The sequence below is a fragment of the Cavia porcellus genome, unplaced genomic scaffold (assembly GCF_034190915.1).
Source record: "Cavia porcellus strain 051 isolate PalLab524CR breed Dunkin Hartley unplaced genomic scaffold, mCavPor4.1 scaffold_2, whole genome shotgun sequence".
Classification (NCBI taxonomy): Eukaryota; Metazoa; Chordata; class Mammalia; order Rodentia; family Caviidae; genus Cavia; species Cavia porcellus.
The window spans coordinates 49,165,564-49,237,652 of record NW_026947485.1 but is presented as its reverse complement, the minus strand read 5'-3'; positions in this window follow the sequence as shown (position 1 = coordinate 49,237,652).

Sequence of the window (72,089 nt, the reverse complement as noted above, 5' to 3'; positions counted from 1 at the left end):
CCAAGTCTGTTTTACCCTAACCAATAGTGTCCTACATACTTGAATTTAAAGATATTTAATAATAATATGGTGAAAGACATTTCACTAACCCAAACTGCCCTTTTCACCTCAGATGTGCAATATATATTTGAAAGTACAGTTTTAATTAAAAGTTAGAAATATAAGATATTTTTCTATTCCGCATTAGTCTTTATGATGCACTATTTCATTATTTTTGTCATTGGTACTATTAATGTTGACCTAACAGGAAAAAAGTCAAATTTATTATAGGTTTGATGTCTGGGAAACTTGCTAACTGAAATAATTGCTAAAAAGAGTGGACACTGCTAAATTAATTGCTTTCTACAGAGCTCTTTGAGTGATCTGAATATGCAAATTTGAACTTTGAGTTGCATTTCCAAACAGTACTCTGAGGAGAATTTGTAGTTCTAGAGAGGAAATGGGAAAGGGGCAAAAAGATAAAAGACAAGATGGGGAAAAGCTAAATTCTAAGAGGAGCAACAGATTCAGGAAAAATAAATTCCTGGAGTGATGTGGTCAGGAGATTAATGCAAAAAATTAATATATATATATATATATATATATATATATATATATGTATATAATTTCTCTTAGTCCATTGAAAAGAAAGGTTTAAATATTGTTTGGACAGTTACATTCCTGTATCTTTTATTCTGAATAACTAATTTAAGGATAATAATATTCAAAGTATTAACTCAAACTATTATTATTCTCCTATTATCTTGTTTGGAAATTTTGTGTTTTTTAACCTTTAAAACAAAAAAAAAGTTTGTATTTCTATATTGGAAATCTTATTCTGGCTCCTTCAAATCTTCTAGTAGAATTTTTCTCTTACACACACATGGAGAGAGACACATAGACATGTGTCCTTTGTTTGAGACTTGAAGTATTTTCTTATAGTTCTGGGGTTACTTATTTTAAAGAATTACAGAAAGAGATGAGATTGAATTCCATGTTTTGACTAACACAGCGAGAGAGAGAGAGAGAGAGAGAGAGAGAGAGAGAGAGAGAGAGATCATCAGTTAAATTTACATAATTTAACAGGAGCCTAAGTGATCATGCAAATAAAACTAAGCTACTTTCAACTCCAATTCCTAGTAACTGACAGAAATTTTTGCAAGTGTTTTTAATTGTTCTCAAGCAGCAGAGTTAGTTCAAACTTATTGTCACCTTAAAGAGGCAGATGATCTAGTTAAAATCTATTTCACAAGACCATTGGAATCCAAGGATGAGGATAAAACAGTTTCAGTAATTGTAGATTCAGAAGTTAAATTCTATAAGTGTTTCCTCAGTGACTTGTCTCCGTTGTTTTGTATTCATTAACTTTTTATTAGTAAAGACTTGTTTTCTCCATTGGCAGGAAAATTAGCTTTCAATAGTTGACTGGAAAGAATGGATAGACATCGTTTCCCAAATATCAGACTCTAGATGAATGGTATGCTTGTGCTTATGCTCGACTCAGATCTTACGATCTTTTCACCAGTGGAATTGAATGGCCGCATTTCACACAAACGTAATACTTTCCTTTTGAGCATCCTCACTTTTTTATTATTAACTTTGCTGGTACAATTTAGATTTACATAAGGATCACATTCATCATATGGAATTTGTACCTTTATGTGATATATTTTGATGTTTTTTTTTTTTAGCATTCCTCTGTCCTCCTTCTAAGCTTTCTTCCCTTCCATATTTAAAAAGCTTTGTTCCCATTTTATCTTCTATCTCATTTTATTTATTTATTCATTTTTTACTTTAAAGAGGGTAAAACTAAACGGAATAAAACAGAACAAAACATCAAAAAAAAAAAAAACCAATGTAGGTTACATAGATTTCAAAGCAAGACAACAGGCCATCTACAGTGGCTACCATAATGTCTCTTGTTTTTTCTAAATAGTTGTCTATATTTTCACACACAATGAATTCATACAAAACACAAACTGATCAAAACAGAATAATGAAGGCATTACAGACCTTTGAAACCAAACAATAGGAAAACCAGTAATGGCTGGCATAATGTCTCTTGTTCTCTTCAAAATAGTTGTCCATACCTTCATGTATGTTGAAATTAAACAATACAAAACAGACTAACACCACTCTGAACAAAGAGTAAAAGCATTACTGGATTTCATAGCATGATGATATGGAATCAGCAGTGGATATTATAATGTCTCTTTTTCTTCAAAGTAGCTGTTCATTTCATTATGCATAGTATAATCAGTTCTCATAAACTGTTTAGGAGAAGTTCTAGACATATATAAACCTCTACATGAATACCTATCCTTTCTGCATTAGAGTGAAAAACAAAAAACAAAACAGATTACTAGAAAAACAAGAAACAAAAAAGGCAAATAAATAACAATAGCAAAGAGCTCAAAACAATGACAATATAGGCCTTCAAAACAAGGTTATTTCTTGTTTTAATAGCAGCACAGTTTGTAATGGCTACATCTTGGAAAAAACCCAAATGCCCTTCAACTGAGGAATGTATAAAAAAAATAATGTAGTTTCTTTATACAGTGGGGTGCTACCACCCCATAAACAAGAATAAACTTGAGATATTTATTGCAAAATGGATGGATCTTGAGATCATACTCTTAAGTGAAATAAATTGGACAAATGTGATTAAGTATTGCATTGTCTTTCTGGTGTGAGAGACTAAAAGTGTAAACAAGTTCTAAAATGTATAATTAGGTACTATGAAATAGGAAGAAATTGCTAAAACAGAAAGTGGAACTTGGGAGGGGAATGGGGAATGGAGGGAAAGGAAAAGAAAAATTTAGAGCATACTCACTTTTGTATATATTATTTCTACCTTGGTATACTCATTCGTTTATTCTTTTGATAGATAGATTAGGAACTTTGTTGCCACAGAATGTAATAGGCATTTTATACCACTAGTTACAAAATATTATAAACCACCTAATCCACTCATCAATCATATCAATTTTGAAAAATGACATTCACTAAGAGAATTTAGGGGCATGGAAACAAATAATTAATACAACAATTGAGACAAGGGAAGGGTTGTACTTATTACAATCAGGAATATTTGATTGATGACAGCATATATTTTCTTGAAGCCTTTGTTGCACTCCCAAAAGACCATCTAGAAAATGTGCTCTTGATGTTTACCCGTATATTTAGAGTTCAATAACAATTTTAGACATCTTTTAATTAATCACATCTGTCAAAAGATGTTGAAGATAGACTGCTAAATAAAATCTTTTCAAGTTCAGTCTGGTTTTAGCAACTAATTCCAGATTTCATTTATTCAGAGAAGGATGTTAGAAAATGTGATATTCATTAATTTTCAAGTACTCTTTTCTTAAATTCCACAGAATATAGAATACTTACATTATGTTTGAACATATATGTTTATGTATATTTCTGAGAATGTGAATGGACAAAAATGTCCTTTATTCTAGGTAATACTTCTGACTTTGATCAGAAACATTGTATTCATGTGCCATGCAAATATAAGATGCCTGATGCTCTTTTGAAAATGTGTTGAGAGACAGGCACAATAACAGCCTCCTTGTCTTTGCTCTGTTCTTGTGATTCTTTCATTGTTCCTGAATTTTTGTTGTGATATGCTAAAGTAATATATTAACCATAAAATCTTAGTATCTTAATCTAACTTTGTTTTTCTCATGAAAGATAATTAGTGTAAATTAGTAGCTATGTTTATTTGGAACTTTGGACATTGACAGAACTTCCCCAGCTTATATGTGAACTACTAAGAACACATGGAATTTCTTAATCATGCAATAGGCAGGGAGGCACTGGAGCACCTTGTGCTAGTGGTTAAGTGCTCTGTTCTGGAAAGATGTGTAATTTTATTGGCCAGAACTAATGACAGGAATTTTCCTAATTGCAAAAAAATTTGGAGGTATAAAGAAGAGCATAAAGTAATCAGTAAGCTTACTCGCTTTGTCATGCTATATTCCCGGATCATAGAAAGAAAAATTTGATTTTGAAAGATTGGCTTTTTTGAAAAATTTATACCTGTGGATCAAATTCCTTAACTGTGATCCACTCCTATGAATCAAATTAAATTTTTATTTTTAATGGTTTTATTTTTTATTTTTTATTTTTTTGTCTTTTTCCTTTTTATCGGTACCACGGATCGAACCCATGACTGCCTGCTTCCAAGGCAGGTACTTATGCCGCTGAGCTAAATCCCCAGCCCCAATGGTTTTATTTTTGAGAAAATTTTCATTCTACCTTTTTCAATGAATGGATATTTATTCCAAGATATACCACAGACCATTATTTTCAACAATTTGAACTTTACCACCTATTTTGCAGCACACAGTTTAAGCTAATTCTGTTTTCACTTTAAGACATGGCCTATGTAAAATAAAATACAGGCATTATTTGGTTTTCCATATCCTCTTGCTATCCAAGATGATATCAACTTCCAGTTAGTGTCCTCTTTTAGCGTGTATACCCAACACATCAATCCGAGTTGGAACAAATGTAAAGCACATGCAGAATCACAACAGGGATTCTTGACCATATGGTAGTATGATGTTTGGCCAAATTTATGTGACAAATGATTTGAAAACAATGATTTCAGTTCCCTTTTATGCTCATATTAGAATAATTAGCTCTTACCTAATGTCATCTTTTGACTTTTTAGTATGCTTAAATCCAGTGACATATTAAAGTGAATATATTTGAGAGATGAATTATTAATTGATTTGAAAAATTTTAATGAAATTAAGTAAAATTAAGTAAGTTTGAAACACTAAGTCTTTTTCCTATTTTTTTTAATTCCAAGGGCACAAAGCACATAAAAGATGATTATAAGTTGAAAAAACTCACCCACTTCTCTCTTGTTTTTGCATTGAGGATGTTGCCTTTATTCTAACAGTATTTAGCTCTGTGTTGGAAGTGGAGCACTCAGTGTGCCAAAGAAGACATGCTGAGACTTCTAAGGTCATTCTACCCAGAGAAAGCAAACATAAATACACACACATACATAGAGAGAGAAACCATTATCTCTGTAAAGTTAGTTTCTGATTGAGAATGCTGCATAGAGTAAAAAACTAGTCCTTATTATCTGCACATTTTCATTCATTTTTCACCTTCTCTTTTATCCTTACTTTTATTGAGAAATTTATTGAGCAAAAAAATCCCATACCTATGTCCTGCTAATGACTGAAAGCCACCACTCTCTCTCTTCAGGCTTACCCCCTCATGACTCATTAAACCTGTGGTGTATAAAAACCAAATGAGATAATCAATGAAATATCACAGTAGTCAGAAATAAGAAATAGCACTAACATTGTGGACAGCATCAAACCTTCTTTTGAAAAGTGATTAACATACACTTATAAAAGATTATTATTTGCATTGAATGACAATTAAACAGTAATCTGAAATGAATGTGGTGATTTTAGTGGATAAAGATGTCTAGCTCTTTAATAACATATCACAAACTGGTCCTGAATTAAATTCAGTAGTGATTCACTTGCATGCAGAGAGACATATTCCCCAGTAAGGAGTCTTACAGAAAGTCTCATTTATGATAGATCACAGTTACTTTCACTTCACCCAGATATGAATGTCTACTTATATGACCATCTAGGAAAAGACACGTGAATTAGCATTTCTCATGATACTTACTTTTCACAAGTTTTTTTTTTAAACATCTAAATCACTTTGCGGTTTCCTAGAAATGAACCATCTGTCATAAACTAGAACCAGCATTTACTGTAACTTATTAAGAAAGTAAAAGTTGCTAGCAAAAAGCATTTAAAGTGTAAAATTGGGTATTGGTGAGTTTCTTTCCCAGAGAAGTCTTTAAAATATAGATTAGATGTTCATCTGTGAAAATGATTCTGACTTTTGCAAATAGGCAATTATCTAAAACAGTACAATCACAAACAAGGTGAAGAATACATGGAGAAGAGAGGAAGGCAGAGGAGCACAGCATGATCAGAGAAAGAAAAGAGAGGAGAGAGAGAGAGAGACAGAGAGAGAGAGACAGAGAGAGAGAGAGAGAGAGAGAGAGAGAGAGACAGAGAGACAGAGACAGAGACAGAGACAGAGAGGCTTCTCCCAGAGAGTTGCTCAGCACAGAAAGGATACAGAGAGGGCAGCAGAGTCTAGAATTCAAACTAATGAGATGATGGAGAGCTTTGTATTCTGTAACTGAGTTTCTTTGTAAAACTCGTCCAGTCTTATGTAAAATTACCAAATGCATTCTTATGACCAGCTCTAGAAACCTGGAAGGTTAATATCTCCATTTAAAGAAGTAAATCTAAATCTTACTTTAGGCAAAAACAACAACAACAACAACAACAACAACAACAACAAAAACAAAACAAAACAAAACAAAACAAAACCTGAGACAGACAGAACTTTAAGTTTGGAGATTTGTAGAACTTGTGGGGAGAGGGCCAGGTTCAATCAGGTAATAAACATATGGTCTTAAATTACATTTTCTTAAATTTCCAAATGGTCAGCAAGCTCTAAGTGCTATCTGGGTTACACAGGCATGTATGAAATACTGCACTGTGTTTTAAATTTGAAATAAATCCAAGGTAAAGCATCTACTTATGTAACGTCTTTTTATGAATTAGATTATTCCTATAGTTTGAATGGTAATGAGTAAAAAAACCGGAAACTTGGATAAGCTACTAAAATGCTTAAAATTTATATCTTTTGTTCAAATTGCTGCATTCTTATAATTCTTGAGCTGTAGGCATTCTTTTAAAAATATATCCTATTCTTTTTTGTTATGTTTTGTCAGTTCAGTTCAATTCAGTTCAGTTCATTCAGAAGTTAACAATACTGAATGACCAACCACACATCATATCTACAAGGTATGCGTTACTGATTTCTCTGTTGCTTTAGATGAATACACATTATTAAAATATTCTGAAATATATAAGTATCTTTAATACTTCATTTGGAAAATAATGCCAGTTCATACAAAATAAAATATCATTTGTGGTGTATGTGTGTGTGTCTTTATGCATGTTGAGAGAAAATTTTGTCAGTAAATTTTTTTAAATTTGAGAAAACAACATCTGGTCAATTATATTGTTATTCATAAAATGAGTGTATTTTAAGTATTATCTTGCTCTTTTTGTTATTCTATATAACACCTACTCTATGAAATATTACAACAAGGTTTACCTGCTGATATCATACCAGTGTTTACCAATCATTGATGTTTAAACTGTTTCTGCTTTTGAAAAATATACACGACTAATTTCTAGGCCCAATTCTGTTATTTTGTTTTTGTTCTTGTGTTTGTTTTTGTAACAGGGGCTTGTTAGATATTCCAGGCTAACTTAAAACTCCTAATTCTCCTGACTCAGCCTCTCCAGTGCTGAAATTCCAGGTATAATCCTATTACACAATGCATTCCTTTCCATGATATGTCCAATATTTTCAATTCAAAAAAATCTCTAAAATGTAGAAAGTACTGTATCTTTGTCTCTACTTCCATATAATAAAATTATTTGAGTTTTATTTCTTATTGTGTGCATAATATATTTTTTGAAAGTTTCATCCTTCAAATATATACCAAAGCAGATGCTGATGAATAGTCTGGGATGGACAAGCAATTGATGGTTTGATCTTTTTGTTTTGAAAATGTAATACCACTGGATATCTGGGATTTGGGGAAAATGTATATAGCAGTTGTTTGTTTTTTTCCTTTAAATTGCTACAGCTTTGTTTTGGGCAGATCTGTGAATATGGTGGTACTGAATATGACTCACTGCCTTGCTTAGGCTAAGTTCTGTGGTAAAGGTGATGGATTAGTTACTTTCTTTATTAAAGTGTATTATATAAGTCACACCTAAAACCAGAAACAGTCCACACAAGAGAAAGTTTGGAATAGAAACAGTCATCTTACTGTTTTTAAAAAGCAAGCAGCAATGTTTTTAGGGTTTATGTGGCAGAAAGGAGAGAAGGACATCTGGCTGACAGCCAGCAAGTACGCAAGATCCTCAGTTCTACAATTCAGGGCCATAGATTCTGCCAACAGCAAATGAATTTGGCGGTGGGCCCCAAAGCACATATGAAATTATGGCCATAGCCTACTAAAATCTTTATTGCAACTTGGTGAGATTTTGTCCAAGAAATGCTACTAAAATGTACCCACAGAATATTTATCCACAGAAACATTGAATTAATTTCAGTAATACATTTGTGTTTTGTTAAACTTCTAAATTTGTGATAATTTTCTATATGGCAAATGGAGTAGAAGCTATAAAAACATATGTACATTCAAAGCCTACATATGAATGTTTATATTGTGTTTATTCAAAATATAGAGAACATGGAACCAACCCAAATATCTATCAATTGGTGAACAGAAAAACAACATATGGTACATGTATATGATGGAATACTACTAAGCATTATAAAAGAACACTCTTGCAGTATAGCCAGGCATATAAATAAATCTCAAAACTTTTAGTGAAGTAAAACAAGAAAGACATAAATGAGCCCATATTGTATGAATGCATTAATACAACTTTTTCATAAAGGTAATACTTTAGGTACAGAAAAAAAATAAGTGTTTGGTAAGGCTAAGGATAAGGTTAAAATGACTTACTACAAAATGGAAACAGCAAACTTTTCTGAATGGTGGAAATGTTTTGTGTCTTGTCTAGAGGGATTAAATGTTTATTCATAATTTCTTTTTATCTATCATCTGTCTTTAAAACTTACTAAATTTAAAATGAGTGACTTTTATTGTACTTAATTGTGCATATTAACAAATATAAAACTGTAACCTTTCAGTGAAGAGACTGATGACAAAGTCTGTCTCTGTTTACCTGCTATTTTAATATAATAAGTTTTACAGAGATTCAGGGTCTTACCTGTTGAGTGGGCTTAACAATGCATCTTGTTTGCAGCCTCACAATATATTGGAATAAAATTGTATTTATCATGTGGGAATGTCACCTACATGTACATAGGTTACATTTTATGGCTATCTAATATCTTATATTATTCTTTTGATAGTCAATTTTTACTAGTTGCTTTAAGGTAATTAATTAAGAATGTATCTCTTTGTATTTCCTTGGTTCTCATCTGAAGTGATAATTTTTACTGGGGAGAGATAGTCCTGCTGCTGGTCCCAAAATCACTGTTTTTGAGAAGCAAATCCAGGAACCAGAGATAATATATGGTATTATATAAAATATAGTGAATGCTTAAATATAAAAAAAATTATAGCAAAACCTCCCTCAAAATACTCTTTCTTTCACAATAAATTTATTCCATCATTCTTTCACATGCAGTAGTGGAAGTAAGTCCTCATCAGTGAACTCTCATGGCTGCCTTAGTGCCTTGAATTGATTCAAAACACCTACACTGTATTACCTACTTTGGCTTTGGAAAAAGACAAAAGTCACATGGTCTCAGACCTGTTAGATAAGTTATCAAATGACACATTCTAAAATTTCAAAAAGTTAGATGGCACTTAGCAGATGTATCCACATATTTGTTATTTTATCACATCTCAAAAAGATATGAAAGAGGAATCCAGAACAGCTTCAGAAAGTAGCAAGGACTGGATAAGTGTGTTCAAAGTAATGGGGAGTATTTTGAGATAAATTAATAGTTATTATCTTTTACTGTAATAATTTTAAAAAATCAGACACATACATTGGATTGTTTTTATCAGTCCCTTATATATTTTTCAGTTGTTTCCAGTATTATATATTCCCAGTGAAGGAATATGTTACACCATTTTCCATATCCTAACTTCATTAAGTCACTTTTTGTTATTTGTATGACCTGTACATCTATGCATATGTATCTATCTCTATATCATCTATATCTGTCTATACCTCTCTATATCAGATAGGCAGATGTACTGATATTTCTTTGTTTCTGAGTGTGCAGGGTTAATTCCAGGATCCTCTGTAAAGACCAAAGTCTACTGATATTCAAGTTCTTTATGTGAAATGGAATGGTATTTGCATATAGACCACACAGCTCCACCAGCATACTTTAAATCTCCAGATTACTTATAATACTTAGTGGGATGTGAATGCTATATAAATAGTTGTTACATTTAATTATTTAGAGAATATGACAAGGAGAAAAAGTCTATGTGTATTCAGTACTGAAAGAATTTATATTTCCCCAGGATATTTTTAATCTGCATTCCCTGTGTCTGTATTGGTCAATTTTTACTCTATTTCACTGTCACAAGAACTTTGGTTCACATGGCCAACGTTAAAATCATTCTCATCTTCATCATCCATGAATGAGTGATTTGAAGATTCAGTTTTGACCTCTAAAACTTTGAAATCTGTTTTTCCATGTGCTATTGTACTGAACTGGGGTACTTCTACCAGAAAACATGGAAAGAAACCCTTTTTGTTAAGAAAAAAGAAGTCCTAAATGCACTGAAATTTAGCAATGAGTATTGCATGGATAAAACGCCTCTGTTGGTGTTACACGCCTTGCTGTTGTCTGCCAAAGTAGTGTGTGCATAGATGGGTTTTTTTCTTTCGCCAGTGTAGCTACTATGTCATGTCCACATTCCGTTATGGTAAAGTACCTGTTAACGTAGCAGAAGAGTGATAGGGGTGTATTTTATTTCTGCCATGATGCTCAAGTAAACATATGTAAAATCTGTTAGATGGAGCATAAATATGGGTAAAACTCCTGATTTGACATTTTACCTACTTATACACAACTTGCTGTTTGTCACACCAAGTGGGTGAACATAAAGATTAATTCCTGTAGCCCCCAGGCACAGCTACTGAGACTCACAGCTGTCTACTATTATGTTAAAGTACAAATATACACTAGAAAAGTATAGGATGGGTCCTTATAACTTGATGTTATGTTCCTCATTAATAGACTTTGTATAGGTCTGAAGTATATTTGGTTATGAAATATTCACAGAACATATTTTAATAATCTTTAAGGTTTCCAGTGACAGAAAAAATAGCCACATTTTTCTATGACTTTGACATGGACATTTAACATAAGGATTTTTAAAAGGTTTCCTTCAATAGAGGATGGTCAACAAAGCAACAAAGACCTCAGAAAGAATAGGAAATTTAGAATATTTTGTTTCAAATAGCAGCATAAATTTTTGATTAGTACTGAACTGATTAATAGCTCTGATAGAAAATAATGTAATCCCATTTTTCTAGTAAGAAATTTGACAATATTCTACATTAATGTTATGGTTGATACAGTATGTCAACTTGAGAAGCTTAGAAGTTTAAGGGCCAGGAACCTTAAGATTTTGAGTGCTACATCCTCCAGGAGGTGGAGGCTGGGGGAGTGGCCTGTGTACAATAGAATGGAGGAAAAGAGGCTTGTTTTCCCTTTTGCTCTTGCTGCTGTCTTGAAGTGTTGCCCCAGTGCCACACACCCTGCCTTGCATCCAGCTGGCAATGGACTGAAACCATCAAAACTGGAAGCTAAATAAATCTTTCCTTCTTTCATTTGGGGTGCTGGATATTTTGTCCCAGCAACAAGAGAAAAGTAAGTAAACAATAATTAAGTATTCGTTTACACTTTTAAAAATACTGGACATGGGGATATTTTGGATGTTTTCCAATCCCAATCAGGGTTTGATTTGACTTAAATTAAAATGATATTTGTGTTTTGAACAAAAGTAAAATATATGCATTTCTTTATCTTTCAAAATAGATTAATATGGATGTTAATAATAATAGAATTTTTGGTACCTTTATGATTAGGTTTTGATAATATAGACTTATTTTATTTGCTTTCCAAATAAATCAAATTATATTTTCTTCTTTGGGTACAGTGTTTTCATTAAATTGCTTTCTAGATGAATAAATCTCATAATTAACTGATTGAATGACTAGCTCAGATTGAAACTATTAAAATGCATCTTATTTCAAATATTATGTAGTTAAAATAAACATATGCACATTTCCATGAATGGTACTAAGCATATATTGGTATTTGTATTTGTTATTATAAAATTAGCAGTCTAGTGGTATATTTATATTTGGATTTTAAGGATATGAGGAGAAAATCATCTGTTCATTCTTAGGACTTCCTCTCAAAACTGGTGAGTAAGTATGCTCCCCTTTTAATAGCCGAGAAGGATGAACTATTAGTTCATGATATTTAACAATGAGAGTATTCCTTCTACTTATTAGAAGGGAATACTCTGACCAGTTTCGAGTGTTGCATTTCTTTTTCTTTTGTAAATTTACTTTTATTAGAGGATGTTTGTGGTATGTATGATTATTTTCATTGTGGGGAATAAGCACATGTACATAGCCCATCTTAATTCTTTTTTTTGCATCATTTTTTCCAACCCTCCTTCCCTGTTCCCTCCAAACTTTATCCTCTTACCTTTTTTGAAAGATTTAACTTCCTGTTTCCTATTATATATCTTTTATTTTCATCTTACATTATTTTTTTTTGGCTTTTCATATAAGAAAAACTTTATGTGTTATTAAACTTGCATGTCTTAATTTATTTCACTTAGCAAATCTATTTTATCACAAATGATTCAATTCCCCTTCTTTCTGGAAGAGTAGCTCTCCAATGGGAGTAAATACCATTTATTTATCCATTCATCTGATAATGGACATAAAATTTGCTTCCAAGATTTAACTATCATAAAGTGTGATGTTACAAACATAGGTATGCATGTATTATTGTAGTGTCATGTCTTTAACAATTTTTGGATGATATCTCAAAAAGGAATAACTATATTTAATGGAATTTCTAGCTTTAGCTCCATACTTATTTTTATAGTGGTTTTACTGTTTTACATCCTATCAACAATGTAGAAGGGTTACTATTTTACTGCAACCTCACCAGTATTTGTTATTATTTGATCTCTTGATGAAGGTTATTCTTGTTGGATTAAGTTAGAATCTCAAAGTGCTTTAAATTGCATTTAACTAAGGGTCAGAGAGGTTGAACATTTTTTTCCGTGTATGTATTTGCTATTTGTATTACTACTTCTAAAAGAGAGTCTGTTCATTTTATTTGTCAGTATTTTGATTACATCTTTTATGTTGAAGGGTTTAATATTTTGAGTACTTTATATATTCTAAATAAGATTTCTCTCTCTGAAGAATAGCTGGGAAGAGGTTTTTTTTCTAATTCTATAAATTGTCCCTTCATTCAGTTTTTTGTTTCCTTTGCTGTATAGAAGTTTTTTTTAACTTGATATGATTCTATTTGTTGATTCATGATCTTATTTCTTGTTCAGTTGGGTTCTGTTCAGAAAGTCCTTGTGTGTGTCTATATCTTCAAGAGACTTTTTTTTCTACCAGCAGATTTTTTGCAAACTCTGCACTGAGTAACAAACATGACCACAGCCCATCTTCCCCAGAATAGGGGACAGAATTTAGTTACCACTGGGTTTTTGTTGTGGAGTCTTTCAGTTTCTTTGTTAATTCATGAGGAATTCATTTTTCTTGATCTTCTTACGAATTATATTGTTTTTCTAAATTTTTTCTTAGTGACTTCACTATTTAGATACAGGAATGCTATTGATGTTTGTTTGTTGATTTTGTATCCTATTATATTAATGAATTTGTTTATTAATTCTAGAGGTCTTTTGATGTAATTTTTGGGTCTTCTATGTAGAGGATCATATAATCTGTGATAATGACAACTGATTTCTTCCTCTTCTATGCATATTCCTTTTAATTCTTTTGCTTAGCTTATTGTTCTGACTAATGTTTTAAGGACTATCCTCAACAGGAGTGGTGACAGTCGACATACTTGTCTTATTCTTTCTTTTAGAGGAAACTTGTACAGCTTTTCCCCATTCAGCATGATGCTGGCAGCTGGCTTGTCAGAAGCAGCTTTTGTAATAATTATTGTAATTCTCCTACTAACCTGGTATTGAACTCTGTTTTATTGTGATTTTTATTTTTTTCTAAGGTGAAAAAAGTTTTTGGAATAGAGACAAGGTCCTATTACATCTATTTTTTTTTCAGAGTTTTTATCATGAGTTTTTATCACAGAGTTTTTATCACAGGATTTTGTGAAAGGCTTTTTCTGTGTGCATTGAAATGATCATGCAACATTTTTTTTTCACAGTGTAGCCCAAGTTGACCTTAGACTCACAGTAATCCTCCTGCCTTATATTCCCAAGTGCTTGGATTACATGCATGTGTCAATATGTCCAGCAATCATGTGAATTTTGTCATTGCTTTGGTTTATGTGATGTATTACACTTATTGATTTGAATATGTTGAACTCTTCATTCCTGGAATGATGCCTACTTGGTCAGTATATATGATGATTTGTTGCATTCTGTTTTTCAGTATCTTGTGGAGGATTTTTGCATCTATATCCAATCAAGAGATCGGCCTGTATTTGTATATTTTTAAAATCCTTTTCTGATTTTGGAATTAGGACAATGGTAGCTAACAGGACTTTGGGAATCCTCCTTTCCTTTGGATTTTTTTACAATTTGAGGAGTATTCATGTTGAATCTTCCCTGACGTTTTTACAGACTTGTAAATCCACAGGCATCTCGGCTTTTTTGAGGATAGTTTTATTAGTATTATTACTCCTTCAGTTTCACTGCCTCATTGAATTACTCAGGGTTTTTCCATCTTCTTGGTTCATTTTTGGTACTTCCATATTTATGCATTCATTTCTTCATGATTCTTCAACTTATTGAAGTATAATTTCTAAATGTAGGGATTAATAATCTGGGTTTTGTTGGTGTTCATTGTGATTTCATCTTTCTCATTTCTAATTTCATTGATTAGAGTCTTTTCCTTCTGTTTTGGTAAAATTGGCTAAAGATTTGTCAACTTTAGTTTTTTTTTTTTTTTTTTTCAAGAAACAGCTCTTTGATTCATTGAGTTTTTGTAATATTTTAGTATCAATTTCATTAATTTCTATTCTGGTTATTGTTTCCTTCCATGTCCCTACTTTAGATTTGTAGTTTTCTTCTTCTGGGACCTTAAGGTGGATCACTAGTTTATTTATTTCGGCTAGCTAGCTCTATATTTTTGATGTGTACAGTCACGGACATAAATTTGCTTTGCAGGATGACTTTCACTGTGTCCCATAAGTTCTGATATATTTTATAGACATTATAATTTGATTTTAAGAACAGTTTAACTTCTTGTTCTTCCCCTTCTCTTTCTTCCCATTCTTCCTCTCCTTCCCTCCTTCTTCTTCTTTGTAATTCATTGATTATTCAGGACTGTATTGTTTTATTTCCACTTATTTGCATAATTTCTGTGGTTATTTTCCATAATTTCTGTGGTTCTCTGGATTTTTAGTTCCATTGCACATAAGCTGATACTATGCATAGTATAATTTTAATTCTTTTGCATTTACTTACTCATGCTTTACAGATTAGTATGCAGTCTATTTTAGAGAAATCTCCATGTGCTACTAAGAAGAATGTGTATTCTAATGTTGTTGGGTAGAACACTCTCTAGTTCCAGGTGTTCAAAAGATTGGTTTAACTCTCATATTTCTTGATTGATTTTTTAATGTAATTGTTCTATTTGTGACTGTGGGGTATTAAAGTTTCCCACTATAAATGTGTTTATGTTTATTTACTCTTTTATGTCCCAGTAGTGTTTGTTTTATGAATTTGGTTACACTAGTGTTTGGTCCATATTTGTTTATAATTGTTGTCTCTTTCTGCTGAAATTATCCCCTTGCCAACATGTAGTGAACTTTTGTGCCTCTTCTGATCAATTTTGGCTTGAAGTCCAATTCTTCTAAAAATAATATTAGGCACTCCTACTTGTTTTCTGGTTTCCATTGTATGGAATATTATTTTTCATTCTTGATTTTTTTAATCTGTGAATTTAGTTTTACATTAAATGTATTTGATAAATTCAGCTGTGTAACTTTTGATTTTCCTCCCTTACCTTCCCCAGGGATCAGCTCTGTGACAATTGAAAGTCTTTATCCAAAGTAGCTATGATGATGTGAGAGATTGAGGCAACAAATTTACCTAAGACAGTGGAAGATCTTAGAATAGTTTTGTGGTTAAAATACGTTGCCAGAGTTTCTGAGATCTTTTGAGTAGAAATAATTAAAATGGGAAGCAATTTAAAAATATAAATTTCTAATCAGAGATACCATTTTCTTGTGCTCCAAGAACTGACTTGTTTTAACTGTTTGAACTAGGTGCTTGAATTGAAAATACAAAATTCTCTTTTCTGACAGTTTAAAAATGAGAATGCATGTTTAAAACTGGTGTGCTTTTAAGAAAAACTATTGAACATGCTGGGACTGGCAGGCAGCACCAACCAAGAAATCAACTAGCCAGTCTTTCTGGTAAGGTGCACACAAGCGTGCAGATTTCAGGGAGAGAAAAGTCAGATAGCTGGGGGCTGGCTGAGAATCATCCATGCCCCCAGAAGCAGCTGGCTGGTTTGGAGGATAGGCTGAGTTGGTAGAAACTAAGGCATGCAAAGCAACTAACAAGAATTTATTGTGTTGTTTGGTTCATTATGCAGGCCTGGGGCCAGCAGTCTGAACATCTTCTGAGAGGATAACAGTATGCAATATAGCAAATATGGGGGATTTCCTTCTACCTTGTCTTTAAAGTCAAAAGTTTTCACTGTTTTACTTTGTTAGGATAAATTGTTGTATTTATTCAATATTCTGTTCTGATTGGTTTTATCCTGTTTTGTTTTGGTTTGATTTTGCTATACCCGATAGAATGAACAACTATTGTGAAGACAATAAGATATACTATGATAGCTGTTGTCATTTTCCTAATATCCCACTCTGAAGCTCTGTACCAATTTTGCTTCATTGTTTTGATTGGGTTTATTCTGTCTTGTTTTGTTGGATTACATTATCTTTAAAGGAAAAAAAAAAAAGAAAAACTGTTGAAACTTTGTTATTTTGAAATCCCAACATGATTTTTATTATAGCTAAAATCTCTACCTTGTTAACAAAGCATAATTAATCTCCAATCTTTCTTACATAATAGATTTGATGCACAGCATGCTATAACTACTGAAATCTCTTCATTTATCTTTATTCATCTTCTTGTTTTTTCCTAATCTCTAATTAGGAAAAACAAGGAAATGAATATAACTTATATACCCCAAATCTTTCTTTTTTATTCCAAGTCTTACCATCTCTTCTAATTAAAAATGTACACAATGAACAATTTTAATTTAATTCAGTCAACGTGTATAAAATCCCTAATTGCTCTGATTACTCAACTCACGTGTTTTTTTCTACAAAATACATGACAAAATGTTATTCGTTTTATGATATATAACAGTTGAGGTCTCCAGCTGAAGAATAAAGGAATGCTCAATTAAATTGGCCTGAAATCTCTATTATGGTTAAATGAGAGCCATTTAATAGATATTTAGTTAGGTTATAATTACCTTAGCATGCTGAGCCTCATAACACAGAATGTTAAGCATATTCTAAAAGTCTGTATTATTTTAAAAAGCATATGTGTTTTTTCTAAGAAAAAGAGTGCTTCTGATGAGCATATTACCAAGTTTATATGCCAGGTAAATTATATTAGTAGATCACATATGTTATTGGTATGCCTTCAGAACTTCTTACCATAATTTTTGTATTTATTTGATCCATAGTAATTTTAACCTATATTGTTTTTCACAGGATATGATAATAGCTAAATCTTTGTTAGTAAATGCTATGAACCAAAAGATTTTATTTCAAATGATGTCATGTATTAGATGAGTATTCAAATAAAATCATTAAGCATATAGTGTGAAGTAAAAGCAACATAGTGATGACATGTAAGTCACATTTTGTATGCCAGAAAGGTGTGAAACATTAAATATTATTCTGAAGTTGATTTATTCTGTTCTTTAATAAATGATTTATGAATAAAATATTTTATTTGTTTTTATTATTACTAACTAAATATAATTTATTTTGAAATAGATGATTGCTATGTAAAAAAGAAGAAATAATTATAACTAACAGATAGGATACAGATGCATACTGTGAGAAACTTATAAGTTGAACTAAGCTGAAATAAAGTTTAATAAACATACTATATGCATTGTAGGCTCATAGGAGTAGTATGCTAAGTACTGAATTTTAGGGAGCCAGCACTAATTTTGTAGCTTGTGTAGTTAGTATAGTTAGTAAAGTTAAATACAGACTCATAGGAAATGGATCTATGTATACAGAAGAGATCTGTCAGGGCAATATCTATCTATCTATCTATCTATCTATCTATCTATCTATCTATTTATTTATTTTTTGGGTCTTTTTCATTTTTATCGGTACCAGAGATTGAACTCACGACCGCCTGCTTGCAAGGCAGGTGCTTATGCCACTGAGCTAAATCCCCAGCCCCTAGGCCAATATCTAAAGAATCATTTTAGCAAAATACGATACATTTATACCTAAATTCTAAAACAAATATTATAGTTGCTAAATACAAATGTTAAAATTTAAGAAAAGAAGATAGCATTTTATAGAAATTCTCTTGCTAATATTGTTATAAAATTGGATTTTATACTGAAATTAATTTTCTAAATGAATACATTTTTCCTTTGTAATCTAAACATTTGGGTACATTTTACTATTACAAGAGAAGTGGTCCAAGGGCAAAACTCAAGGGATGAGGAGGAAAGGAAAGGGAAATAAATGGAATAAAAGTATGCCATGTACAGGAACATAACCACTTCATTTAATGCAAATATTATATGCCATAACATGAGCTAAGACTATTACCATCAACAAGAATGAAAAATGGGGTAGGGGAACTGGAGGAGGAAGGAGGGAGGGAAGGGAAAGGTGAGAGGATTGAAAAAGAAACAAGTGGTATACAAAGTATGTGGTATGTACAAATGAGCACTCCTCAAGATAGCTGTAAACTGTGTGAACTACAAGCATGTAGTAGTAAAATTAAAAAATAAAGTGTATTGAACACCCTCTTATTACTATAAATAAAGTAAATGATGTATCTTGGTGAATTAATACCTCCATTGTGAGCATAAATTGATAATGCAAGAGAGTGCATTCTGACCGCTGGGACCCTGTGGCTATTGATTTTGGACACTACTTTGGTGTTTTTTTCCTGAATGAAATCATTCTTTTTTCATCATATCTTGCTCTCATACCTTTTCATCCTTCAGAGAGTTTGTTGCTTTTAATCTGAGGTATCTTTCTTTATGTTTTAATCAAGTATACGAAGCTTTTTCTATTTAATTGTGAGGCTGTACTCCAGGTAGTCAAATGGAAGGAAAAAATAGAAGATGTTGTAGTCATTTTCTGAGAGGATCAAAAATGACATCTACAAATAAGTTTTCACCCCTTTAGTGATTGAGAGGGAAAATGTAATTCTTCAATATGTATCTTAATTTTTATAACATATAGGTTATTGTCTTCTATGATTCTAAAATAAAATTATCAATTAAAATGCTGTTAGAATTTTTATAAAAATTTTATAAGTTCATGTAGTTTTTTCTGTTTCATAAATTGAAGCACTTACAGAAAATATTTTATTTGTAACATTTTCCCTCTTATTATTTTGCTAATATTTAACGCTAACAGATCCTTGAACTCTGGGTAGTCATGCAAAAAACAGGTACTTTATGTATCAAATTTTTAAACATGACATATGGAGTGGTTTGTGTTCTTGTGGTCCTGTTCCATGCCTCAGACAATCATAGGCACAACCAAATCTAGTGTTTGTGATTGTTCATTGTCTAGCGCTCAGAACTGTGGTGTGAGTGTTTCACAGGCCTAGGGGTGGAACCAGAATGTGATGTAATGGAAGGAAGAAGGTGTGTCTTTCTCTTTTGCCTTTACTTTTGCTGTTTGCAGTGGCTGTGAATGGCTGCCCCATCTTGTCATGCTGCCTTAGAGCTGACTGAGTATAGATTAAAACCTCCAAAAACTGAAAAGCAGTTCCTTCCCTAACTTTGGGTTCAGGTATTTTGTCTCAACAATGAGTAAAAAAATAACTAACACAAAATTTGGTACTGAGAATGGGGTTATTGCTGTAACTATACCTGATCATGTGGTTCAAGAGCCTCTAGAAATGGCTTGTGGAAAGAGTTTGCAAAGGTTCAGAGATGTTGCCTAAATGCATAGAGCTGAAACAGCTTAGGCTGTTCTGTAGAGGAGAGTCTGGTCAGAGATTAGGAGATCATAAGACAGATAAAAAGTCTGCCAGTAAAGACCAGGCTCCAGAGGTTTCTGCTAGGAAAAAAGATCATACTGGTTGTTAGACTCCAGTGTCATGGCTTGGCAGAAAGTTTGTCTGCATTTTGCTCATATCCAGAGACTTTGCCTGAGACTAAAATTAAGGGTGCTAGATTGATTAACCTGGCAAAGAAAATTTCAACGCAGTCAACTATTGAGTCAGTGACATGGCTATTATTAAAAAAATTTAGCCAGATTTAAGTTGCAAATCAAGAGGAAAGAGCCTAACAAGATAATTTAAAATGCTGTGTAGTTGGCACAAAGCAAAACAAAACTTATAGTAAGACTGTAAAGATAAATCCAAAACCTCGATGGCTGAGAAAAACAGAAAAATAAAAAAGATGGCCTGGGGCCATCTCAGACAGCAGCTGGTCTTCACCTTTCACAATTTAAAACCAACAGAAGCAAAAGAATTTGCTAGGAGGAAAAAGCCAGAGGGCCACATTCCAGAATGAGCACAGAGGAGGCTATTAGAGTTCCCAAAATGGCAGTGGTCACACCAGATTCCCAAATGGTGGTGGCATAGGGGAAAAAAGCCTGGCTACTGCTCCAGCTGACAACAAACCTTGGCGGCATCCACGTGGCACTGGTTTTAGGTACAGAAAAGCAAAAGCACAAATTCTGAGAGCAAGACGGCTTCCACTCTGATGATAAAATTCCTGGGAGGCCAACCTGCATGCCCCTGAGAGGGCAATATATAATATATATTTGTTCTTGACTGCATTTCTTTTAGAATCAATGACATTTTCTGCTCCTGAACTAGCCATGAGGAATCTTTTAGAGCTTTCAGTGATACAGCCTGCTGAGGCATGGTGCTGTAGGTTGCCACCATTGTCCCATTATAGCATAATTTGTCATTATCTGTTTTTATCACTGCACTGTAAACTACTAGAACACAAGATTCTTATTTCCCTCATTCATCTTTGGGTGATTATTGTTAATGTACTGTTTTATGTATCTCAAGGTATTATGTTGCTATAATTTACAAATTTATTTTTAAATACTTTAATAAGTAATTGAGATTTACATATGTGAGTCTGATTTATTTCACTTATGAATATGGTCTCAAGTTGCATCCATTTACCTTTAAAAGCCTCAAGTTTATCCTTATTTATGACTGAGTAGTACTTCATTGTGTATGTGTAAATATCAATATCACATTGTCTCTCTGGTATGAGAATCTGAGAAAGTAAATAATATTCTAAAATATACAGTAGATATTTTGAAATCGGAAGAAATTGTTCAAAAGGAAAAAGGAACTAGGATGAGTGAAAGGGGAAGAAGACAGCAGCAAATAGGGAAAAATGCAAGTCAGATATTCTATTAGTGTCTCTTAGTTCATTAAATGGAAGATTTATGAAAATAATGATTGAATAAATTTTCATGCCCATATTTTGATCTTCTTTAAAGATGACAACACACAATGTATTAACTATTATTTTCCTGGTTTTTTGTTATTAAATTTTGTTATACTTTCCCCATTAAATAACATAAAAAAAGATAAAAACTTAAATAGAAAAAAATTACCTGTTGATCATCTTTTTCAGTCAATTGAGATTGAATTGTTTTCTTTGACATTTTAAAAGTGCTTTTTTATTAATTTATAGGTACTTGCTGAAATTTTGTAAATTATTCTTTCATTGATTGGTTGCATCATAAATATTTTCCCTCAGATCACCACTTTAGCTCTTTTTTTAAAAATTCTTGGTTTATATCGTTCTCCTTTCAGACTGTGATCTTGTGTTTCTTCTTTAAAAAAGTTTTATTCATATATTTTTAAGAATTTAAATATGAAATAGTCTTTAAAATAACAAAAACTAATTGAATATAGACTTTTGGAAACTTAAAAGACTGGTAAAAGTCAGGGTATGGGCTTCCTAGTATTTTGATCATTGCAAAGGTTTATATTTTGTCTTCAGCTAAGCACTATAATGTACTCTGAGTAAAGATGGCAGGTTAATTATTGTTGTAAACAAATATGCCACAAGGCTATCTCCCTGTGCGTGCTTCATATCAAGTTAAAAAAAATTCAGTGCCTTCGTGAAACTGTAACACAGGATCAGCCATTACTCAGAATTTTAAATTTTAGGTCATTGCTCATAGAAGAGTAGCATCTGACTCAACAATGTAATTTTAATGATTTCTTAATGCCAGTTTCCTGGATTCATTCATAAAAATTTTTATAAGAAAGAAATAATACATTTCTTGATTATGTCAACTTTGATGTTTATAATGAAGCAATGAATGTTCCAGATAGATGGGATCTGATCACAGTATGTTTGACAGATTAAAGAAGTAGATTCTATTCTAGTGGAAGTGTCTATCACTTATAAAACACACAGATATTGGGCTCTTCCCTAAGGTTGGTAGATAACCATGAATACATGCCCTAAACCATTTTAATGTGTTCTGAACAACCAGCTGCTTGTAGTGCTAGCCCCTGTCCTACATAGAGATCAAGGATATTAACTGGAGAATATATCACTTTTTAAAAAGAGTACTCTTACTAAGAGATTATAATGTATACTTATCTTCTACAAAAATAAGATATATTGAGGTTACCAGAGGTCTGCACAGACCCTTCTAATTTTTTGTCTGCTGCTTATAACAATGTAATTTCAGTAAAGTTTTCTTTAATAAAAAAAGTTAATGATTGTATGAGACTTTGAGTTTTAAATAAAGTTTGTATATTTAGCATTATGTTAATAAATTTACTCCTTGTTTGAATGTTTAAATATTTTCTTCCTATTTCCTAATATCTGTTATTCATTTAGGTTCTTGCCAGGTGCCGCGGCCAGCGCGGGGAAGGAGTCAGGCGAGAGACTGAAGACACAGGGAGACCAGTTGCTCAGGAGGCAAAAGGCGATTTATTGAAAGACTACAGAGTTTTTATAATGTTTCAAAACAAAGAGCAGTACAAGTCACTTTAGGACACTTTCTTGTGCACACAGCAAAGGTAAACATGCTCCTGGGCCCGTGAGAAACTTTTATGTTGTGCAGCCCAGGAGGTAAACATGTTCTTGGGCCCATGAGAAACTTTTATTGTTTATGTTATGAAGCTTTTCCCAGGTTAATATCAGTACGATGCTTTGTCTAGAAGGCTGAGGTCACTGTAGGATGAGGAACTGATTGAGGTCCAGCTTTAGTGTGTGGTTTCCCACACCCGTTCACTGCCGGACCCCTGGCTCCTGCTCCCAACATATCCCCCTTATTTCTTAGACAAAGCGTCGCATGGGAATTTTATTAGCAGTTGATTCTAACTTAAAACGTTTCAAGTCCAAACGCACATTTCTCATTTGTCCAACAACAGTTCTCACAAAATATGGAAAAATTGTTATCATGACAATAAATGTTAGAGCTCCAATCACATAGATCTTTGTAACATATAGTATAATTATGATGGCACAAACGCCATGAGGGTCCATATACACTTTTGTTTGGATATTTTTGTCTACATTCTGGAATATGTTCAGGGGGATTACCTTTTCCCACTCTAGTTTCACTACTGTTGCGAAATACATACATCATATCTACTCCCCAGTGCATTCCATTAGTAAAGTTTCCATCCCAATCAGAATATCTTTCTATTAATGTACAATTCTTATTTGTTTTAGAAAAACATAGGGGTAATGAAGCAGAAATTCCAGTATAATTATATACAATAGAGATAGGTTGTATATGAGTGGAAGAAGGAAAACTTAAGACACGAGTATTATTTACATAAACAGTAACATCATGGTCGTCGCCCCATGACATAGGGTGCAACAAAGGAGGATTAGGTACAAATGCCCAATAATTATCTGCCCACACAGGCATACAAAATGTATGCAAAACCCAAATAATGCTTAACAGTTGAGCCAAAAACAGAAGAGTTTCATCTCTTGTCGCAGGAGGCCTTCTGGTCGTTGTTCTCATCCTCGAGGTCATGGTTAGTCGAAGCATCGTCCTGCGCAATTTTTTTATCTTGCTCTTGGGCATGTCGTACACAGCGTTCTGGGATCCACCTGGGTGTATCAGCGTCTGTGGGAAAAACACAAACATACCCTCTTCCCCATATCAATACTGGGTCAGGGCCATGTAATAGATTAGTTAACGGGTCTTTCCAATAAACCATTGGCTTGGAGGGCAAATCAGGAGACCAATGTCTCTCAGCTGCAGATCTATTGGAAGCATCAAAAGTTAAAAAATTAAGAACGTAAAGAGCATGGTTAAGAAGGGTTTTGGGAGAATACTTATACCATCTCCCCCTTTTTAATTTTTTTAATGTGTTTTTTAGTGAGAGATTAGCACATTTAACAATTTCTTGTCCTTGAGGATTATAAGGCAGTCCAGTAACATGTTTAATATGGAAAGTCTGACAGAATTTGGCAAAGGGTTTACTAACATATGCTGGGCCATTATCAGTTTTAATGGATCGAGGAATGCCCAGGATAGAGAAACAATATAGTAGGTGTTGTATTATATGGGTGGCAGTTTTTCCAGTCATAGGTGAAACAAGCATGTAATGAGAAAAGGTGTCTATGGTGACGTGTAGGTATTTTAATGACCCAAAAAAAGGATAATGAGCAAAATGCAGTACTGGAAGAAGAGGCGCACATGAGGGACAGTTTTTAACAATTTTTCGTGCCTGTTGCCGTGTTATACCATATTGATAACGTAAAACCTGCTGTTTTTAGTACTATAACCAAGACAAATAAAATTTACATCATCTCGAGCTTTCTATAACTTACAATATACCTCCAAGTTTTATCTTCTTTTATATTCTGGCACAGCCAGATATTTTACTTGAAGATGAATCACTTTTTTTGTCCCTCCTTTTTACTATCACCAGTCAATTACCTTTTTTCTCGCTTCTCAGACAACATTAAAACTCACAACAAAACCCTTGAAGTCACCTTCTAGTAGTGTAAATCATATTTAATTATTTTATGTCTTTTTACCATATTAAAATGCTGTTTTGTTTTGTTTAAAAAAAAACACTATAACCTTTTTACTGGCTCAATTACATCATGACCTGGTTTTCACTTAGTAAAGTTGATATGATTCTTAAAAACCATACATATACACATATATGTGTACATGTTTACATTTTAACTAGAAAGAAAAATACTCTTTTTAAAAGGCATGCCAAGTTTGCAAGCTATCAGTTGAAGACTTACATATTAAACAAGGCGCCACAACATTAAAGACACAAACAAACAAAGGTTGTTTCTTGCATAGTTTGGTGAGCTAAAGGAAATAATTTTTTTTATTATGAACCTTGGATCTAATAAGCCATATGGATCCTGCAACAGAAATGGGCAACAAGCCCCTAAGTTAGTAACAAGTTTAAACAGGCAACCAAGGAGAGGGCATTTTTTTTTCTCAGCTGTACCATCATTAATCATGTCCTTTTTAACCTGGAGAGAAAGATTGTGAGCTCACTCTCAAACCTCGGGCCAATGGTCTAAGGTAAGGGAGAGAGGAGATGAAGTTGTCTGTCCCATCTTATCCTGGAGAAAAAGAGAATAATAACAACAAACAGGGAAGACACAGACAAACACAAAAAATTTACATTTTAGAACACAACTCACAAGCCGGCATCACGCACACACATACCAAAACCATCAGGTGGAAATGAACCGGCGGAGTATTCCACCGCAAACATAGCCATGCCTGAGATTAAGAGTCTCATGTTTTACCGACTGAGCTAACCGGGCTGCTTGTAACAGGGTGGCTCAGAGAGTGCTGGCAGAGCAGAGGGCGGGGTGGGGGGTATAAGGAGGATGCCACATTCTCTGAAGATTTGGTTTTTCTTATAAAACTTTCTCGAGTTTTTTTTTCCCATTTACTAGACTCAGAGTCTCCTTTTAAACAGTCCTTAATTAGAGTCCAAATCGGAAACACATCCACAGGAACCTTCTCAGGACCCCAAGCACAATAATAATCTTTAATCTTTTTTCCTACTGTTTTCCAAGTCTCAACATTAACCATTTCCTGTTCGGGAAACCAGGGGCAAACCTGATGTGCAAAATCAACAAACAGATGAATTTGAAGCTTAGCTACAGGAATGCCCCTACTCTTTAACAAAGAGGAAATAACTTGTTCAAAAAGTTCCCGTTCTGATGACGGGGAGTTACCCATTCTCAATCCCTGCGTATATGCCATTCCCTGCTACTTTCACTTTTTATTTACCCGGGTCGTCTGTAGCAGCGGTCTTCTCGGAACTCCCGATTCTCCTTCCACTGGAAAAACGCTCCGAATGTTTATATTTCAAGCCCCACGTTGGGCGCCAAGTTCGGGTGCCAAGCCCCACATTGGGCGCCAAGTGCCAGGTGCCGCGGCCAGCGCGGGGAAGGAGTCAGGCGAGAGACTGAAGACACAGGGAGACCAGTTGCTCAGGAGGCAAAAGGCGATTTATTGAAAGACTACAGAGTTTTTATAATGTTTCAAAACAAAGAGCAGTACAAGTCACTTTAGGACACTTTCTTGTGCACACAGCAAAGGTAAACATGCTCCTGGGCTCGTGAGAAACTTTTATGTTGTGCAGCCCAGGAGGTAAACATGTTCTTGGGCCCATGAGAAACTTTTATTGTTTATGTTATGAAGCTTTTCCCAGGTTAATATCAGTACGATGCTTTGTCTAGAAGGCTGAGGTCACTGTAGGATGAGGAACTGATTGAGGTCCAGCTTTAGTGTGTGGTTTCCCACACCCGTTCACTGCCGGACCCCTGGCTCCTGCTCCCAACAGGTTCTTATATACACTTTTGCTTTTTCACACCAGAGAAAACAAATAATATCTGAACGTGTGCATCCAATTTATTTCACTTCATGTACACTCAAGATATCCACTTAGCTAGAAATGTCTCAGGCTTGCATTCAAATGAGAAAGGAAACAGGGAGTGGGCAGGGAGAAAGGAAGGGACAAGAAAACAAAAGAATACAAAGAAAAATGGTTACAAAGCTTTTGTAAATAGAGAGGAAGAGGGCTTGACAAGAGAGAATGAGAAAAAAGAAAATAAAAATAAATTATGTGCAGGTACAAATTCCCTCTGATGAATGATAATATTGTGTATATCTAAAATGTTTCAATAAAATGAAAAGTTAAAAAATTAGTATAATTTATTGAAAATTGACACACATCATTTTAAAAACTATTTTTCAGTAAAATAATATTGATAAATGACTTTTTATTTATAAAAAGAGCTTTTAGAGTGAGTTTTTTAAAAAAACCTAGCATATATTGAATATGTTATTTGAAGGAAAAAAATTTAAACATGGGGAAACTCTGCTCCTATAAAAGTAAAAACTGCTATTTCTGATGTTTTACTATTTAAAATGATTTTAATTCTATATATTTTGAAGTTATTTTAAGCAAAAGTCTTGGGATACAAGAAGTCTGAAAATGCATGGCCTGATGATAAAAATCATTATTATATTTCTTAAGACTTTAGAATTATTTCTAAGTGTCTAATGCAAACTTGAAGAAAATAATATTGATTTCCAGATTGATGTGATGTGGGTTTTTTGTACAAACTTTTGGGTAGCTTCTAATCTAAAACAATGTAAAAGATTCCATAATAGAAAAAGACAAAGGAACTATTCTGTCAGCTATTATTCTCTTGCCCCTCAGTTCCATATCCACCCTGATTTACTCTGCTCAGCGATATTAAAGGTACTGTCTGCAAATATTTTATTTTCTGTTTGTACATTATTAGGTTTTTCCAACAGTGGTATCAGTTGGAGCAGTAAGAACTTCTCTTTATTCTTCCAGTGTGTTGTTTCATGAGAAGAAGCCTGTATATTAGTGAGATATGCTTGCGATGGGGAGAGGGGAATGTTGTGCATGCCCTTTGCCTCTACTCTTAACTCTGAATTTAGGGCTTGGTTGTATATTCTGCCCTAAATTTTATTTTATTCTCCTTCAAGTGTAAAGATAATAGCTATTTTCTGTATCTCTTAAAGTCACTTTTTGCTACTTTTAGTTGTCACCCTTTACTTCTTTTCATTATCATTATTATTATTTGTTTGTGACACATAAATTGCATTAATTTTGGAGCTTGTGCACAGACATACTGCATCTTGATCATTTTTACTCCTCTTTCTCCATTCCCTTCCTATATCCACAACATAATTATTAATATTAACTTTTTTGTACAAATTACAGGCCCACTTTTTGTTTCTTTTTTAAAAATTTATTTAAAGAGAAAAAAAGCAAAACAGAGGGAAGGTAGAATTAACACAGAATTAAAAAAAATAAACAGTAAGAAATCACCAGTTGATAACATATATTGTTATCTTAGAAATAGTTGTTTAGGTTACAAAATTAAAACATACAAAGTGGACACTCAAACAGTGAGACTGTGAACAGTTCTGTTCAATGATCTGACAAAACTTAGTAATATTGTTATGTGTCTTACACACTTTAACATACATGCAGTTGTACCCTTTAGAGCTCTTTCTTTTCCTCTTTTTTACAATAGCAATTACACATTTTGGGCTTTATTACACTTGCAGTTCTTATTACTTTTTACACTTTTTTTTTTGTATCCATCACACTGCTGAATTTGTTTATTACACCTAGTAGTCTTTTAATGGGGGGTTTGGAGCCTTCTATAAAGAGTATCATGTCATCTGCAGATAGTGACAATTTAACTTCTTCCTTTCCTATCTTTATTCCTTTTATTTCTCTCTCTTATCTGATTGCTCTAGCTAGTATTTCTTTCTTTTTTTAATTTATTACTTTATTTGTTAATATTAAGAAGAAAAGGTAGTATTCTGGCTAGTATTTCCAGAGCTATATTGAATAGGACTGGTGATAGTGGACATCTTTGTCTTGTCTTGATTTTACAGTGAAAGCTTTCAGTTTTTATCCATTTAGTATAATGTTGGTTGTTGGTTGGTTATAGATGGCCTTTATGAGATTGAGGTAGACACTGTGTATTCTGAGTTTCTAAAGGGTTTTCATCATGAACATGAGTTGGACTTTATTGAAAGCTTTTTTTGTGTTAATTGAGATGACCCTGTGGTTTTGTTTTTGGCTCTGTTGAAGTGGTGTATTACATTCATTGATTTGCATATGTTAAATCAACCCTGCATGCCTGGAATGAATCCCACTTGGTTATTATGTATAATCTTCTTGAAGATTTGTGGCAGTCTATTTGCCAGTATTTTATTGAGAATCTTTGCATCAATGTTCATTAGTGAGATTGACCTATAGGTCTCCTTTTTGGTTGGCTCTTTCTCTGGTTTTGGTATCAAAGTAATACTTGTCTCCAGGAATGAGTTAGGGAGGATTGCTGCCTTTTCAGTTTCATTGAAGAGGTTAAGGAGTATTGGCATCAAATCTTCTGTACATTTCTTGTAGAACTGAACAATGAATCAATCAGGACTTGGGCTTTTCTTTGTTGGTAAGATTTTAATTATGTTTTAAATTTAAATAGCTGATATTAGGTTGTTCAAAATTGCTATATCTTTGGTTGAAATTTGGTAGTTCATATGTTTCTAGAAATCGTCCATTTCCTCGGTGTTTTCTACTCTATGTGAGTAGAGATTTTCAAAGTAGGTATTCATGATCTTTTGCACTTCCATGGGATCTGAGTAATTTCCTCTTTTCAGTTCTTATTGTGTGAATTTGGGGTTTTTCTTTCTTTTTCTTGATAAAGTTAGCTAGAGGTTTGTCAATTTGTTTATTCTCTCAAAAAACCACTTTTTTGATTCATTAACTCTTCATTTTTTCTTTTTTTTTAGTTTCAATTGCATTGATTTCTGCTCTGATCTTTGCAATTTCCTCTCTTGTATGAACTTTGGACTTAACTTGCTCCTCTTTTTCTAGAAGCTTGAGATGATGCATTAGGTTGTTTGTGCTCGTTCTGTTTTCTTGATATGAAAATTTATTGCTATATATTTCCCTCTTAAGACCACTTTCTTTGAATCCTACATATTATAGTGTGTTGTTTTTGCATTTTCATTGAATTATAGGTATTGCTATATTTCTTTTTTAATTTCATCTGTAGCACATTGGTTGTTCAGACAGTTATTTATGCAGGTTTTGCAATTTCTTTTGCCATTAGTTTCAAATTTCAGTGTGCTATGGTCAGATATTACACATGGGATAATTTGAATACCTTTGCATTTACTTAAGAATGTTTTATGGAATAATATACAGTCTATTTTGGTGAATGTACCATATGCAACTTAGAACAATGTGTATTCTGATGTGGTTGGGTGGAACACTTTGTAAACATCTACTAAGTCCAATTGCTCACAGGTATTATTCAGTTCTATTACTTGTTTGCTGGCTTTTTGTCTAGTTGATCTGTCTCTTTGTGAGATTAGGGTGTTAAGGTCCCGTGTTATAATTGTGTTCTTGTGTATTTGGTTTTTCATGTCCATTAGTATCTGTCTTATATATTTGGGTGCTCTTGTATTTGGTGAATATGTTTATAATTGTTAGTTCTTCCTCTTGAATTTTTTCCACTAACTAGTATGTAGTGACCTTCTTTATATCTTTCAATAATTTAAGGTTGAAGTTCACATTGTCTGCAAACAGAATAGTTACCCTTGCTTTTTTCTGGGTTCCTGCTACATGGAATACTGTTTTCCATCCTTTAACTTTTAGTCGGTGAGTTGCCTTTTAAATCAGATGTGTTTTATGTATATATCATATTGTGGGATCATGTTTGATCCATTCTGTCAACCTTTGTCTTTTGATAGGTGAACTGAGGCCATTTACATTTATGGATATAAGTGATATGTACTGGATCAACTTTACCATGTTATGTTCCAGTTTTTTGCTTTTTGCTTTTCCCCCTTGTTTAATTGCTTGTCCTACTTGGTGGTTTCTTTCTGTTGTGGTTTTGGGGATTGTGGTCATTTTATCTCTATCTCATATGTCTTTAAATACTCTTTCTAGTATTGGTTTGGTGGACATTACTTCCTTCAGTTGTTCTTTGTCATGGAATTATTTTGTTTCTCCATTAAACTTGAATGAAATTTTTCTGGGTACATCAGTCTAGGTTGAAAGTTGTTTTCTCTCAAGGCTTGAAATACCTCACTCCAAGCTTGTCTTGACTTGTGGTTTGTGCTGAAAAGTCTGCTGTGATTCTAATGGATTTTCCTTGATAGGCAAGTTGTGTCTTTTCTCTAACAGCTTTCAGTATTCTGTTTTAATGATGCATGTCTGGAATCTTAATTATTATATGTATGGGTGTAGATTTACATTGGTTGTGATTGTTTGGTGCACTACATCCCTCACTTATCTGCATATCAGTTTTTTTCCCTATGTTTGGGAAATTTTCTGCTATTACTTTTGTGAATTTTTTAATTAAATTTTTTATTTTAAAAAGATTAAGACAAAAGAGGAAAGAACAAAGCATATCAGAACAGAACAATGTAAGCAACACAGTACTTTACCACAAGACAACCCAATATTAAAGTAGTGACCATAGTGTCTCTTTCTTTGAAATAGTTGAGCATACCTTCACATACAATAGTATTAAACATAACAAAATAGTATAAAACCATTCAAGAGAATGAAAGTATTACAGGGCACTCAATATCAAATAACTGAAAATGAATAATGGCTATTATATTATCTCGTTTTCCATAAAAAATGTGTTTATGCTATCACATATATTAAGATTCAATAAAACACAACATGATAGAACCAATGGAAACAGAAGAACAAAAGCATGGTAGGACTTCAAAGCAAGATGATATTAAATCAGCAATGGCTATTATAATGTCTTGTTTTCTTCAAAATATATTCATACCATCACACATAATAAAATCAACCAAACCAGAATAAAACCATTCCAGCTAATGAATGAAAACATTATAAGGCTTCAAAGCAATGCAATGGGGAATCATGATTACCATAAAATTTTATGGGCTGAATATTTTACTTATGTCATTTGAATTGACTCCTGCATCTTCACTGATGCCTATTAATGTTATAATGTTTCTTTTGGCATAATCTTGTAGCTGCTGAATTATCATTTATGCTGTCCTATTATTTTTAAAAGTTCTATACTTTCATTATTACTAATTGCAATCATATATTCAATGTCTAAAATTCTTTCCTCAGCTTCATTTAAATGGGTTTGCCAGCTTTCAATAATATTTTTGGCTTCTTGGGTGTCTCTTTGAGTTTGTTTCATGGGTTCTACTCATTTTTCTACATTGTTCATTCAAGATTTCAATCAATTTCCCATGCTCCTGTACTTTTTTATTCTTTCTCCTCTAGCTGCAGTGAGCAACTCCTTTACAAAGAGCTCACTATTATTTCTGTCTTTACATGAGAGATTATTTCTAATTTGATTTCCTCTCTAGCCTCATGGACTTGTTTTTTAATTTCACTTTATATCTTTTCAGAGATTTCAGGCTTTCTTTTGAAGTCCTCTATTTCAATGTGTCTTGTACTTGCTCCTGGTGGACTCACTGATGGAAAGCTGCTAAGTTCTTCTGTTTGGAAGAGGGGTTACTGAGTCTCCAATCAATACTACATGGTTAAACCACTGCAGTCCATGGTTCTGCATGAAGGTATGGAGCTGAAGATCAACAGCAATACAAGGTCAAGGAGGTGAGGGGTCCCAATGGCAGTGGTGGGTCTGCAGGGGTGTGTGTCACAGGCTTGAAGTTCCTTGAAGTCCAGAGGTGGGTGCTCAGGGATGCCAGGAAGCTGGAGTGGCCCAGTTGTGGCCTGCCCCACCTATACCACTGTCTGGAGTTCCTGGGTCCCCCGAGGTGGTCTGCTGGGATGGAAGAGGTCACAGGAGGGGTCTGGGTCTAGCAGAACCCCATGTGCATTACTGTCTAGAGTTCCCAGGTCCCATGAGGTGGTCTGCTGGGATGGCAGAGGTCGCAGGAGGGGTCCAGGTCTAGCAGAACCCCATGCGCATGACTATCTGGAGTTCCCAGGTCCCAGGAGGTAGTCTACTAGAGGAGGTCATGAGAGGGCCACCTTTTGTTTCTTGACTGAACCCTGGAAACAGTATTTCCTGTTTTAATTTTTGTACTTAATATGTACAATGTAAAACATGTACAGGCAGCATTATGAGAAATTATGTTATAAAATGAAGTATAGGACATAAGAGGATATAAGAGATAATTAAAATTGAATAATCAACTTGGTTATGTTCAAGGAAATGAGGAAGGAAATGTGAGTTTGGAATTTTGTGCCTGGCTATCTATATCTATGTTCAAATATGTATTAAAACAAGCAAGAGAACCAAAATTAGCTATGATGCAAATATGGGAATTTAGAACAGATATGGTTAATGTATCAAGGATTCTAAAGAAAAAATAGACAATAGGTTAAGCCATATAGGTAATGTTAACAAAATATGTAAAATAAAATAAATTATCAAAGGAAATGATAGAATTAAACTGGAGTAACAAAAGCAAAGAATACCTTGGATCGGCTCCACTGCAAATGTGATGCAACTGAGCAAGGAATCAGATTTTGAAAATAGATAAATAGAAATGTATTAAATGAAGTGTAAAGAAGAAAAAAGGACAATAGCATGTACAGAACTGAATGTCAAAGAACCATTTGAACAGTATCAGATGACAGAAAGTAACCATAATTGTATGACAAGAAGAAAAAATATATGACAAAAGAAAAACTTGAAGTAATAATGATGATGAATATTTTCATATTCGTAGACATACAAAACATACGTATAGTAGTTCACATTAAGGCAAAATAGGATTAAAAAAACAAAATGTGGAAACATACAATGTTAAAATTATAGAAAATTTGTAAAGATGTGTATGCAACAAGTCAACCTGAATTATAATATATTTGGGAATAAATTTGGTACAAATTGTGATTATAAATATTTCACATTAAATGTTTTATAGTTTTCCCCAATATTTTCAAAGAAGATAAAATTTCAGAAGAAGTAAAACATGAGAAATCTTGAAGGTTAGAGTAGGTTAGGGAACAGGATAAAGATAGCAATTTATCATACTTTTGCTTTTCTCATTGTTCAGACAAAATACCAACACCCACCGAGTAGCATTGGGGTGTACCATGCAGAGGAGAAATGATTCATGCTATAGAGGCAGGAAGCAGAGTGAGAGAGATCAAGTGAAGAAAGGATAAGAGATAAAACCCTCCAGGCCATTCTTCCAATGACCTTATCACGAGGGCTCACCACTCCATATCACATTTAGCTAATTTAGTGATGAGCATCCCATTCCCATGATCCAATCATATCCTGTAAGTGTCGTCTATGAGTGCTGAATCTCTGGGGGACATCTAGATATAAACCATGACAGTTTTGCCATGCTTTGTTTAAGATAGGGCCTATCTACGTACTCTGTTGGGACTGCCTTTGCTATGTAAGTCTACAGAGGCTTTCCATTTTGATCCTCTTGCCTCCGCCTCCTGAGTGCAGGCATATGATACAACTGTGAGCTCTTCACAATTTTTAGAAGACACAGTGCAGTTGAGAGTATAGTGTAGTGAAATATTTAAAGTGCTAATATCAGAATACCTCCGGATATACAATGTGAAACTCAGTTTTATGCTAATAATTTAAAAATTAGTAGGAAGCTCCAAAAGGAATGCAACTTATGACAATTTATTACCGTTCTAATTTTGTTTTAATATGACATAATGTTATTTAAGGGCATAGAGAAAGGAATATGCTGGTATAGATACATCCAGAAATGAGTTAAAATATAAGTCTAGGAACTGTACATATGGGCTCTGGGTTAACAATTCTGGATCTTCTATATACTAACAATTGGAATTGAATAAATGAATGGCATACAGTGGTACCCTGTTTTCTTACTGTTAAGGTGGTAGGTCACAAATAATGGAAGGGAAGAAGAATCTGAAATGAATTCAGTGATACTGAGCAAAAACAAGAATTTCTGTAAATTCAGGTCTATTTTAATATACAGAAAATATATTGATACAGAAATACATACAGATACCTGGTTGCATATACAATTATAATATACAAGTATGCATTTTTAGGATATCTCTAAGAGGACTAGAAGCAATGACACATCTGATACATTAAGCACATTCAGAACCAGATTTTAGCTCCTAATACCATTCTTTTTTTTTTTTTTTTTTTTTTTTTTTTGTCTTTTTCATTTTTATCGGTACCGGGGATCAAACTCACGACCGCCTGCTAGCAAGGCAGGTGCTTATGCCGCTGAGCTAAATCCCCAGCCCCATTACCATTCTCTAATGAAAGGGACCACATCTCTGAGGGGAGCTAGAAAATACAAAATGAATTTAGAGCTTCATATTTTGTCAGAAAGTGACTCTAAAGTAAAACAAACTCAATCAAACCATAATGATACAGATATATCAAAGGAATGTCTGAGCCAATCTGAACAATTTGGTTTTGTACATTCTTCCATTGAAAAGTAAATCTGTAGCTAAAAAGAACAAAGTGGTAACAATCTATCAAAGGAGGAAAATGTCAACACAACATTCTTGTCAATAAAAAATTGAACAAAATAAATTGCATGATATTGGATTATAACCCAAAATATAAAAAAATCACTCACAGATGTATAAATAAATTATTGGATAAATGATTATATAATAAATTGATGATAATGGGCAAATGTCCTTTGCAGAATTCAAATACAGTAATTTATGTAGATACTACCTTCCTTAAGCAAATAGAACATAACTGCTCCCCCTTGAAACAGTGGATCTCTTCTAATATGTACAGTTTCGATATGAGAAACAAAGAATAACTTCCCAGCCAAGAAATCTGATAAATATTACTGTAAGGTTAATATAATAAGTGATAAGGGATCTTAGGATGTACTTTGATATGGTATGAAAATGGCACATTATGTCTGTAGACTTTCTCTCAAATACCCATAATATTTATACCTCAGTGCCACCATCAAGGACTTGAATGACACAGTATTGGTGATCCCCATCTCATTTCAATTCATTTCCTATTTAACCTTTGTAGAAAGACAGAAGAATCCTGGAGAATGATGGTGGGCTATTGAAATTTTAAACGATTGGTGATTTTGATTGCATGAACTGTAACAAACATGGTTTTATTGCTTGAGAGAATCAACACCATCTCCTGAGCTAAATGGTAAACAGTTATTAATCTGGCAAATACCATTTCACCATTCCTATCCATCTGACTCACTAAGTTTTAATTTCAACTGGCAAGGTCAGAAATGTACCTTCAGTGTCTTACATCAGGGGCATATGCCCTCTTATTCCTATGTCACAAGGACTTGATTGCATTTGTCTTCCATAAGGTATTACATTGGTTTGTTATAATGATGACATTATGCTCTAGACTTAATGGTATGAATTTTCATATTAAAGGGTAGGAAATTAACTGAACTGAAATCCAAGAATGGTCTACCTTATGTGAAATTTCAAGGGGTCCTGTGATGTGAAGCTTGTTGCAGTATCCCTTCCGTGGTTATACTGGTGCATTTGAACTCTTTCCACATCCAAGGAAGAGACACAGAGCTGTTCACTGAGTCTATTTGGATTTTGAACATGTTCAACACATTGTTACTCTGGCCCATACTGAGTGAATCCAAGCTGACAGCTTCTAGTAGAAGCCAGAGCAGATCATTTTGATCCAGTCAGTTCCACAAGCTACTCTCTCACTTGGATCTCATGATACAGCAGACACAACGGCACCAGAGTTTCCACTGGTATATAGAAATGCTGTTTGGAGCCTGTAAGACATCTGTAAATTAAGAGCACTGTAGGCCTTTTAGAGCAAAGACCTACTATTATCTGAAGATAACTGCTCCTCTTTTGAAAGACATCTTGGTCTGCTCCTGGGCTTTAGCAGAAACTGAATGCTTAATCATTTGCCACCAAGTGTCTGTACAACCTGAGCTTCCTATCATGACTAGGTGTTATCTGACCTACCAAACCATAAAGTTGAGTGTACATAGCAGTGTCCTATCATCAAATGGAAATGCTTCATATATAATGGAGCCCAAGCAGATTCTGAAAGCACAAGTAAGTTACATAAATCTCCCCAAACCCTCATTACTCCTACTCCTGCTTCACTGCCTTCTCTCTCTCAGCCTGCATCTATGGAAAGTTTCATATGACCAGGGACAAAGGAAGACTGACCTACTATTTATTCATTTGTTTAGCCATTTAATCACCTGTCACATATCTAATAACCAGTGTGTGATTCAGACCCTAGTATATAAGTAGATATTAAAATATTACTCCAGAGAGGTGAGAAAGTTCAGTAAAAGATCATTACACAATATGGTCGATGCTACAAAAGAAATAAAGTCCAATTTCTTACAGAAGTTTAATAAAAGGAACCCAACCTCTCCTGGATGAGATTATATGTCAAGAAAACTTTCAAAGAGGAAAAAAGCATATCATTTTAGAGCTGCTTTTCAAGTGTAGACAGGAATATATGGACTATCTTACTAGGTATGTTTAAACATTATAAAGGATCATAGTTTGGATAATGGTTGAAGTGAATGAAAGTGACATACAAATTTTGAAGAACATTACTCCCATCCATGTTCTCTTTTCTAGACTAATTGTTCTTTAGTGTCTTTCACTATTTATTATTATACTTTTCATTTCCAGATCGTTTTCCTAACAGCACTCTTATTTGTTCCAAGAGTAATTTTCAAACTATATGAAGCATTTCACATGCCTGGAATATCTTTAAATAATTTTTGAAACCAGTATTATTAAAGATGGTTTCTTTAAACTTATAGGGTGATACCATTTAGCTAGAGTACTGAGGCCAATACTACATTTGGGGAACATTCAACTTCATTTTGTTGTTTTTATGCTAGAGATATTTTCTCTCATAATTTAGTTTAATATATAATGAGATTTCAAGGGCATAAACTCTATTTTGTGGGATGAAATCTTTTTTCTTTATAATTGAAAACCATTTTAATTATCACCAGCTTTTATATGAAACTCTGAAGGTCATTCTTCAGGGAAAAGATAAAGGAAATATTAAGCAGTATGCTTCTGTTGATTTACTGAATTGCACATATCTGACATACATCAACCATCTGGGGTGCAAATGAGAACTCAATGTATGGGTTACAGTTTGCTGTATTTCTCATGAATCTCGGAGTCATAAAGAAATAGTTGGTAGTGAATATTAGGAAAGGGTTTTGGGATGAGCAAATCCAATATGCAGTGACAAGCACGTTGCGAATAGATAAGTGGTGACTGGAAATTTATGATATACTTAGTCATGCACCATTAACTGTATCCTTGAGGACATTGGGAAGTAAAGAATGATATAGGTATTGAATCTAGGGGTTTACAGTAAACCCAGATCAACTACTAGCTTCTGGCTTTTCAGTGTGCCATCTTTGTTGGTAAGGTATGTTGCATACAAAGAAGGATCAGAAATAAGCAGAAATGGTTCTGAGATTTCATGGGGTATTAAGATTAAGCATGCATATAAAGTATTTAGGAGTGTTTTATCATTTTATTTATCTGTTTATTTATAATATAAGGCTATTGTAGATAAATGACATGAATATCATTGGGTTGCTATATATTTGGTTACATTACAAAGCAGTTAACATTTTTCCTGGTACAGTACATAGTTGATGAATTATATATATTATTATACACTAACATGTTTTAATTTCATTTTTATCTTTCTCATTTCTCCCTAACGAGTTTTCAGTCTTCTAGAAGAGGGATAGGATACAGTAGTATTATCCCAAACATATTCAGTGAGCTTTTGTTACTTATTAATTGCTCAATAATAGAAGATATTTGTTCCCTGCCTGAGAGGTAATACCAGTATTATTCACTGATAATACTACATGTCAGCCTCTCCATTTGCTTCTATGAGTATCCCAGTGTGCTCAACCATATAAGTCCTGGGGATTTTTCCAGTCTTCCCCTTTGGGGTACTACTACGTGATAACTGGAGTTAGCTTCAATTCCCATGCCATGTTGTAAGGGAACACTGAAGAAGAACTACTCAGATGTAGGTCAGAGTAGTTTTTAATATTTTGAAAAATTTAATAAACATTGAGATTACTTGGGAGTCTTCATAAAATGAAGGGTCATAGGCTTAGATGGACCTGACGTTCTTCAATATTCCAGGTAAAGGTGATGCTCATGATCCTTAGAGCAATCTTTGAATTTCAAGGCCATATAGCACACTGAGAAACCTGGGAATGAGGTCCTTTTCTGTCACCTTATTACAAAGAAAGGTTGTAGCAGCTATGATTCTGGGTTATGCTATAATTAAGCATATTTCAGTTCACACAATGTAGTGGTTAATTAAATAAGTGTAGAAGAAAGACAAATATGTAATCATGTTATCATTAATGTTAGTATTCATGTTAGTATTCAGAGGATATTTATTTAGTTACATTGGGATGACTTCATTTGAAGGATTTGGGATGCTCTATAAGGGTAGTAGATAATAGATAATAGTTACCATTATAGTATAGATCTAGTATGTCCCACAAAAGTCTCATATGCTCAGAGGTGAGATTTTTGGCAGGTGATTGAATCATTCAGATCTTTATACTCTAATGAATCAATTGCTGATGACTTCATACTTGTATATATTGTTAGGAGGTGGGACTTTCATCAGAGTCATTGGAAATATAAGCTATCAGAGAGTATTCTTGCTCCAGATTTTCCCTTCTCTCTGTTTTCTGGACACCATAAGTTGAGCAACTTTTGCTCCTCTATGACCTTCTGTCATTATGTTTCTGCCTTGGGGCCTATGAAATATAATCTGAAACTTTTCTATCTTTAAATTGCAGATGTTATGTATTCTGTTATACATGGGAGAATCATTATGGCAGATATGGATTGGTACCAGAGAAGTAGTCATTACAGGATCCATATCTGACTATATGATTTAGAATTTTTTGGAAGCAGGTTAAGGGAGGAATTTGGAATATTTCCAATACTCTAGGTAAAGAAGTCTTAGAATGCTGTAGGCAGAATAAACAGAGATTGATGGTGATTGGTGCTAAGAAGGTGAAGATGATGAATGGAATGTGGGCAGTCAAACTTTGGCTTAGAACACTTCAGTTTGTATCAAAGATTTTGAAAGACTACAGTTCATATGTGTTACACTGTTGCAAAATTTTTATGTTAATCAAAGTTCTGAGATTTCCTGGGGTATTGAGATTAAAAGTGGCACACAAATTAACCTGGCAGAGGATAGTGAAAATCAGGAGGAAAGAGCAAAACAAATTATATGATGCTTGGTCAGAAAAGAAGTACATACAGACTATGGTTCCTGAAAAGATTAGCATTAACTAGAAGCCAAGCACTTTACATTGGGACATAGGGAAAATGGCTTAAATTTATCTCAGGAATTGGTCACACCTCACATACCATAGGTTCAAAGATTCAAAAGTATAATTCTTTAATTTAAAAAGAGAGCTCCAGGATGCTCTGCTTATGTAAAGTAACAGAGGGAAATGCTTCTCAAAATTCAGCCAACCAGGCATTTAGAGACCACTGCAACTATAATCCAATGCAGCTTGCATGCTGCTCAAGCTGGTGGCAGACCTTGGCCTTATTCATATGTTGCTGTTTTCAGGCACAAAGAATGCAAGTTATAGAGTCATGGAGGCTTAACCCACATTTCAGAGGAAGGTCTGTGAGGGACAATATTGTGGATCTAATCAGGCAGTGCGTGAAGGTGTAAGAGTAAAGTCAGACATGCAGTGGAGACCTCAGGAAGTTAGATATAACTACCCCATGAAAGAGGCCAATGGATTGCAATTGGCAATGCCATATTGGTGGGGTTAAGTTCTTTTGAGCTCACAGTTAACCACAACTTGCCCTAGCTACTGGGCATGGAGCTACAGGATATAATGTTGGCTTTGGTGCATTTTTGTCTTACTTTAGTTCCATTTTTTTCATCTCTCCATTACTCTTTTGTACAAGAGTTTATTTACTCTGTACCATTTGGTATGTTGAAAGTATTATAACTTTCTTTTCTAATTTTTCAGGGGTTCACAGCTAAGAGTTTATTTTGAGGTTCAGAAAAGAAGTAGGATTTATTCTTTTCATGAATTCTGGAACTGTTAAAACTTTGATGATTTTAGAGTCAGATAAATACATTTTGCATAAGGGGCCAGTGGCTGAATGCTATGGTTTAGATCTAGAATGTCCTACACAGAAGTCACAGTGTTCAGAGAGTGGGGAAGTAATTAGAACATTGGGATGCCACACCTGTCTGTGGATTAATTCACTGATAGATTCATAAATAGTGCTTGCCTGGAAGAAGCAGGTCATTAGGGGTATAAACTGGAAGAGTCCATTCTTATTCTCAGCTTTTCCCTTCCCTCTCTGCCTCCTGACTCTCATGAACTGAGAATCTTTTCCTCCTCTCTGGCCCTTTTGCATCATATTTTTTCCTTGGAGCCTGCTGACTATGGACTGAACTGATTCTATGAACCAAAATAAAACTCCCCACTTAAAAATATAGATGTTGAGGATTGTGTCTCTGCAATTGGAAAGACAGGTACAAAAAATGCCAGGATTGAGCTGTTAGTAGAGTTGTTAGGTTGTTATATCAAAAGATTGCTTTGTTATACAGTATGCAAGAGCATCATGTAGGATAATTTAGCAATGTGAAAATATTTCTTTGTAAAAGACACACACTGGCTGTGAATTTGGCATACTATAATGTAGTAGATGCTACTGAATCAGGAGGCAGAATAGGAAGGCATTGTGAAATCAGATGTCATGATTTTCTATGTGATACTATTACACACATCTAGGCTGGGTAAAAATATAGGCAGTCACAGAAGACTAGGCCCTCAGGAGAATCAATGTAGAGCTTGAAAATAAATTACAATTGTGGTTGGAGGCATATCTGTTGGAGGCCAGGACTCAAGACAAAGACAAAATGATCAGGACAAAATGCCCAGGAGATGAATAATAAATTAACATCAATCACCCAGGTGGGTGACCAACATCTCCTGATTCATCTCTTCCTAAAGTGATCCTTGTTTTTTCCATCTACACTTGCTATGTGACCTACATTCCCACTGGATCACTATTACCCAAGCAGCTATACTTATAATCTGATGATTCTAGCTTTGTCCCACATCATACCCACCTCATAATTTTGTATTCACCTAGTGATTTTGCTCTGTAAAACTTTGTCTGTAAAGTAGGGTCTGCTGCAATTTATTTTTCAGTTTCCTGCTTGTCTCTTGAGAACAATATCTCTCTCCTAATAAATATTTATTACCCTTGACTTCCATTTTTCCTTATTTTTGAGTTTGGAGAAACAGGAACTTGGCATAACTGACATCTAGCCGATTGGAGTTACATTTATTTCCCCTATATCAGTATTTGCATGACACTTGGCAAGATTCTTACAAGTCTTAACTTCTTCATCAACCATAGTGATACTATATTTTCAGAGTTGTTATGATTATTAATGAGTAAATATATCTTAAGTACTCACATTGTCTTCCACATACCCAGTGACTGAACAATGCCTATGAAGCTACCTACCATAGTTGTATATGAAATATACAAGTAATGTTTCCTCAGATAACAAAAACTTGGAATATGTGTGACTGAAGAATGGTAACTAATCACAAGAAGTAGCTGCTTCTTGTTTATTAGTCATATAAAAGCTTGAATATTTGACATAGTGCTTTGTGATATTTTGAGGGTCATAATATGATTTCAATTTTCTATTTGAGAAAGTTGAAACTTAAAAAAGTTAAGTTTCTATACTTAAGTCAAAGATTCAAGCACTCATTGTCCAAAATTAGGTGAACTGGATTTCTGTGTTATCTGTAGACAGTTCTTTCCGGCATGATCAAGAATGAGGAGAATAGGATCAAGAATAGGAGACATGATCAAGAATAGGAGACAGTGTTACACAGAAAGAGTGAACACAAAGTTACATGTGTGAGGGGTCTTTGCTGCCAGTGAATATTAGCTTTCTGGTTTGCAGAGAAGGAATACCGAGTTAGAGAATATGTAGCTGTCTTTTCAAATGCAACTACTAAAGAAGGAGTCTTGTGGAAAATGATTTTTAGGGATTGAAGTAAATTAAGATATAAGAAAGTGGCCACTCTTTTCCTGTGACCTGGCACAAGCCATATGGGTACCAAGACAAAAACAAGCCAAATCCATCTTTCCTGCGAGTTGACAGAAGCCATACTGGGTCTGAGAGAAGTAACAAGAACAAGAAGCCAATTCACCCTTCCCACAATGCAGCACAAGCTATCCCAGGAGGAGAACAAGCCAAATCTGTCTTCCCAGTGAGTTTAAAGAAGCCATGCTGGTCGAAATATTTAAAGTGCTGAATGAAAAACTATTAACCTAAAATTCTGGGAAAATTCTCAGGAGAATTCTAGAATTCTCCCGTAAGAGTGAAGAGAAATAAAGACTTTTCCAGAATAATGAAAATTAAGGGAATTGTTATCATCCTGACATTGAGGGAATATTAACATAGATTATTCAGAAGAAAGAAGAAATTCAGATGGATCTGGAGAAAGGCAAAGTGCTAGAAACAGTAAAATTTTATGTTTTCTATTTTGTGTTGTCCTAACAACAAAATAGTTTGTTCAAGATAATTACAGGATCAATGACTGTAGTAGTGACTTGGTTTTTGACAAGTGGTATGAATTACATCTTTATTATATAAAGGAGGAGGGAGGGAGGAATTGGAACACTCTTAAAATGTACCTGTATTGCTTATGAAATGGTAGTATTGCTTGACAGTTGTCATAGGTTAGTTATAAGGTATAATGGGAACTCTATTTAGGACAAAAACTAAGTTTTTTAAAAAATCTAACTGATATTATAAGAGAAAAATTACATAAAATGCTCACTTAAATGCAGAAAATGCAAAAAGAATAGATGACACAAGAAACAAAGAATAAGTTGAATAGTAATTACAAATGTAGTAGCTATCAAATCATAATTTTAAATTAAAAGATATAAGTATACCAGTAACAGTGCATATGGTATCACTTGATATAAGAAAAATCAAGTTTTCCCTTTATGTTGACTGCAAGAAAACCACCTTCTGTATATAGTGACACTATTAAGTTGGAAATTAAAGGATGGAGAAAGATACCATGCTAACATTTTTCATGCACTAGTACAATTATGTTGGAAAACAGCTTGACATACAGATGTGTGTGTATGTATAATATATATTTTATAATAGTTTATATATGTATAATATATATTTGTGTGTATATAATATATACAAGTGTATGTTTAAAGTCAGAGCTGAAGAACATATGAATATCAAAATCATTGTGTAGATCATATATATGCAATTTTATTTGTCATAGGATATATGTATATACTGTAATCTATTATCTATGAATATCTATGACCTATTAATTCCTTTCCTATGTACATATTCAACAGAAATGAATAGGTTACCCCATGAGAAAAGCATATGAGCACATGATTATTCATGCTAGTACTTTTGAAATGGCCTCAAATCAAAAATAAATTTTTACCAGTGATACAAAATGCAAAAACTCGGAAAGCTAACCTAAAATATTAAAAGTCAAGATGGTGCTTACTTTATTTTAGGGTAAGGGTAAACAATGAATGAATAAAAGCATTTGGGGTACTTCTTAAACTAGGAGTTAATTATATGATTATATTTGCTTGGTAAAATTTTGTTGAAACCAAACGTTTATGATTTGCACATTTTATGGATATATTTATATTTAATAATCATGTTTAAGGTTATAGAGCCCTATATATTTACTCAACTGTATGTTTAAATACCTACAAGAGATTAAAGGTAAAATATTACATACAATTTTCAACCACACAAACTGTGCAGTTGTGAAAAATTACAGAGTTGGAAAAATAGAAGTTAGTTTAGAAATCATTTTGTTAAATTCAAGTTGTAAACTGTTCAAGTTCTATCAAGGAAGATATAAAAGCATTGATAAATTTTTATTTTGTATCTCTAAGAACAGTTTCAGGAAGACTGAAGAATGAATAGAGGATTTAAAAATGCTAAAAGCAGCAAAAATGTAACTGTAACAAAATGAAAGGAGGAGACAAATGATTGGGGAACTTAGTCTGGTCCTGTAATGTCTCCAATGTTTAGGTTTTATTGGTTTTGTTTTGCACTGTTTTGTTCAATTTTATTATACCTAATGATACAGGCAATTCTTTTTTAGGTAGCAAGAGGCATTATGGTAACCATTATAGATTACCTTGTATTCTGTTTTTACATCAGGTACTATGTCCATCCTTTGTTTTGACTGACTGCTTTGTTTTGTCATATTTGGTTTTATTCTCTTCCAAAAAAAGTAAGAAGACCTATGGGATTAATAATACCCCAAATGTGTATATATTGTTGCAAAACAAGAGAGGAAAAAAAAGTGCTCTAAAGGATACAACTGCAAGTGTGTTTAGGTATGTTAAGATAGATGACCATATTACTAAGTTTTTGTTGGATCATTGAACACAACTGTTTGCAGTCTCACTGTTTGAATGTCAACTTTGTGTGTTTTAATTCTGTAACTTGAACAACTATTTCTAAGATGACAATATATAATCTATTAACTAGTGATTTCTTACTTTTTTAATGAAATTCTGTATTACTTGTACCCTGGTATTGTTTTGTTTTTTTCTCCTTTAAATAGAATTTTAAAAAACTGCAAAAAAATTGCATGATTTTTTTTCTTTTCCTTAATACATTACTCTTCACATTTGAGAAGATAGGTCATGCATTTCAGACAGGCCAAAGTATGAAGGAAAATCATCATTTTAAGGTAGATTCGAAGTCCCAGATAATGGCAATATTTTTGTGATGCTTAAAACCCTGCTGAATTTGCACTTATCAGAAATCAAAGACACTGAGAGAAGAATCAGAAGTCTGGAGAGGACTGGTATTTCTTTAATTTTTTAAATTAGAGATTGTAGTCTGGTGATTTTAATGTTGATACTTACTAATTCTCATCAAATTTTAATACTAAATGGGTTTGTTAATACTGAGTTATGGAGGTGAAGTGATAGAGATGGAGAGCACTATTAACACTTTATCTTTTTGCAATAAAATAATTCCTATATAGTTTCACAACTCCCACTTTACAGATTAAGAAATTATAATAATTGACCAAAATTATGTAGCTAATAAAAGTTTTACTGGTTGTAACTTTCATGCTCTTTTTCACTATATTTGAATTTAGTGGTCACTCTTAGATGAAATGTATTATTACATCATTCCAGAGAAAACAGAATAAATAAGGTGATTCATAACATTAGCTACAATATGATCTTAAAGAGGTTAAATAATGAAATGTTCTAGAACTGCTATGTCTCTTTGCTGGTTAAAATTCTTTATGCCCTCTAGGGCATTGAAGGGGAGAAAGTCTGATAATGGATAGTGGCTGCTGCCATGCATGGTAAAATCCAGGTTCCTGTTGTCTTCCTAGCCCATTGGGTACTTACTCCTCTACTAGTAGCCTAAGCTATGGCATGGGAGACAACAACATGGTGCCTATTCATGGAGCTTTCTGCTTAATGTGAGGCATTCAAAGATGAATGAGCTGAGCTGAGTGCTTTAGCATGCACAAAGAGGATATAATTGGAAGAAATCCATTCTGAGTAGTCACTGGAAACCTCTAAGTGTATGTTTAAAGTTAGAGTTGAAGAACATGTATATGTATATCAAAATCATGTTGTAGATCATATATATATATATATACAATTTTACTTGTCAGAAAAGAATAAAAGTGAGGAAGCTAATCAAAGGAAGGTAAGTCAGTGTATAGCATTGGGGTGGGGTTGGGAGAGGTCTTTCAGGGAGAGGGAACAGTAAATGCAAAGGCCTTGGGAGACTTTGGTATGTTTTAGTATGTGAAGATTTCCTGTATTCTGGGAGTGTGATTGTCACAATCAGCCATAATGATGCCCTGAATTCAAAGAGGTAAAAAAAGACAGATGATGTGTAAAATTTTGTATTTGAATTTTCAACAATATACATAATTTCATTAGTGTTGCTGAACGCGAAGAAGTAATCAGGCATACTGGTTAAAAAAAATCTGCATTCAGCAGCATAGCATCCAGATGTAGACACTGTGACTTTGTGTTTATCATTCTAGAGGTGGTGCATTAGATGCAGTTGTAGGCACAGAACTGGAAGAGAGGGTTGAAAAGCATTTGTGCTCCAAGTGGATTTTTCTCTGATTTGGAAAGTGCATGTGAGGAACAGGAAAGCTGTGAAGGCTCAGACTGAAGAACAGGTAGAGTAGACATATCTATGAATCTTAAAATATCCAAAGAATTATCAAGTAGAAAGAGAAAATAAATTTTGTGTTTTCTGACATTAATAAATTCCCCAAATACAGGCACTCTCCTCACAACAAAACCTTGATATACTAAAGGGAGACTAATAAACATTTCCTGAGAATGCTATCCATGCAGATAGGACTCCATTGATAGAATGCTGTAGATTTTCCTGTACGGTGCTGAATTTTGTTTATTTACCATATGATTAAAAACAGCAGTGGCTTCAGATTGGCTTTCTACTTTTTAATGTTCTTTCGGAACACTGACTGCTAGATTGTGGATGATGACTGATTTTTTTCCAGTAGAATTCTTGAATATTGTTATATTTGAATTAGCCTAGTAGGGAACTCTAAATAGGACACAAGCACAAGGTGGATGTTAAATGATATTTTAAAGTTAAAATAAGAGGATACTGGCAGATAAAACATCTTTAAAAAACTATTCCTAATAATATTTGCCCATACTTCGTTATTTATGGTTTATGTCTATCTTGCAAATTGCTTTGGACAGCGTTTTATTTAATCTTGCTGATATTTCTGTTCTGCCACTCCGTTATGCCTTTTTCATGATGATATTCTTGTCATCTTAAATGCATTTCTCTCTTTTTCTTTTCATTCATGTTGTCTTGAATTCAGTGTTGCAATGTGATCTGTGAATTATTTATTTGTGAGTTATGAATGTCAACACTTTTCACATTAATCTTTCCTTATGTCTTAACATATAGCTTACCCAGTGATTTTACAGTTTGTTGTATCTATGATGAAACTATGACTCAGAATTCCATCCATTTAAATATATTTATTGTGAATCTGATTTAATAAATTTTCTCAGACTACTTTTGCAAAATTTTGAATAACTATTTCACTTTCCTCCACATATAAGTATTATGAAACATTTAATATTTTCAGATTATGCACTTGTTATTTCTGGTCATGTTTGGGGAAAATAGGGAAATTCTGCATTTCTGAAATTTAGCTATGCTAAGAATCATCTGAGAACTGCAGCTGTTGATACCAATTGCAATGGTCACAGGTAATCAGTTCTTATTGGAAATAGTTTTCTAATTTTTTCTGTAGAAAGATAAATGCCAACAACCACCTTATACTTCTTTAGTCATTCTATAGAGAATATTTCTGGTCTAAACTTTCTAGATATATTAATAATATAATAAAATGACAACACATTTGGGACACTTCATTTTTCAGAATCTATCCCCATATCATTAAAAGCCAGTTTAAGGGAAGTTTTTGATGTAGAAATTTCCTAGTTCCAGCATGTTATTTTATTCATCTCATCTTGATGCATTAAGAAAAGATTTTATATTGGGGTAAAGAATAGTGACTCTCCCTTTCCAGTACTAAACACAAGACAAAACCAACCGGGACCCTTAAAGTACCATAACCCTAATTAGTGTTAAAAATTATTTTAAAAGTTATTCATTAATACAAGCAAATATCGTTTTCCTGATAAATGCACCAGAGTGTATAACTGGTGTTTTGTTTCATACTTCTATTTTTATTTTGTAGACATAGTCATGTGCCTCTCTGATTCATCTTCTAGGTTTAACCAGCCCCACCGGGAGATGTTTCAGCAGGTAACACATAACGATTTCCCCGGGTAGATAGCTTCTTCACTCAAGGTCACATTCTTCTCCAAGCCACCCAACTCCAGTAACTAAGGTGAGCAGCCCAGGCACTTCAGTGCCAAAAAGAACCACTCTGAAAGGCAATTCTACCTCATATGCTCCCTCTGGGCTTGCCTGGCATATATCATCACAACACGCAGCTCTTGACTAATCTTTTCCTTTTTCATTTCTTCCCTAGGCCTGGACCTCAAGGGAATTCTTTAATAAACATTCTGGTCACTGAATGCCATCACATGGAAAATCCTTTGTGACACTGTTTTTGTTGTTCCTATTTTACTTCTAGTGTTTAAAAAAATTGTTTTTAATGCTCATGTACTGTCTTCAGCCTTCAGTAGTGTGAAAACGTCTAGATTTCCTGAAATTAACATGTCTTTTGTGCACTAAGACATGATCAGGACATTCATAAAACTTGAAAATATTCATTTTCAAGTTTAAAATAAGACTTATTTTGGAAGTTTGTATTTTCAAATCTTCCAATGAAATAAGTCTGATTTTCTGCTTTCACTACCTTCTAAACTTAATAGATAGTATAACCTAAATTTTTCAGTTTATAAAAATATCAAATGTATAAAATTATGTTCAAGATCCCAGAATGATATAGTGAATAGAAATATTTGGGAGCAAGCTAGAAAATCTATTCTTTGAAATGTCCAGTTGGTCACTGTGATGCAGCCAGATCACCACCTGGCAGGATGCTGACCTTGTGATAGGTACTCCTTTCCTACTTTAGGCAGGGCTGTTCAAATAGTATAAAAAGACAGAGAATGTGAGAGCAGGTAGAAGAGATGAGGTTATCCTGATGGTTTTTGAATATATTTCTTTATGTAGTCCTGAATTCTAGAAATATATCTACATTACATGCACATAAAAATAAATAAAGGGAAGAAACAACCTCTCTAGAGCACAGTGTGTCTAATTATCTTTCAAATGAATAACATCACTACATTAAAGGAAAATAACAAAGACTAAACTAAAAGCTTTTGAATGATGAATTTTGATCAAATATTGTCAAGGTAAGAGTAACACATTTGATAGGTTTTTTTTTCTTTAGTATTTTGAGCCAGCAATTTTGACATTACTTCTTGAGTGTTTAGGATTAAGCACAGTAGCAAATATATGTGGATAATCCAAATCAGCTTTTATTATTTTCAAGATTTATAAATATAGAAATGGGAAAGACAAGAATCAATACTGCCTTTGTATTGACATTGAATTTTAAATTGGAGGTATCTTTATGTTTTGTGTGAGTGTGTGTTTATTCGTGTCTTTGTGTACACAGGGAGATAGAGGTAGAGAGAGAGAGAAACATTTGAAAAATCTTAATGAAAGATATTCAGAAATTCTTCCTTACAACTTTACTACAAGTCTGAAATTAATTCAAAGTACATACTTAGGATTTTAAATGCTATTTAAACAAAATAAATACTTAAAAAATAGATTTTGTTTTTGTTTTTGTTTTTTGGTACAGGGATTGAACTCATGACCTAGTGCTTGCCAGGCAGGCGCTTGTGCCACTGAGCTAAATCCCTGGCCCAAAATAGAGTATTTCTATGTATGAAGCTAGTGATATTTGGAATACAGCAATTGTGTTCTGATTCCATATTACCTCATTCCTGATAGCAGTCTGAAATAATCAATACAATTTGGGGCTTCAGATTGTATGTATTAAAACTTGATATTTCTCTACATGCATTTGATCTGAATTTGTCACCATTCCATCAAGACCTTGTGCTCTAACAGTGCAGATTTAACCCTCATACTCTTCCACCCCTACCAAAATATAAAACAAATGAGAAAGAAAGTGAGAACAGGACAGAACTGGAAATGTCCAGTTCTTACTCTTTTTGTTTGTTTGTTTTTTATTTATTAGGCCCTCACTCTTTAATCATCTATTTCTGCTTTGAATCAGAGTAAGGCAGGCAAAAGACATCAGGAATTAATGTCCACCCATCTGCTCCATGTTGGCATTAATCAACCATTGCATAAATATTCTACTAGCTTCTTAATTTTGAGACACATATGAATATTATACACTGAAAGACTTCTTCACTGAGATCAAGTTCTAGTTATCTGTTGTATATCTCTTATTTGATAACAAATACTTGAATCCTCTTTCTTTCCTATTTAACTTACCACTATTTCCCCTTAAAAGCTGTCCTTACTTATATTTTTGTATTCCTGTCTGTTCTTTGGAAAATCCTAATTAAGATTCCAGTTTATCTACTTTTCCTTGAACATAAGATAATTACATATATAGTTAATTGCTAAAATCAAAACGGGTTATAGCTGCACTATTATATATAAATTAATGTGGTATTATGTTATGGTTTACGTCTAGATTTCTCTTCAAAGCGTCATGCATATTTAGATCTATCTTTTTGGAAGGAAATGAATCCAGAATGTGTGACTGATTCATAGTGCTGGGATTAAGGGTGATAGAATTCAGGCTGGGTGACTGCTGGATCACTACACTGATTAGATTAGTACCCTTTAATCTCAGAAGTCTGGATAAGATAAAAGGGACAGAAAGAGGCTTGTTTCCCCACTCTGTTGTCACTGCTTTTGGTGACTTCAGCTGCCATAAACTGTTCCCCTTCTGCCATATGCCAACAGCCCTTGTAGCCAACTGACTGGAATATAATCTCTACAAATTGTGAGTTAAATATACCTTTTCCCCCTTAACTTTGGGTGCCAAGTATTTTGCCTCAGCAACAAGAAAAGTACAACATACTGTTTTATTTATTTATTCAATTTTATTTTAAACATAGGAGAAAACACAGACAAGAAAATCAAAAAGCAGAAAAAAAAGCATCTTGTTACCTTCAAAAGAGTTGCTTAGATTACCAGATATAGACATGCAAAATTGATCTAATCATATGAATATTCACTGTTCTTCTCTAAGAACTAATAGAATTAGAGGTATAATCATTTTATCTATCTTATGTATGTATATCCAAAATTAAATCTTTTTTTCTTATCCCACTTATTTTTCCCCTTTGAACAGTTTTTTATCCTTTTACAATATTTATTGTAGATTTTGGAAGTAATTTACTCTTTCATTTTCTTATACTAAGGAGACAGTATGATATTTCCACATATGAGTCTGATTTATTTCACTTATAAATATTGTCTCAAGTCACATTCATTTACCTATAAAAGCCTTGATGTGACCCATCTTTATGGCTGAGTAGTACTATATTGTATAAAAATACCACATCTTTTTTATCCGTTCCTTGGTTGATGGGCATTTGAGTTGTTTCCAAGATCTAGCTATTACAAATTGTGTTTCTATAAACACTGGTGTACATATGTAACTATGGAATGATGTTTTCAGTTCTTCTGGGAAAATGTACCAAAGCTAGATAGTTGGGTCAAATAAGATCTTTAATACTAGGTTTTTGAGGAAGTGCTTCACTGATTTCCACAGCGGTTGCACCAGTACACATTCCCACCAACAGTCGAGAAGAGTTCCTTTTTCCTTACAGTCCTTCAACCAAGAAATTGGTTGATATCTCGATTTTGGCCATTTTTTTTTTTTTTTTTTTTATGGAGTGAGATTGAATCTCAGCATTGTTTCAATTTTTATTTCTCTAATAACCTAAGATATTGAAACTTTTTCATTTATTTATTTGCCATTTGTATTTCTTCATCTGAGTAGTTTGTGTAAGTAGTTCATCTGAGTAGTTCATTTGAGATGACCATTTTTGGATTGAGTCTTTGAATTTGGAATTGAGCCTGATTTTTAAAAATCTTTATGTTTTAGATAGAATTCTTTCATCTGAGGGACTGTTGACTAAGATATTATCCTTATTTGTGTTTTTTCCCCCCTCTATTGAAGATTTCTTTTGACAAGCAAAAACTTTTTAATAATGTGAGATCCCAGTTGTTGATTCTGGGCAGTACTTTTTGTGCAGTTTGGTTTTTGTTCATGAATTCTCTGCCAATCCCTATGTCTTCAAGATTTCCACCTACTTGGCCTTCTAGCAGATTTAGTGTTTTTATTTTAATATTGAAATGTTTGATCTATTTTGACTTTAGTTTATTGCATGGTGACAACATGGGTCTAGTTTTAGTCTTCAGCATGTTGAGAACCAGTTTTTATCCCACTTATTAAAGAGGCTATCTTTCTTCTAGTGAACATGTGTGGCCCCTTTGTCAAAGATAAGGTGACTGTGTTTGTAGTTGTGGCTGTATCTTCTAATCCATTCCACAATTCCTCAGGTCTGTTTTTATGCCAGTATGATGCTGATTTTATCAAGTAGCTTTGTAGTATAACTTCAAATCAGCAATTGTGATGACTTCTGCCTTGCCTTTGATGCCTAGAATTAATTACCTTTACTATTCTAGGCCTCTTTGGTTCCAGATGAATTTTAGGAACAGTTTATCTAGATATGAGAGTTATGCTAATGATATTTTGATTGGAATTACATTAAGTCTGTATAATAATTCTGGGAGAATGGCCATGTTCACAATATTTGCTTTTCCTATCCATCAAAAGAATGTTTTTCTATTTTCTGAAATCCTTTTCAACCTCTTTTTTTCCAAGTACCATGATTTTTAATGTATAGATCTTTTACTTTCTTTGTTAGATTGATCCCTAAGTATTTTATGTTTTTTGAATGCTATTGTGAAGGATATGGTTTCCTTATTTCCCTCTCAGGGGGTTTGTTGTTGTGTATAGTAATGCAATTTATTTTTTAGTATTGACTTTTTATCCTGTTACATTACTGAATTTGGTTACTAAATCTAGAAATCTTTCAGTAGAATTTTGGGGGTCTTCTATGCAGAGTATTATGTCATCTGCAAATAATGATGATTTAACTTCTTTCTTTTCTATCCTTATTCTTTTTATTTTTCTCTTGTCTATTTGCTCTGGCCAATATTCCCAGAATTATATTGAATAAGTATGATGATAATAGACATCTTTGCCTTGTTCCTGATTTTAAGTTGAAAGTTTTCAGTTTTTGTCCATTTAGTGAGATGCTGGCAGTTGGTTTATTATATATGGTTTTATTAGATTGAGGTAAAGACTATCTATTCCAATTTTCCATAGAGCTTTTTTTTTTTTAAATCATGAATGAGTGTTCAACTTTACCAAATGCTTTTTTTAAATACCTATTGCAATGATAATGTGATTCTTATCTTTGGCTCTATTGATATGGTATATTATGTTTATTGATTTGCATATATTGAAACATCCCTGCATTCTGGGATGAATCCCACTTGTCATGGTTTATAATCTTCTTCATGATTTGCTTCATGATTTCATCAGTATTTTATTGAGAAGTTTTGTATCTATGTTCATTAGGGAGATTGGCTGGCATTTTTTTTTTTTTTTTTTGGTTGAGTCTTTCTCTGGTTTTATTATTAGGATAATACTTCCAGGAATGAGTTAGGGAGAATTGCTTCTTTTTCAATTTCATTGAAGAAGTTTGAGGAGTGTTGGTATTAAGTCTTCTCCGAATTTTTTGTAGAATTCAGCTATTAATCCATCAGGACTGGGATTTTGTTTGTAAGGTTCTAATTACATTTTCAATTTCATGAACTGAAATTCGGTTATTCAGTTTTACAGCTTCTTGATCCAGATTTGGTAATTCATATATTTCTAGGAATATGTCCATTTCTTCTGTATTATTGAACAGAGAGTGAAGGCTTTCAAAGTAGGTACTGACAATCTTCTGCATTTCCACAGGGTTGGTAGTAATTTCATCGTTTTCATTATTTGTTGCATGAATTTTTCTTTCTTTCTTTTTTTGATAAGTTTTACTAGGAGCTTATCAATTTTATTTATTCCTTCAAAAAACCAACTCTTTCATTAATTGTTTGTTTTCTTAGTCTCCAATGCATTCATTTCCATTCTGATCTTTATAATTTCCACTTTTCTTTGGGTTTTGTGCTTGACTTGCTCTTCTTTTTCTAGGTGTTTGAGGTATAGCACCAGGTTGTTCATTTGTGTTTGTTCTGTTTTCCTGATGTGTGAATTCATTGCAATAAATTTTCCTCTGAGGACTGTTTGCATTACATCCCACAGATTCTGATAAGTTGCATTTTCATTTTTGTTTGCTGTGGATATTTTTTAATTTCTTCTTTAATTTCCACTGTGACTCATTGATTATTCAGGAAGGTATTTTACATGTGTTTATGTAGGTTTTGCAGTTTCTTTTGCCATTAATTTCCAGTTTCATGACACTATGATCAGATAATATGCCTGGGATAATTTTGATTCTTTGGCATTTACTTAAGCATGTCCTATGGGTCAGTATATGATCTATTTTAGAGACTGTTCTGTGGACAGCTGAGAAGAATGTGTATTTTAATGTTGTTGGATGTAATACTCTGTACATGTCTACTGTCCATTTGCTCACAGGTGTGATTCAGTTCTGTTATTTGTTTGCAATTTTTTGTCTCATGAATCAGTCACTTTGTGTCAGTGGTATGTTAAAGTCTCCTATTATAATGTTGTCATTACTTATTTGATTTTTCATGTCTATTTACATTTGTCTTATATACCTGGGTGTTCCTGTATTTGATGCATATATATTTAAGATTGTTATCTCATGAAGTTTTCCCCTAACCAGTATGTAGTGATCTTCTTTATCCCTTTTCATGATTTTTGGTTAGAAGTTCACTTTGTCAGCAAGCCGAACCATTACCCCTGCTTTTTTTTTAATGAAGTATTATTTCCCATCCTTTGACTTTCAGTCCATGAATTTCTTTTTGGTTTTTATGGGTTCCTTGTGTACAGTATATGGTTGGATGTTATTTCTTGATGCATTATATCAGTTTGTTTCTTTCTTTTTTTTTTGGTGAATTGAGGCCACTTACATTAATGTTATAACTGATATGTATTGGCTTATCCTTGTGATGTTGTCTTTCTGCTGTTGGTTCTTTGCCTTTCCCTTCTATTTAATTGTTTGCTTTGTTTGGTGGTTTTTTCCTGTGTTCTTGAAATCATAGTCATTTTTATGTCTATATAAAATATAGACAGTATTTTTTCTGTACTCTTTGTAGGGTTGACTATGTGCTGGTCATGAAGTTCTTTAGTTGTTCTTTGTCATGGAAGTATCTTATTTCTCCATCAGTTTTGAAGGTAGTTTTACAGGGGACATCATTCTGGGCTGGAAGGTATTTTGTTTTAGGCTTTAAAATACTTCACTCCATGCTTTTCTTGACTTCACTTTTTGTGTTAAGAAGTGTGATGTGATTCAAATGGGTTTTCCTTATTGGTTGTTTCTTTTCTGTAACATCTTATAATAATTCTGTTCTGCTGAATTTAAGGATATTGGTTATTATATGTCTGGGTATAAAGTTATCTTGATTATGGTTAATTGGAGTTCTATATACTTCACTTATCTGTATGTCAGTTTCTTTTCCCAGGCCTGGGAAGTTTTCTGCTGTTACTTCTATCAATAGTCTTTTTACATCATTTGTGTTGGGAGCTTTTTCGTCTCATCTATCATCTTACATTGTTTTTCTTTACATCATCTTGCAACTGTTAAATTATTTCCTGGTTCCTTGTTATTTTTAAGAGATTTTTCCTTTTCTAGTCACTAGTTGCAATCTTGTACTCAAGGTCTAAAAATCTACTTACACATTTGTTCAAGTGGTTTTGCAATCTTTCGATAGAATTTTTAATTTCCTGCAAATCTCTTTAAATCTGTTTCATGCACTTTAATTCCTTCTTATATCATTCACTCATGATTTCTATCATTTTCCAATGCTCTATTTTTTAAAACTATGTCTTCTTTAGATGTGTTCTGTATTCCTTTCATTACTTTTATTATTTGCTTTACCTTGGAGATTATTTTTGATCTGATTTCCTTTACAGCTTCATGGAATTGTTTCTTTACTTCAGTTGCTATGATATAGAAATTTCAGGTGTATGACTCAGACTTTCTTCTATGTCCTTGTCTCCTGGACTTGTTTGAGATGGGCCAGATGTTTGAGGTTGCATTTTGCTCTTTTGTTTTTTCATTTTTCTGTATTCCCCTGGGTAGCTGAATGCGAAGACTCAGTTTTCTGAGTGGGTGATGGCTGCCCATACTGGAGGGGTTCACCTCAGCTGAGTGGGAGTCATTAGGCAGGACTTACCAGATCCTAATTGTCCTCTGAGGCTCCCTGGCTGGATTGATTAGCCTAGGCATACCTTCAGCAGACCTCATGACGCACTGGATACTTAGGGTCACTGGGAAGGGCCTTAGTAGGCCCTAAACATGCAAGAGGCTCTCCAGCTGGTGGAAGACTTTCACGAGAAAAACTGTTTTAAATAAAATTAATAATTTCACATGATTTAGCTTTTGCTTAATTTTTATATCATACAAAAATTCAAACAATAAGAAATATGCATAGGAATGTGTGTGTCCTACCAACCTCAAACAAAAGAGGAAAATCATACAATTTTTTATGCAATCCCACAGAAATGTTATTTGCATTTGAAAACATTATGTTTATGAATTGATTCATTCTTTTTAGTATTCTAATGGAAATATGATATTTGTTAGCACTTGTGTTGTTTTCTGCTTAACAATGTGTCTCAGGTTTCAGGCATGTCATCCTAAGCAGATCTTTCTCTTGCTTTTTTGTATAAAACAAATAAGGAGGCCATTAGCTGGCAGTTGTGTGTTTGTCTGATGCCCTTATGTAAAGAAACTTAGCTTGGAGGATTTTTTTTTGTAACCAACTTAAATAACAAAACAAACAGCTGTGGCCAAGCAAAGCAAACCAATTGAGTGATTGTGTAACTAGAAACCTCTCCTCAGAACATGTCCAATTAAGACAAATGTCTAGCTAGAAATGCCAAGTAATTTGTTCCATGTTAAATTGCTATGATTCTCGAGTACCTAAAGTAAAGGCCCTCCCCTATTTTTGAGTGCTGCCTAAGTTATGAATAATTTATTCAAATAAATTATTAAATTAATATTTTAAAAACTTTTCTTTTAATATTTTTCTCATAATATTTTTAATGAACTATAGTTTATTAAAAGAATTATATAATGAAAGACATTTGATCATTTCAAATTTTTTTTGTGTGTAACAAATAATGGGGCAAAAAATATTGTGTATATTTAAAGGGAGATGTTCTATATTCATGCTAAAGACTGTTTTTCTATAGGTTCACTTTCCCAGGGTTCAAATATTGAACAAATTATTTAATCTTTCTTCTTAAATGAGAAAATTATTGACTTTTCCTTATGTAATTGTCTTCATTGTTAAAGCAGAAAAAAGATAAACTCAATGGTGTATTCTTTAAATCGGTATATAAGGCAATTAGGAACAGTGTCTTGCATATAGTAAAACTTTAATCCATTTACCATTGTTGAAATACGTATTTGAAAACATGTAATAATATGTTTGTAGAATAATTCATTATGAGTAAAATTAGCTATGGATGTTTAAACATTTGATAAATACTGTCAAATATTTATCCAAACAGATTATACAAAATTTTATTCTTCTAATACCAATGAGATTATGGCTTATTCTTCATGAATTCGCATTGGTTTATTAACTTTGATTATATTTTTTATTAATTTTCTGAAGGATGGCAAACCTGTGGCTCAGTTACAGTAAACATTTCTCATTTACGAAGTTTTATCTTTCCAGTTTCTGCACCATTCTAATATTCATGAAAACATCTCTTTCATAATTTGTCTGAAAACCTTCCATTGTAAGACTTTATATAATTTCTCTTTCCAAATTTTTTCCTAAACCTTTTACAACAGACTTTCACTGTTATCTGAGTTATCCCTTACGTAAATAATTGTTTTAATAGAAGCTACTTACTCCTTGGACTTATGCCTTGCTAAATCCAATGATAAAATGTAGATTCTCATGTTAGTTGCTGTTGCATCATCAGTTGACATGTAGTAAATCCTTTCTCCATGAAATGCTTTGTATACTTTGGTCCCAAGATACTACATTCTTAGTTTTCCTCCTATGTTTCTGGTATTTCATGCTTATCTTTGTTGGTTTCTTCTTACTTATCTTGTGTCTCTCATCTTTGAAAGTTCCCAAAATTTTTTCCTCAGTCTATTCTTTATCAACATTTAATTTCATTGGTGATTTCAATCTCAAGATTTTAAATCCCCTTCCCCATTTATTCACGCTGATTATCTTCCTCTAAATTTCAGACCCAATATCTACCTGCTCGTTGTTTGCATTGATTTTAAATCAAGTGTGTGATCATTTTTCTGGAAGCTATTCCATCAAATGTTACCTCAATAAGCTGCAATTCTGTGCTTCCAAGTGCTCACATCAAAAACTTAGGTTTCATCCTAGATTCTTATTCATTTCTCACTTTTTCATCTAGTTTATAAGGAAACTCTACTTCTTAAAATATAATCCACCTTATAGTTCTGATTTCCATCATTATGATTTCTGGCGTGGACAAGGCCATCATCATGTCTCAGTTTGCATTATTCCAATACTCATGTAATAGCACTATCTACTTGTGTCTTTCTTTTCCAGTGTTTTCTCAACATAGGAACCATAAAATTTCATATGCATTTTTGATTCTGCTCTTTCTCTGATAGACAACTTTGCCTTTGAACTTGCTTCGAGTAAAACCAGCCCCAAAGTAAATGATAGAGAATAGGAAGTAGGGAGACAGAACCTAAAGGAGAGAGGGATAGAGGAAGGGAGAAAGTTGTGAAGGAAAAGGGGATAAAAAAAGCAACTAAGATGTATTCTGCCCAGTTTTCAATGACACACAAGTAATGTAAACATTAGAACTACAATCATGTACGGAAAGAAAGAAAGATGAGCTAACAATGGATGGAGGAAAAGAAGGGAAGGATATGAAGAAAAGGAATTAAGGTGTTTTATGTATATGAACTTTGTACTACAAACAGGTGCTAATTAAGAAAATTATTTGAAAAAAATGCCTTCTTGGATGGCAAGACATTTCCTGAGCTGCGCTTTGCTTCACCCGTCATCTTTACCTCCAACTACTTTATTCCTTCTCATTCTATCAAGTGTCACTATTTCCTTGCCGTATTAGACACTTTTCCAGATCAAAGCCATTGTGTTTGTCCTGGTATATTTTTGGAAGTTTCTTCCACAAATATTTTTGGACATATTCCCTCAACTCTTCATACAGCTGTGAAATCTAAGCTTCTCAGTGATGCACTCTTTCACCATTTCTGTTTTTATTATGTTTCTGGAGATAGGGTCTTGTTCTGTAATTCAGGATTGCATTAAATTCACTATGTAGCCTACACTGGCCTTGAACTTGCAGCACTCCTCCTGTCTCAGCCTCCTAAGTGCTGGGATTACAGGCATGCATCACAATGCCTGGCTTCACCCTTGTAATTGACAGTATTAATCTTTTAGTAATATTTAGTGATTTTATATGATACTTACAATATATGGATTTGTTATATTGTTGTATGTTTTGTCTTATATATTTGCTCTTTGTCTTACTCTAAAGAGACATAAAGTCCAAGGGGTAACATTATTATCAGTGTTTTTGCTGCTGTATTTTCAGAATTTAGAACAAGACAGAGCATATCATAGGTCACATATAAATGTCTGTAGTACGACTGAACCATTTTCCCCAGCAGGTACTTTTATTCTTGTAGAATAATCATAATTTTGGATATTTTAATTTTTTGTTTTGTAAGTATTTGAATAAAAATTTAATTTCTCATCATAAAGTTTAAAAATAGTTCTAACTTCGTTTTGTCATTATTTTGTGTGAAAATGCATTAGACAATTATTGTGTATAGTAAATATATGATAATATTTTATTTATAATAATTATTGGACGTTGTACTGGTTTATCTTAATTGTTAACTTAATGAAATTTGGAAACTCCTGTAGAGGTGTTTGCATAGTAAGTACACAAACTTCATCACTGGTGAGTTCCTACCTGCATAAGCTATTAGACATGGGGTTTATTTGGAGGAAGAGTATGATGGGAAAAATTGCTTTGGGCACTCTATGTGGCCTGCACCTCCTTTCTCTGTGGCTCTCTTCCCCTACTAATTTCCTGGGTGCTACCAATTGATCAGATGTTCTCCATCCAGATGTCAGCTGGATGTTTCTGATATGGAATCAGTCAACAGTGGACTGAAACCCATGAGACCATGAGCCAAAATGAATCTCTTCTCCTTAATGTGTGTTCATCTGGTATTTTATTTCTGAAATGGAGAAGCTGACCAATATGAAAGTAAAATTTGTTAAACCCAAATTGTTAAACTAAATTAAAACTCAAATATTCCTTAGATCTGTTGTCTATACTTTTAAACAACCTTTTACACTGGAGAATGGACACCCATATTATGATTTGTGTTTTGTTCATTAAAGCATTGTATTTGTTGATTAAAGTATTATTTTCACACATGTAGAACAAAATGTTGGACATTCATAACTTAAAGGAGAAATGAATTACTTGGCTGTGGCTTTAGAAGTTTTGGTCTGTGATTGGCTCATTGTAAGGTAGAAACAACATGGTGGAGCAAAGCTGGCCACTTCGTGGTGGACAAGAAGCACAGCACAGGTGAGGAACACCAGAGAGGAGAGAGTCAGAACACAGAGTCCCCACCTTCACACCCCTGGCACCCTTCAGAAACACTGAGGATGGTGTTCTACTCAGTCTGCTGGGTTTTTCTTAATCCTGCCTGTCAAGTTGACAGTCATAATTAACTGTTATAAACACTTAGCCTTTCTAGATATTCTTGGTACTTATGTATAGAATTCTAAAAAATTCTACTGGTTTGAGATAATTTGGAAAAAAACCCAGGTGTATAACATTGGCATTGCTGTAAACTAAAACATTTTAGAGATTCACTAATTCAGCTTTTATTCTAATAAATTAAGAAATTCAGATGCACCAATTAAAATTTTCACTGAGTAAAAATTGAAAATTAAATAAACAGAACATATGAGAAGCAGTATCATATTCTAATTGTGGACAGAGGAGGGATTTTGTGTGTCATTCTAGGATCAGTATAAGTCATTATATAATTCAAAGCACTTTTAAAAATATAATTATTATGTAGTAAATGGATTTCAGCAGGGCAAGAATTCTATGAGTTTATGACACTATGCTGTGACTGTTGTACATGAATGTTAGACAGGAGAAAGCATTTTTGAAGCAGTGTATTAAAGGTCATTGAGTCTGCAGTTGATGACAGATGAAGTGTGAACTGAAAATTGAATACATAAGTTTTGTTGATTGTTTTTTTCTCTGCTTATTTCTTTCTTAATTTTTGTTGGATAAATAACATATGAAATACATTATTTTACTTTCTTGTATATCTAGAAGTTAAATTGTATTTAAATCATTCTTTTTCCTTAAAATTTTAATATATATATTCTAAGATGTTCCACTTCTCAGTATTCCACTGTCCTTTAAAATATAAGATTATAGCTGTTTATAATATTCACTGATATGTCTTTTCCTCTTGTGCTCTTTGCTGAGAACTTTAGTCAAATTGTATAAGCAATTTGATACTGGTGATCGAATTTGTGACCTCATGCTTGCCAAGCAAGTACTGTGCCACCGAGTTAAATCCTTGACCGATAATTTTTATTTTTATGCTAATTAAATTAAAAATATTTCTTAGCTACTTATGTGCTAATTTACTTTTATCTTTTATTTCATGCCGTTCCTTACATCCTCCTTTTTGACTTTGGTTGTCTTGAACACAGAATGTCACAAAATGGCTTTCACTCTCATTTTTGATGATAATTTGATTGTTATTTCATCATTATAATAATAGTACTCTGGCATTTGAATACATTATTTTGTTGTCCTGTGAGAAACAAATTTTGAAAATTTTATTACTCCATGTTCGCAGTACATAGTGATTGCATTCATCATACAGAGTTGTTAATGTACACAGCACATTTAATTCTTTTTCATCCCTTTCCTTTCTTCCCCTCCCACTCTCTCTTCCTTTCCTCCATCTCTTAGTCTCCTTGGGTTTTAGTTACATTTCTCTTACCACTAAGACAAAATACCTGACACTCAAAATTAAAGGAGGAAGGGTTTATTTAGCCCACAGTTTGAGGAGATTCCAGTCAGTAGTCAGCTGACTGCAAAGCAGGGTGCCACGTAGCAAAATGGCACCTGTTCATGGCATTAGGAGATAGCAAAAAAACCAGGGAGAAGAGGAAGAGCCAGAAAAGCCTCTTTCTGTACTTTATATCTTATCCAGACTATTGGGATCAGGGTGGTGTCAATCCAATCAGTGTGCTGATCCAGCAATCAACCACCTCTAATCCCAGCACCTTTATTCCCAGTACTGCACTGTGAGTCAATCACACTCTAGATTCAGCTACCTGAAAAACAAACAAACAAACAAACAAACAAACAAACAAAAAACCCTATACCTGGATGAGGTTTTGAGTGGACATCTAGACACAAACTATAACACAGGGTGTCTTTTGTAAAAGATCTGTCTTCCTATTTCAGGTGTAATTTGTTATGGTTGGCAGAAAAAAATGGATTTCTATTGTTTGAATTTTGCTGGTTACATCAAGTACTATTTTCTGTATTCTCTATAAATTGGTAGGTAGATGTGTAGATTCTAATTCAAGTTTGATTTATTTTTGAAATGATATATTATTGGTAGTGTAATAACGTATTTGTAAGCTATTGACAGTTATACCTTTACCACGAGAACACTGTTATTAGTACCACCTAGTGTATTTCAAGGATATAAAATAATGACTAGCATGTTCTTCTTTAGGACAAAGATAAAATAGGGCCAATTTGCCCTTGATTTTTCCCTGTCTTCTTTTCCATTATATTGTTAAATGCCCTGTGACTTTTTCCACGTGGAATTCATGTTTTGATTTTGTTATCATGTCTTTCTATCATACTTTACCTGTTTATTGTGACATAAACTTATGCAGTATCCATTTGTGCACTATGATATCACTGAAATATAAAGTCACGTGAATGTTTTTTTCTTCTAAAAAATATGTAAGTACTGACAACCATATTTTGGGTTTCACTTTACACTAGGAATCTGAAGAATTTTAAAATTTACTTTTAAAGGCTATACAGTATTTAAATATATTTCTGACAATGAATTTTAAAATGTTTTTAAAGTTATATACAGTCAGTAGTTAAGTATATTTTTAGAGGAAGATCAGAACAACTGCTAATCAATTTATTCATTGAGATATGTGGAACAGAATATGTGGAACAGAAAAATTATTGCTGAATCTCTGAAGACTTCTCAGAAATTTCAAGCTATTAGAAACTATATGTTAAATACAATGTAATTTGACATAAGACTAAATTTCATTTTAAACCAATGAGACAACTAGAAAATCTGGATAAAACAAGTTATTACCTAAAAGTTTTAATTATTAATGTGTTATTCAAATAAAAAACATATACAGGTATGGATGTCTAAAAGCCTTATACTACAAGAAAATTTTCAAAAATTCTCAAAGTTACTTGTTATCTTATCTCAAAAGTACCTTGTAACAGTATTTCTCCAGACATAAGAAAAGCTGTTTTTTTTTCTTTTGAATTTAAAGGCAGGAAAAGACCAAGGTCCTACATCAAGTGGTCTGACATGAAGAGTTCTCTCCTATTCAAAATTTTTTCTTCTATTCAAATCTTTAATTGACTGAATAGGTTCTGAAAGAGTTTTCGGCGTGGTTAGAAGACAGAATATAAAGTAAAGTGGCCTTTATTTTAAGAATGCGGAGAGAGACTCCATCACCTTTGCCGAAAACTCTTTCAGGTTTTACCTATATAAGAGAGAAATATGTTTTATTTTGCTAAGTCAAATATTATTGTCATTCTCAATCACATTCAGAATAATTTTCAAGCAAAATGTTTACACTTGTAATGCTCAGGTAGGCTGAGGCAGGAGAATAGTAACCTTAGTACCAGCCTGGGCAACTTGTGACTTAGCAAAATCCTAGCTGATAATTAACAATAAAAAATAGGGCTGAGGATATAGCTCAATATGAAGGCCCTGAGTTAAATCCCTAGTATGCAATAATAAGAATAATAATAGTAATAATAAAAAAAAATTCTGAATAGTTCATGACCCAGTCTGGTGACATACAAAATTAACTATGACAGAACATATAATTATATTGAAAATATAAAAATACTTCTTTATATAAAGTATACAAATAAGAGATTATTTCTTTAATGTATTTTCAACATGCTAAATGTGCCTATCACACATAACTATTCTAATGAATGATCTTTGAGAAACAAATGGAAGAAAATAGCATTAAAATCTGTATTTCACATAATGTTTTTGTAAGTGGTAAGAGGTTTCACTCTTTTAAGTGTGAGATATATTGGTATTGTTTAAACTTTTTTGAACAAAAGAAATTTTATTACTCAACATTAAAATAGTTGTAAGCAACTATCTTTTAAGTTCAAACAAGTATAACTCCGTATCTATTAGTTTCTAGATTTAGTCTATACTGATTTTAGCTTATTCCACTGAAGATTTTTCTGAATCTTAGTTTTTTAAATTAAAAGGATACTGTTTATTTTGTGGAAACTATTCCATAAGAAGCAATGAATTCAGTTCTATTCATGATAATTGTGATGAGATTATTCCTAAAGAGATAACATGTTCCATTTCATACAATAAGCACACATTTCCTTTACTGCTGAGGGCAGTCAATCCAATCTATACTTATAATCTATTTTTGGAACCTTAATGTAAATACGTACATTGATGTACATGGATGTTAAAGTTACGTGAACTCAACTAATCGCAACTTAATTTGAGAAATAAAACTGAGATGTCTCTCATGGTTTTCCACTGGTCACTATCCCGTTAGTTATAGTCACTATTCTCATTTCTACCTCACTTAACTTTTTGTGAAGAACTGGAATCATATTCTTCGCAATATTTTGTGTAGTTCTTTGCCTTACATTATGTTTGAGATACAACTCTGTTTTTGACTTTAGTTATAATCAATCCCCTTTCTTTGTGGTACACTATTAAATAAAATATCTGGGGTACATATTTTGTTGACAATTATTCCAACAAGCAATACTTTCAAGACAAATTCAGTTTATATCAGTCAGCAAATTTTCCAATTGTATGGATTTATACTTCAGTTAGAATACACAATAGTTTAACATTTTTGATAGCACAGTTTTTGTCAGTGTTATAATGTTTTCTTTGAAATTGTAATTGAAGTTTATATATAGTTTTAATTGCTTTTTGGTAAGAACTGTTAAAGATTTGCACATTTTTATATGCCTTTTATTCATGGTACATCCTCTTTTATTAAAGTATGTGCAAAAAACCTTTTTGAATATTTTAAAAAATTACATTGCCAACTTCCCCACAAAAATGTAAACATGTAATACAAAGCTTTACTAATAAACAAAAGTTCGAATATTACATTGGATTTTCCTTTGTGATTTGTAAGAAGCCTTTACACAAGGCATGATTTCTTTGACAGATATAGTTAAAATAAATTTTTTTATCTACTCTTTTTTAATAGTTATAAAATGGTTATAAAACATAAACCTTTAATTTTAATGAAACCCATTTTATGGGATCTTTTATGATTATTGCTTTTGTGTGTTAAGGATACTTTGTACATCATAATATAAACATATTCAACTATGAAATCTTCAGAAGCTTTATATACACATCCAACGTTTCACATTTAGTTCTATAATCCATTTGGAATTAATTTATACATTTGATAAGATAGAATAAAGGTTAATTGTTTTCAGCATAGATGCAAGAATTTCTAATGCATTCAAGAAGGTTTTTAATTTTTTTATTTGCTACTTTAACCAGCTTTTATATTTATTCATTATTGGAGAAGAGTCTGAAACACCATGGCAAATAGACTGAAGTGAAATTTCCACTATAAATTAACTAAATATTTCTGTTTAGCTGAGTACTATTACTATAGTTATCAGAATGAATTTATTAGTAGAACAAAAGTTTGGTGATTTGTCTCTGTAGGTTTGCCTAATTTTACATATTTTTAAAGGTAGTTCTTTTATTATATTGACATTTTATTAACCAAACACTTTAAATGCACTTACTTTATACATTTTTGAAATGGCAGATATTAAAATGTTCATATCATAATTTTAATAATATTTTTATATGTGAATCAAAATCAAAGTTAGATTTGGTAACATATGATTGTAGTCCCAGTACTCACAAGACTGAAAAAGAAGGATAAAAATTTCAAGGCCACCTGATCTATGCAGTGACATAGTGAGACTCTATCTAAATAACAACAAAAGAAATGTAAGGAGAAGCAATGCATTCTTCCATATTTTATAAAAATATGTTCAGCAATGTTTCTTTAAAAATGTTCTTTGTAAAGAAAAATATTAATTTTCAATTTATCTGTATGACGGTTATAGTATGCATCAATAGACAAAGAATATTTTATAAAATTAAATTTCATGTTGATGGTTGTTAAAATAGTTGCATATCTCTAATTGTATTAACAGAAGTCCTACAACTGTGGCAGTAATTGTAAACTCTCTCTATATGGGCCACAATATGGTTTATGTAGAAAAAAGCCTGGCTAGAGACAAAACTATGTATTAGCTTTACATTTTCACAAAATGTCTTAGGATAAATATATTTTAGAGCAAAGAAATAACATTTATTTATTTACTTCATATAATATATATTTTGTAGTATCTCAATAAATATTTTCTATATGCTACTAATTTGCTCTGTATTACAGAAGGTTAGTAGATGACTACTGGATTTTAATCATATGTTTTGAACTAGGACTCATTTTAAGCAATTCATAAAGGAAGAAATTGCTTTTTTTTGTACCACGCATTTGTATGACTCTTATGGCTGTGAAAATGTGCTACTCAAATGTTCTGCTGCTAGCAGTGTAATTGACTGATGGTCTGTGCTGCTTTGCTCTCAAGCTTCACCTGTGATCCTGCTGAAACCACACATTTTTCAGCTGCTCTCATGCAGCGGTTGAGCATAACAGGGGCACTAATGCATTTGAAAAAAATAAAAACCACCCCCCAAAACCTACTTTTCAGAAAAAGGGTAAAATCATTAGTTTGAATACAGATATAAAATAAGCATGGATTAATGGTTTTCTTTAACTTAAATCTGATGAAACCAGGTAAACATTATGAATCATTCAAAAATGGCTTTGAGGAAATACACCTTTATGAAATATGTTGAAATGGCTGTGAAGTTTTATTTATATGTCCATAGACAAGAATTATTTTGCCTTACTATCAGTTATAATTCCTTACTGAAGAACAAACATTTTTCTATCGTCTCCTCCTATTGAGTAAAAAATCTCAGACTGTCCTTAATCGTTTTGCATTCATTTGTACAGGTTCAATGGTGATGATTTACTCTACAGGCCTTCATATGTTTGCTTTGATGAAAGTTTTCATAAAGAATATCAGATTGGACTCCTCAGCATCCACAGTGTGCTATTCTGAGGCTGGAAAACAAAGCTTAAAAACTCTCACCACTGTGAACCCTTATACTGTATTCTAATTGGCAATGTACAGCCACAAAGGAAAACACTATATAGACTGCTCCAAAAATTAAAAGTAAAATTTTCACTTGAACCAAAATTCCACTTCTGAACATAGACCCAAAAGAATTGAAATCACTATCTTGATAAGATACCGAGTCTCATGTTTATTAAAGTGAGAATCTCAGCAGCCAAGATGTAGAAGAAACCAAGAGAGAGGTTCACTGACAAATGGATAAAGAATATGTGGCATGTACATGTAATGGAATGTCATTTGAAAGGGAAGAAAAGTCCACTTGTTAAAACAACGTGGTTACCCTTGAGGACATTATGTCAAATAATTAAATCAGCCTTAAAATAATCAGTCTGAGAGAAGGTATCTAAAATGATGAAATTCATGAAAGTAGAAATGAAATGGTGTTTTTCAGTGTCTCAGGAATTGGTGCCTCAGCTACGTAGGGCCAGTCCTATAGATCAGCTCTACAATTTTGTAATACCTTAAATAATAGTCTATTATACCGTAAAAAAATATGTTCACAGGAGAATGTGTTCATTATGTGTGTGTATGGGTGTTTAAATCTAAACCAGTGGGGGCAAAGAAGTATCCAGATAAAATCAAATACAATGGAAAGTGGTAATATTTTAGGAGTATAGGTTGTTTATGCCTCTTGTTTAATCTTCCTTGATACTATATTAAACTGAGTTTAAAAAATATTGGAAGTTTCAATATTTATTTGTCTAACATCCTTCTCAGGTATGTGTTTAAAATGTAGAATTTTAAGGTTATGATTAATTGCTAAAAATTTTGTAACTTCATTTGTAAGTTTTTCAAAACATTATATCTTCTTATTAGACAATTGTAGAAAGATTGCTAAACCAACAACAGCTTTTACTATTCTTAAAGATTTTAAATTGTTGAATCCTCAAGGCAAATCCTAATTATTTTGTAAATTTGAAAACAAAATGAAAAGTTAGCCTCTTTAATGGTTATATAAGCTTGTTGATGGTGGAGGAACTTTTCTTATATTTCTGAACTATTTAAATGATAATTATGTAGTCATGCCTTTAATAAAATTTGGCCTTTTCAGAACTTTAAGAAGAGAGGTCTATAAACTATTCCACTTTAATATACAATAGAATATGTAATGCACAGACTTATTCTATCTTCTCATAAAAATAATTAGCTGTTTAACAATTTCAGAATCTTTGAAGTTAATTTTAAACTCTGGACTCATTACTATGAGAGAATAAAATGAGCAAATGTGTGATTAAAAATGATTTGAAAAGCCATAATGGCAAAAATAATTTTCTTTAATGTATAATATCAAAAGATACAATTAACAAAATACTCAGTCTGGGACATCAATGGGCAAATTGCCTTTTTCCTTCTTCTTTGAGTACCCAAAAGATACGATCCTGTTCCCTGTTCTGCTGACAAAAACCTTATTAAAAAAGTCAAGGAACAATGCATTAATTTTGAAAACAAATTTGAGCCTAGGACTGGAGAGTTTATAGGCATCAATAGCTAATTCAAGGATCAGAATTACTACTGAGGTTAGAAAAATTCATTTGCAACCATAATTTTCTGCCTCCCTACCTTGCCCATCCCTCCTTCCCTCTCCTTTTTTTCTTTATTCCACGCTTCTGTCTTTCTACTTATTCTTTCATGTTTCTCCCCTATCTTAGTGACATAAGCATGTTCAGGACTGTACATTTTATATACAAGGAATTGTGGTCTTCTTACATGACCACAATTTAAATTTAAATTTAAAATTAACAAATCTTAATTTTAAAGACCAAATTTTGCTTCCAAGTGTGTTGTTAAAGCACCTTGTGATTTATTGGCATTGAATACATTAAAACAGTGTGTTTGGGATAGTGACCAAAGATGATTATTTCGTTGATATTTTTATTTAATTTTCTTATACAGAAATGTTAATCACAAATGCCTGGGAATACAGTTAAGAGGAACACTGTCAAATTCTAAAAGAACTAAAGTTCAGATAATTCCGATGAGTTACTTTTAGGCTTCGATATAACCCTAAAAACTTTTTAAAAAATGCATCAGTTTGTATCGATAGAGTGCACTGTTTGAACCTAGACTTTCTTTTCACAGATATCACCCATTAATTCAGTTTTTTAATAAATTTATATTAAAACAAATATTTTAATAACAAATCTTTGGAACATTTGACTTTCCAGTAGAATTATTTTTCATTTCTAGATTTTAATTTTGTTTTTCAGTTTTGAATCTAGTTAAAAAAAAGGGAGGAATGAGCATATTAATAACTAGGTGAATCTGGAAGCTTGAGATAGCGGAGAAAGTGTTGCTTGTGTACTTTATGAGCCACGTCCTTCCATGTATGCCAGATGCAATTGACATGCAAATTTGGGGGAATTTTGCCTTCTAACTGCTTGGTGGGTTATGGAGCTCATTAGGATGTTTTCTCTACAATTTGGGGTAAGCATTCCCTCAGTACTTTGGTCTGGGAAGCCATATGGTTCACTCCACAATTGGTAAGGAAACTTGGTACTAATTTATATTTGATTCAGTGTCAGTTTACCAGCTATGGAACAGAACGGAGCCGCAATGACCATATGGCGATGTGGGTGTGTCTTTTGCTGACTTTGATGAGTGGCCAAAAAAGAGTGGCCTCAACAGGAATAAGGTCAAAGGTCAGCTCAAGTCCACCCTTTCAGGATACCTTCCTTTCATCAAGAAGTCTCTCAACAGGCAGTTTCTTCAGCAAACATGTCCTAGTCAGAGGCCTTGCTTCACTGTTGCAGACTTTAGCAATGAACAAACACGAAAGATTTGTGTATTTGAGCATGATCGCACTGCTTTCAGAGCTCAGATTGCCAAAATTATCATTCTGCTAAAGCAGCAAGATCTCTTTGCTCCATACTTTGGAGGTTTGCTTGTTGCTAAAATAACACCCCTCCCTCACTGCCCTGAAACTCACTCCCTTAATTCTAACTTATTGCCCTGCTTTTCATTCCACGAAGGCTTCTTCAAAGTACATCTGCTATCTGCATATTGATATCAAAATTGTAGTAAGGAGAAGTTGAAAGAAGTGTCAAAGTCTGAATTAGAAGCCATGTCATGCCGCGTGGGACACATTATAGTGAAGTCTACAGGAAAACTGAAAAATTTAATTGAAATGTTTAAAAGGCCTAATAGATGATGAGCTGAGAAATACTATCCTGGTTCAGTGGTTGGTTATTTAAGGGTGGATTTTTGGTTAGTAGTAATCAACTTAGTAAACACCCAATGAAGTGGCCTTCTTTTCAACCTAACTAAGGAATTATGCAACAATGAAAGTGCTGCATGTTTAGTTTTGCTTTTATGAAATGGTCTGTTCTGAAGCTGTATTTGGACACGTTTTGCTATATAATTAGGGTGTTCAGTTGACCCATTCTGAAAACAATTGCAAGATTTCATATCATGGAGAGGACGTTTGTGAATTTTACCGTGTAATTTTTATTCTTAACAATGATTCATTTATACAAATGATAAATATTTGAATGTAAAAAAGTTTACTTAAGAATTAGTAATAAATAACAAAATTGAGGATACTCTTATCTTCATTT